The sequence below is a fragment of the Zootoca vivipara genome, chromosome 1 (genome assembly GCF_963506605.1).
Source record: "Zootoca vivipara chromosome 1, rZooViv1.1, whole genome shotgun sequence".
NCBI classification, from domain to species: Eukaryota; Metazoa; Chordata; class Lepidosauria; order Squamata; family Lacertidae; genus Zootoca; species Zootoca vivipara.
The window spans coordinates 102,605,502-102,677,590 of NC_083276.1; the positions used below are offsets into that span (position 1 = coordinate 102,605,502).

The window sequence follows — 72,089 nt, forward strand, 5'->3', positions numbered from 1 at the left end:
AGCTGTTTGGCAGTGGAATTTGCTACCAAGGAGTGTGGTGGAGTCTCCTTCTTTGGAGGTCTTTAAGCAGAGGCTCAACAGGCATATGTCAAGAATGCTTTGATGGTGTTTCCTGCTTGGCAGGGGGTTAGAATAAATCTATGATTTAAAACATATAGACACTCACAACAAGAACAGCACAGCACCAGCTCCCTCAATAAAAGCAGTCAGTTCCCCAAAGAAAGTATTCACCAGCCGTTGAAAGGTCAACAAGAAGCGAGCCAAGAAGGGAGTTCCAAAGTCTGGGAGCAGCCACCAAGAAGGCCCTCTCCCGTGTCCCTACCAAGCAAGTCCCTCTCTCTGTGGTCTCATGTTATGTACACTTAGTGGTCACAAAGGGGAAATGAATTGATGGAAACCACAGAGAAATGTCATTTTGTACACAGAGGGAGTACTTTGCACAAAACAACCTTGCCTCAAAACACATGTGGGAATTTGAGCCCATCGCTAATCACTTTCCTTCCAGGACCCTAACATGTACGTCACCTTGAGGCTTCTGAGACAAATGCCCAGCATCAAACTACTGCTACTACATAAAACGGGACAAAGCACCCAGGCCAAGTATGCTTCCCCAGTACCCCTAATGGTATAAGGTTTCTTAAGGGTTACCGCTACCCTCAACTGTCAAAATGGTGGGCGTTTGTTAGAGAATAGTAAATCTCAGAAATATAGTGAGGGTTGCTGAAAGGAACCCTCTGAAAAGAACTTGTTCATGCTCAAAATGTTTGAAAAAAAAGTTTTGAAATACAGTAATTCAAAGCCCATCTTGGTGAAACTCTCATACGACATATACCTGGGGCAACTGTGGTCAATGTACAAGATCTGTAAGGAAAACAATTTCATTTTCAATGTAGAGAAGAACTCAGTTTTCTTCATCTTTTGTTTTTGCCAAATGTGTGGTGAATAACCTGCATTGACGACTACCGTGTTTCCCCTTTTTTAATACGTAGTCAAAAAGTAAGGCATGGCAGGGTTTTTAATCGTTTGAGAAATGTAAGACATACCCCGAAAATAAGCCATACTTCCGCGACGTGCGGAGCAAGACCACCGAGTGCCCCAGCCAGCTAGCGGGACCCAGCATGGCGGCCGCAACAGGAGGAGGAAGCCTGCCGGGTTGGGTCGGTGCCCGGAAGCGTGCAGCAGTGCCACATGGAGCACCAAGGGCACAAGGCAGCAGGACCCAGCTCCTGCAATGCCGGCCATGGCAGGAGGAGGAAGCCTGCCAGGTCGGGTTGGTGCTCGGAAGTGGCGGCGGCTGCAGCGCTGACAAAGCGCGAAGCAGCGCTGCACTTTCTCTCTGTGTGTGTGTCCGTCTCTTTGTCTGTGTGCGCGTGCGCGTCTTTCTCTCTCCCCCCCGTGTGTGCGTCTGTCTCTCTCTGTATGTTTGTGATCGCGTCTCTCCCCCCCCCCCAACAGAGAAAAGGTGCCGCACAGGTTCCTCTTTGGCTCGTCATTCAGCTGCCCTGGCCTCCTCGCCGAGAGCTGACGCCGCTCCTCTCCCCCTCCTTCCCTTTCCCCCTCCCCTTCCTTCCATCGGTCCCCCTCGCGCTTCCCTCACGAGCGTCTCAGAGCGGGACGGGTTCCAGCCTCCCTCCTCATTCCCCGGCCAGCGTGAGAGCCCCCGGGGAGCAGCCTCTATTCCTCCACGCGCGCACACACCCGGCCGCCGCCGCCTTCGAAGCCATGGCGGCGAGCGCCAAGCCGAAGCAGGAGGAGAAGCACCTAAAGCTGCTGAGGGAGATGAGCAGCCTCCCAGTGCTCCCACCCAACCGCAAGTGCTTCGACTGCGACCAGCGCAGTACCACCTACACCAACATGACGGTGGGCAGCTTCGTGTATGCCTCCTGCTCCGGCATCCTACGAGGTTTAAATCCACCTCACAGAGTGAAGCCCCCCCCCCGTGTGCACGTCTGTCTCCTAGGTAGGTGGCCACCCAGCCTCTGCTTAGAAGCCTCCAAGGAAGGAGAGCCCTTGATTTAGGATGGGGAGGAGGGGAAACGGAGACAATAGAAGAGGCAGAAAATGCGCGCGGAAGAGAGCGCCAAGCATCCTGAGCCAGTGGGACCCAGTTGTACCGGCACTTTAAAAAAAAGACACCCCCTGAAAATAAGCCACCGTGTGTTTTTTTGAGGAAAAAAAGTTGTAAGACAGTGTCTTAAAAAAGGGGAAACACGGTATTTATACAAAAGTCTGCATGGCCCAGCTTTCTTCCCACCCCCTCGTGGCTCAGTAATTTGTGTGAAGATTTCTTGTAGGCCTAATAAACTCACTGATAAAAGTGCCTGTAGTATGAGATTGACTGCCTCTTCATTTGCATCTAAAATTAGCATAATCAGTTCTGCCTATATCCACCCAGTGCCAATCACAAAAGCGTTCAGGTGGAAACTATATTTTTTTTAAGAAAAACATTGCACTTGCTCATTATTACACTTATTTCTTTCTGTATCATTTAAGTTAAATAATGAAGGGGCTGCAGTCGTTCCGTAAGAAAGAGCGCTACAGGGGTGTCATTGTAAACCTAATTTTCATTCTCCCGAAATCTGCAAACAAAGGAATATCATTCTTGCGCTTTCTTGTATGGATGTATTTATACCGATAATGAGCACAATCCACCAGGAATTTCTGGTGGAAGTTTTAATTAAAACTATTTCCCCCCCCAAAAGGAGTCTGCTCAAGTAGGGGATCCTGATGGGATACGAAGCCATTATTTTTGCTTCCAAATGCTATGAAAAATAATAGAACTGTTACATGCTAAATGCAGCCCTCTCATACATAGCCTATTCATAAGGATTTCCCCCACCGCTGGTATAGTTCCCAGATCATTTCACTTTTGTTTTGGGTTAATTACAGTTAGTCAGTTAAAGTTAATTAAAAGATTGATGAAACCTAGAGAACAATTTACTGAAAACATCCATTGCTGAAATTCAAGAAAACTTCTTTGAAACTGGTGAGTGTGCATTGGGTTAGACCAGTGGTGGCCAAACATGGCCCACCAGCTGTTTTGGGACTACAACTCCCATCATCCCTAGCTAACAGGACCCGTGGTCAGGGATGATGGGAATTGTAGTCCCAAAACAGCTGGAGGGCCAGGTTTGGCCATCACTGGGTTAGACAAAGAGCTGTTCACAGTAAAGGGACTACTATGTTATGAACCAGGTAAGAATTCTCCCTTCAGGTTTGGTAGCTACTGGATGGAACTAGATGACCTTCACATATATGCCCAGCAGTGTCAGTTGGCTTTGGTGTAGTGCAACCCAGGGCCCAAAGTGGCCAAGAAAAGCAAGTGGAATGGTTAGGAAAGATCAAAATGAGACAAATAGAAAATAAGTGTGATGGTGTCAGGATGCTGTCAGCAGCTCCCAACTAGTTGCCCAGACAAGGGCAAGGAAAAGTTTCTTACCATCCTTTTTTATTTCAAGCTTTACAGAGATAGGATATAGAACCCAACCTCTTGGATAATGGCATTGTCCCAAGCAAATCTCCACCCCCCTTCTCTCCCACTTCCTCACTCGTCATCCTCATCATCTACTCTATGGGTGCTGCTCAGTGCCCTCTGTCTTTGAGCTCTTTGCTCTCCTACTTTTAAGGCTCGCCGGGCATAGCTGCCAAGTTATCCCTTATTTTAAGGGATTTTCCCTTATGCTGAATAGGCTTCCTCGCGAGAAAAGGGAAAACTTGGCAGCTATGTCGCCGGGTTCTGGGAGATGGAGGGTCTGGAATGCTTTCTAATGACACCGTGTCAACCAGCTGCCATTCTGGTTCTGCCTGCTCCTCCTCCTCTCCCATTATTTCCCAACTTTCCCCTTCATCGGCCTCTGAGCTGTGACATCCCGCAAACCACTGTTGTAAATCTATACCATCTTCCTGCTTGGCAGGGGGTTGGACTGGATGGCCCTTGTGGTCTCTTCCAACTCTATGATTCTATGATTCTATTCCACTTCCTCCTCCCTGGGAGGGTCAGGATGGGGAGGCGGTCTCCATCATTTCTCCTCTGCCCAGTCCCTGACAGATGTTTATAGGTCTGTCAAAACAACAACAACATGGGATGGCACCCTAAGCCACTTCAAGCCCACATTACTGAGGCAGGGAAAGATGCAGCCCAAATAAACATGGATCTTTCTTCCAATGGATTTGGTACCATCCTAGCAGAAAGCTGGTTCTGTGCGAAAGAACAACCCATATATAAATTTACCTGGGCGGTTCCTATTTTGGGGTATATGTCGACAAATTGCAAAATATAATGTGAACTGCCATTGCGGTCGTAACTGACTGAAGCTACTTTCAAATGGCAAATTTCCAAAGACCTTGGTTCAATGAATGACCCTTCACTGTTTGCAGAAAGTTTAGTCCTTTCATTCTGATAAGCAGCTTTATATAAAGATGATTTTTACACAGGCTTTCAGTTCCTTCAATTCATGTGTGGGTTTTTCCTGTTCTGCACATATATTGATAAAGGAGTGCAACCCTACCATTCTTCAAACTAATCTTGATGTGATCATGCGTTGCATCAAAATTATTAGTGCATTGTTTTACTGCTATGCGCAGCTTCCTGTGTACTGGTTAAACATCACAAACACAAGAAATCTAAATTCAGCTGTACACATCACTATTTCGGGGGTGGGGGGTTGGTGCACTGTTGTCAATGCACACAGCAGTGTTCAATGCAAACTGCAAGCGTGAACCCCCTCACCTGATCCAGATCCAGGATCACAGTGTGGGGAAATGGGTCAAATATTTCTTTTCTCCACACCAGGGCATAGCTGCCAAGTTATCCCTTTTTTAAAGGGATTTTCCCTTATGCTGAATAGGCTTCCTCGCGAGAAAAGGGAAAACTTGGCAGCTATGCACCAGGGTCCTGGGTCAGACCCCCACTACTGGGCAATATATAACAGAAAAAGCTTGCACTCAAGGGCAAACTATGTAATAAATGCCCCACATACTTTGATTGCAGTAGGAATCTACTCTCCCTCCTCAGGTCTCTTCCTGGCTATTCTAGACTAGGGATGGAGAACCTGTGTCCCAGAATATGTGGTTGAACTCCACCTCTATTCAGCTTTAACTGTTGGCCAAGCTGACTGGGGCTGATGGGTGTTGGCGTCCAACATCTGCAGGGCCACAGGGTTCTCCAATGTTCTAGATCAGGCATCCCCTGTTCTAGATCAGGCATCCCCAAACTTCGGCCCTCCAGATGTTTTGGACTACAATACCCATCTTCCCCGATCACTGGTCCTGTTAGCTAGGGATCATGGGAGTTGTAGGCCAAAACATCTGGAGGGTCGCAGTTTGGGGGTGCGTGTTCTAGAGTTACAGAGGAATGTTTCTGTGAAATCAGTGACGTTAACCTTTATATAAATATACACAAATGCAGCTTCAGAATAAAGATGTTCAGTTGCATAAGGTAATTTGAATTTGCAGGCTTTTTAAAAATAATAATAACGGATGAGTTTGTTAAAATGAGGATGTTATTGAAACACCATGCTGGATTAGCTCAAATAAACTAAATTATTCCAAAGAGAAATAGAATTAAATGGTCCAGCTGCAGCCTGCTGTTAATGCTTCAGTTCTACATTATGGATGATATGTCATTGCAGATACCAAGAGCAAATTAAATGTTTACGGCATTCTATCATCTGTAAAATCACATACGTCTGAAGGCTATTTCTAATTTTTGGAAGCAATTCATATATTTCTAATATAGTAGGAAATATGCCTCAGAGGAACGTAGAGGCTCAAAATAAGAAGTATTGATATTGATGAAATATACAGTCGTACCTTGGCTTTCAAACATAATTTGTTCCGGAAGTCCGTTCGACTTCAGAAACGTTTGGAAACCAAGGCGTGGCTTCCGATTGGCTGCAGGAGTGTCCTGCAGCCAATCGGAAGCTACGGAAGCCACACTGGACTTTCAGCTTCCAAGGCAAAGTTCGCAAACCGGAACACCAGTTCTGGGTTTGCGGCATTCAAGTTCCAAGTTGTTTGTGATCTAAGCTGTTCGAAAACCTAAGGTACAGCTGTACTTTATATGTATAAAAAACCCAGGGCTATATCTCATGAGATATCTCACCCTTACATGGTGATTTACACCCAATATGTATTTTAATAATTCCCAATATATTCTCCAAGATTTGTAGAGCACCCCAGTTCATGATTTAATTAAAAAAGTGGATGAGAAAATGGTTTTTGAGGGTATAACACATGTAGAGCATAATGCCATGAAAATAAAGATAGGATCAGTGGAGAATCTGCAGCTGGAAGTGAGTCCATGGGCATTTTCTCATTTATTTTTTAGGGTTATTCTGGGAGAATCCAGTGTTTTATAATACATATCCTGCTACATCCTTAGCTGCATTTGAACATGTGAATAGTATCCCAAGAGTCATTCTTACAAGGCAAGCCATCTTTCAGACACCTAAACCATTTTTACTCAGGCAACCAAATAACTGATGCTTCTCCCCTCCCCACCCCACCCCCTAGACTCCCAAGAATCTTCAGGTCTCCAGGGTGTCTTTTACTTTTGGAGAAATTTGCTGAGCTGCTCTTGTCGTCATTAGAACCCCTCTGCGCATAGTTTTGTGTTGCTTTGTATACAGCCACAAGAGACCTCCTGGGGTTTTCTGCAGGGTAGGGACCCTATCTATCCCCATCTTTTCTCCTACCCCACTGCAGCCCACAAGCTGAGTGACTGTCGACAGAGATGCCAAACCAGATGTCCTTGACAATAACATTGTAATAATCCTGTTAAAATACAAACATTTTGCTACACTTTAAGGGGATTCCAAAATCCACCGAGCAATTCAGATAAGAAGAATTTGGGAAGCATCCTTGGTTATTTTTTTATTGTTATTATTTTATTTATTAACGGTGTCTTTTCACCGCCCTTCCTCTAAATTGAGCTCAGGGTAGCGTACAACAGATATTAAAACAACAATACAGTCGTACCTCATGTTGCGTCCGCTTCAGGTTGCGCTTTTTCGTCTTGCATCCCGCGGCAACCCAGAAGTACCGGAACGGGTTACTTCCCGGTTTCGCCGTTCGCACATGCGCAGAAGTGCTAAATTGCGCCATGCGCAGACACGGCACTTCTGGATGCAAATGCTTCAAGTTATGGACGTGCCTCTGGGATGGATTACATCCGCAACTCAAGGTTCTACTCTTTGCAATATATTCGGCACAAAACCAGATTCCATGGACTTTTATCAGATGGCATTCAGTATGAATCCACACCACAAGAAGTACTCAGGAAAGCCCATACAATGCAGCCCTTTATATGTCACTTCTCTAGTTAATTTTGTGAAGTATCTAAGTTCAGTCTCATGTCTCCTTGTTCCATGCTCACTGGGACCCTTTCAGAAGAGCTTTCTGATTGAAATCAAGGCCTTGAACAAGGATGTTGCATAATAAAAATGAATCTTGTATCATCCTAAGCTTCCTCTCAGGAAACACTTGCGCATAAATGTATTTATGTTGTAAAGCCTTCAGACTGAAGTGTACTGTGGTTGTCATAGCAATCCAGCTCTTCAGATGGAAGAAGGAAAAAGAAGATGACATTTCCTTACTCCGGCGTCTGTCCCATAGCATCAGTTTCAAAGATGAAAGAGGAGAAAGTGTGAACAGTTGTAGTTTACACACAAGCTCATGGATGGCTAATTAAGTATGTCGTTGGCTTCAGAGATCTCGCACACTTTTACACCCGGGAGTCCCTAAAAGGAAGGGAAAGTCTGGATTCATCCGCAGAAGACTGAACTCTTCATAACTTCATAAGTTTCGACTGTTGCAACACGTATTCAATTAATGACTTACCCTTTTACAGTGGTACCTCTACTTACGAATAACTCTACTTACGAATGTTTCTACTTACGAACGGAGCTCCGTCCGCCATCTTGGATGTGTTTTAGATAGGATTTTTTCTACTTACAAATTTTTAGATAGGGTTGCTTCGACTTACAATTTTTTCTCCCAATGCATTCCTATGGGATTCAACTTACAATTTTTTTCGACTTACGAATGTGCGGTCGGAACGCATTAAATTAGTAAGTAGAGGTACCACTGTATAAGGAAAGCCTTTGACATAGAAGGTAAGCTAGGAAAAAGATGAGCCAAGATGGAGGATGGATGCCACTGAAATCCCATTTAAAGTAAACATCAGGAAGAACTTTCTGACAGTAACAGCTGTTCAGCAGTGGAACGGACTCCTTCAGAAGGCGATGGGCTCTCATTTATTGGAAGTTTTAAAACAGAGATGGCCACCTGTCAGAGATTCTTTAGCTGTCATTCCTGCATTGCAGGGGTTTGGATCAGATGAGCCATAAGCTGCCTTCCAGTTCAAGTATTCTATGTTCTAATGCAATTTCCCCATATGAAAATGCATTTTAATGTTATTTTCACCAATATATGCATTGCGAAATTCAGAGAAGTGAGAACGTGAAAGAATGACTGTGCTTCGGTACATATAGTGTTTTGGAAAATTTGGTAGAATCACCTTTAAATGGGAACTGTATCAAATTTCTGCCCCATCCCAGGTAAGTTCGTTTAGGATTGCAACCTGAATCAAGGAATGTAGGTGTGATCTCTTGTCATACACGGCTCTCTAGTCTTACTATGTTCTGAACAAAACTCAGAAGTGTCTCAAATGTTGAACGTGGAGAGTAGAAGGCCATCACAGATGTCTACTTAGGGCAACTCTTATCTGTTCTTTTAAACCATATACTAATGTTAAAAGGATTGGATATATTCCTGTCCTTGTGCAACACTCCATCTCAGGCATATACTGACGCAATGTCTTATGAATTTGTGGGCTTGTTGACAGAATGCACCGCCCTGTGAATCATGTTCACAGAGAAATTCAAATCATCCCTTAGATGAAAATCCAAGTTTACACCTTCCTCGTAGTTATTTACATAAGATTTATGGTCCCCATGGTTACCCAAAGACGATGCACAATCTTCACTATGTAATATGGAGATAAAAACCACACTTGAATTCTATGAAACCTAGCTGTTCTCTGCTACTCTGGCTTGTTATTTGATTTACCATTAAAAATTGGATTGCAAACAATATACTTTTAAAATATGGAGAGGCAACACACACACACACACACACACACAATATTTTTTTCTTACTGAGAGACATTAGACTTTTGCCAAGTCATTAAAATAATTACTAAAAGACATACACATACAAAGATAAGCATTTCAAGTAACCTATAATTATAATCACCACAAAACACTAAAAATAATTTGGAAAGTGTTGCAAATAATATCAAATCACAGTTTCGAGTAAACTAAGACTTAAGAGAAAACCAAACCAGTTGGTCATCTTTTAAAAACATAATTTGTATTTATTTTCTTCATATTTCAAACGAGGAAAGGTTGCTCGCAAGCTAAATAGAGAAAAGGAATTAAAAGTATGTCTAGCCTTGCTTGTGCATGATATGTTCTTCCTTTGTAAGGCAAGTCCTGATCAATTTATGCCCCTGAGCTCTGGGAGAGAGGGGACTGTGGGCATAGTCTCTCATACCAATATTTGAGTTTTGCAACTTAGATAGAACAACAATCTGCACATTTTTAATATTACATTTATATCCCACCTTTCCTCCAAGGAGCTCAAGGTGGCAGAAATGGTTATCTCCATTTCATCCTTCCAGCAACCCTGTTAGGTAGGTAGGTAGGGAGACAGGTAACCTAGTGGGCTTTATGGCTAAGTAGGGATTTGAACCCCGGCTTCCCAGGTTCTAGTCTGACACTCTAAATATTACACAGTACTTGTTTATTATGTGCAGAAGCAGCAAGGGGTCAGAAAATCTATGGCATGAATATTAAACTTGGCATGTGTTAAAATAAAGTTTCCCTATGCTTTCTCTCAATTTACCAGAGCACTTCAGCTTAAAGAGATATTTTCCCCATGCTGCCAGATAGTGCTTTGAGTCCTTAGCATTTGCCTGGTACAATATTCAAAAGGGCCCTTTATCATTGTGAGATTGGACTTGCCTAGAAAACGACACCCTAACACTATGTCAAGATGGGCTTTTATACAGTTATGATTAATTACAAGGTCACACCAGGAATTTCATCAGACAAGTCTGACAAAGGGACAAAGTTGTGTGACAAGGTCTATGATAGGAAACGAGAATGAATGTGGGAGGAAGGAACATTCTTTCCCACTTCACTGGGTGGTATAACATGTTACTTCACCCTCTGGGGTTTTCGCCATACCCTTTATGGATAATTTTGCAAAAAGGGGTTTTTTCTGCTTTGCTGACACATTTGGATTCTGGTTTGTAAATTCTAAGTTTTATATCAGATGCCAAACTGACAGGCTTGCAAAATGTTGACAGGTTTTAATTGTGTTGCTTCAAAAATATATTTTCCATCTTTGCTATTGTCAAATGAGCAGCTATCCTTTAAAGCAAGTCCCGGGTGGATAGTGTCGTTAGATAGTTTAGTCACTAGGTGGCACAGAAATTAACTTGGTGGAGTCAGGAGTTTTCTACTGTAGTTCTGTTCTTTATTTGAGGAAGAGAAAATAAAGTTCTTGTCTAGCTCCCTAACTGGTGTGTTCTTTCTTGAAGTCTTTGATAACAAATGTCATTTATTTCAAATACTTCCGGGTGTGCATAAGGACTTCAGATTGTTATATTTAGTATATATAGTCAGATGAAAATGAGAAGTACAGCTTTGTTCTGTAGCCAGGCTGATAACATCTCACACCGTCTCTTCTGTTTGTGCTCATCTAGTAGTCTCATATATACGTACACTGAACAGAATAAAGAAAGTTGATTCTTTATTCTTTATCATGGGGTTCTATATGGAAGGTCCTTGGAAGAGATGAGAAATGGCTCATCACCTCCACAGAAACTTCTCTTTCAGGAACAAATAACACTACAGATAGTGGTCCTAAGCTTCCTTCATTTGGCCATCTGATTTTTTTCCTCTTTTATTAACCATAGGGAGATGTAATGTGAAGGTACTGAGCCAATTAGATCCAGCTAGGAGCTTGGCATTTTAATCAGAATGACTTGGTGTGTGCTTTCTTTCTAGTTATGGCTGACCCAGGTAGTATCCAGAACAGCCAGAGGCAACATGATCCTGAGCATGTTGCCTCTTGCTCAAATGGAAACAACCCGATAGCAATATGTGGAAGAACTGCATAAAGGAGGAGCACCTTGTAGCCAATCCATATTATTCAAACGACTGGAACACCACTGCTTTTTATAAACATCACTGTGTCTATCAAAGCTACAGCCCCCCTTTTTTCTTATTCACTTCCTTTTACCCTTGCAGAGCCACCTTAGTCAAATTGAATCCTCTGCACCTCATTAAATCGCCAATAGAACTCTTAATGCGATCCCTGAATGCTCATTAACAACTCCCACTGAAGAACAATAGGGTGAAGTGGTCAGCTATCGAATCTTGCCTGGGGATATCTGCTCCATTGTCTTAACTGCTTAACTACTGATAGCCACTTTGCTTTATTTATTTGATGTGTTTTTGTTACAGCTGTGTTCCCACCCCCCACACCCAGCAAGCGGAGACCGAGCTGCTCTCGCTAAAGCAAAGCCCTTTCCACTTCAGTTTTTGGAGGGGAAAAGTGCTGGTTATGGTCTATAAAATACATTAATTTTTTGCTTCTAGGGGGGGCAGCTGCCCCCCTGCCCCCTGCCTACGCCCATGTTTCATAAGGTAGTCCACACTCTTTTCCATAATAGATTTATGAATATCTTTTTCTCGATGCAACAGGAAACATCTCTGAAAGAACTGTGAGAGGCTTGGAGACATTGAGAAAGAAGCTTCTTCCAGTTCCTTAGACTCTAGTGTCACATATTTTAGGACTGAAGGGATGTAAAACAAATGTTACTGTTTGCTTTGATCTACAATTTAGCCTCATCTCCTCCACCTTCAAGGCAATGGGGTTGCAACTTCAGCCGGGTCAGCGTTCCCAGCCCCCTTGGATCTCCAGACTCCAGGAAAGAGCCTTCAGTCTTTCCCCACCGCCATGTTTGGACGCTGCACATAATTTTAGTTGCCACCATTATTTATAAAGGGCGTTGGGTTTCATTTCATTTCATTTCCCCCACCCCCACCCCCCAGTTTGTTAGTTTGTTGCCTTTTTGAGTTTTCATTTATTGGGGCAGGGTCTCTTCCCCACCCCTCCTTCCCTGGTTAATATTTTAACTGCTAGAGAGCAGGTGCATTGGAGCATGATCTCTGCTGTAGTTGCCAAGAAGTGTTTGACAATATGTACTCTTGATCTCCATACTGATAAAATTGGGCATGTCTTGTATCGAACAGGTTTATCACATTCCAAAATGCAGTGCAATTGCGATGGCAGTTTGGGCTCAGGTTATTTCATTATCAATCAGTAACTTGTAAAGGGACAGGAAGCAAAGAGTTGGAATAAGTGAACAAGTTCTGGAAAAGGTGCAAAAAGGACAACCAAAATGAGCAACTCATCTGAGAGGAAAGGTTGCTCTTTTATTTAGGAAAAAAAGGTAAGGGGAAATAGAAGAAGTATAGAATAAATAATAGAAGTATATAAATTTATGCATGGTGTGTAAAGGTAAAGGTAAAGGGACCCCTGGCCATTAGGTCCAGTCGTGACTGACTCTGGGGTTGTGGCGCTCATCTAGCGTTATTGGCCAAGGGAGCCAGCGTACAGCTTCCAGGTCATGTGGCCAGCATAACAAAGCTCCTTCTGGCGAACCAGAGCAGCACATGGAAATGCTGTTTACCTTTCCGCTGTGGTGGTACCTATTTATCTACTTGCACTTTGACGTGCTTTCGAACTGCTAGGTTGGCAGGAGCAGGGACCAAGCAACGGGAGCTCACCCCATCACAGGGATTCGAACCACCAACCTTCTGATCAGCAAGCCCTAGGCTCTGTGGTTTAACCACAGCGCCACCCGCATCCCCCCCCAATAATACCAGAGCCTGAGGCCATTGGGATGACGCTGAACATTGGAAGATTCAGTTCAGACAGAATAAAGAACTTCTTTACACAGTGAGTAGTTAAACTATGAAATTCAGACCCACAAGATGTAGCAATGGCTGCCAGCTTTAATGGTTTTAAAAGAGTGTTAGACAAATTCATGGAAGCCGGGGTTGTCAAAGGCTGTGACTCATGGCAGCTATGCTGCGCTTCTACTTTCAGAGACAGTAGGTCTCTGTAGGGCAGTTGCTGGGAATCAAAATGTGGGGAGAGAGCTGCTGCACTCAGGTCCTGCTTGACGGCCTTCTGTAGGCATCTGGTTGGCCACTGGGAGAACAGGAACCTGGACTAGATGGGCTTTTGGTCTGATCCAGCAGGTTCCTTCTTATGTGCATAGTAACAAGCTTTCTTCTCTGGATAACGCATTGAATCTCATAAGTAACAGCCCACAAAACGTTTTGAACAGAGGGAAGATATAACAAATCATGACATAATTTGAAGAGTCCCCCACATTCCAATGAACACTGAACCCTTTGGCTGAAAGGTAATCGGCAAAGAGCATAATTCCCTGTGGCCGACACTGTATATTTCCGTCTTTGCGTGGTATTTCATACCGGTTGGTCTTCAATGACTGTCCAGCTATGTGCACTCTGGATAATTTAACTGTATTTGAATGCCCTTGGGTAATGACATAAACTAATAACCATGTAATCCCTTATATTTTTATCATTTTTAAAGAAAATCATAGTATCAGACTTTTGAAAAGCATCAGAAGAATAATTGGCATCCCTAAAATAAACATTGGGGGAAGGAACTGACAAGCTCATCAGGAGCTGTAAAGTGTTGATTTTTTTTAATACTGGTTGTCTTCAACCATGTATGGACAGATTCACACACACACACACACACACACACACACACACACACACACACACACACACACAGAGAGAGAGAGAGAGAGAGAGAGAGAGAGAGAGAGCACACCTCTTACTGGAAACTACTAAGGCAGGTGTCACCAGTATCCAAAGGTAACTTATTCCATTGCCCTCTTGCTTCTGATTAAAGAATCAATATGGGATCTAAGCCAAAAGTCAGCATACTGACATGTCTGGAAAATGAGGTGTTCCTTCAGCTACAAGCTGGGAGTAAGTCTGAAGACTTATGCACACTTGCCTTTCCTCTGCTCTTTCCAGACACAGTCAATGATTTGCAGCTCCGTATACAAGCGCCCCTGCTTCCTCCCCTCCCTTCCAGAGCTTTCCTAGTAATAATCTGAACTTTTACAGCTCAATCAGAGCAAATGTCAATTTGCGGAACACCTGAATTGTCTCCGATTCAGCTTTAAAGAGTGTTTTTTTTAGCAGGGAGAGCTGGGGTGGGGGCGCACACTTGGACATGGAGTGTTAAAGCACAGACCTCTACCTGGAAAAAGTTGGGCAAAAGGTAAGTGTGGATAAGCTCTCACTAAACTCAGTGAGGCTTGCTTCTGAGTAACGTCCATAGGATTGTGTTGCTAAGAGGCCTATAAAGCTATAGCCTAGATTCATGGTAGAAAGAGATGGTCCCTGTCAATGCTGTGCATTCTGCGCTAAACCAGCATAGTCTTCCATTCAATCCCGAGAACTGTGTGTGAGAGCTGTAGGCTTTAGGCTAGAGCAGTGTCCTTTTAGATGGCAGGTGCAGAAGTAGACCACTGAGAGGAATTAATACCTTCAGCCTGGTGGGTAAGGGAACTCCTGCTCTGAGGAATTTCTTTGCAGCTAAACTGGCATATAGTGGTTCCTGGAGCATCTCTAGATGACTGAGTAGTGTTATCAACTAACAAAAAAGTTCTGGCTTGCTTTTCTTTCACTATCCCTGGGTCTGCCAGCAAGAAAATGTTGAAGTATGCCCCTAGAAATAGCAAAATTGGCTGGGTTCAGCCCCCAGGCCCAACAACATTGGTTGAGCTCACTCCTGAACTGATCCACATACCCTCCAACATGTCTCCACTGAAAACAGGGACATCTGTCACCCACACTATCTTGGATCTACCTCCTGGCTTTAGAAATGTATCCACTCTGGGTTCCTAGAGAGCTCAATCCAGATACAGTGGTACCTCGGGTTAAGAACTTAATTCGTTCTGGAGGTCTGTTCTTAACCTGAAACTGTTCTTAACCTGAAGCACCACTTTAGCTAATGGGGCCTCCTGCTGCCGCCACTCCACCGCTGCGCAATTTCTGTTCTCATCCTGAAGCAAAGTTCTTAACCCGAGGTACTATTTCTGGGTTAGCGGAGTCTGTAACCTGAAGTGTCTGTAACCCGAGGTACCACTGTACTAGATTTTTTTTTGTAAAAATAAAAAATAAAAGTTCAGACGTTGGCAAACCTGTGCCTGACCTTCTGAGTAAAGCCCCAAGTCACAAGCCTCTTCTAACCACTGTGACTGTGCATCATTTTTCATAAAAGCCAGGAATGAGCTTATACATGCTGATGACATTCGGCAAAAGTATTTCAAGCCTAACAGTAACAATAATCATAAATAGTTTTGGTTTAGCTTTTTATATACATTTTCTTCAGAATGACGTACATCCATGACAAATGGCAGAGGACACAACAAAGAAGCAAACATTAATCATCACTTTGGGCTACATTACAATGTGTTTGTATCTCTGTGTGTGTGTGTGTGTGTGTGTGTGTGTGTGTCTGTTATGCTCATGTTTCAAATATGAGTCACAGTCTACTGGCCATTCAGCTGCCTGTTGTATTTGTTGGCAACACAAAAAAATATCCCTCACAATCAACATGTTGCACCATCATTTCTCCAAGAGGCTTCGGGGCAATTCAAGCTTTCAGATATCTAAGGCTGTAATCCTAACCCTACTGGAGGTTTTCTTGAGAACCATAGTTTTGAGGGAAACCTACTCAATGGACTGGGATAAGTTGTGTCAGCTGGTTTGCCTTAGCAGCAGGGTAACACCCCTCTTTCCATGCCCATTATTCACTTCCTTGAAAACACAAAGAAAGATTCAAAACAGCCAACTTCCTGTTTTGACCCAACAGTAGCTTGAAGTATACCACAGCGTTATTATTTTTATCTGTCCGTTGTTGGAGAAGGGGAGTTTGGAAGAAGCTATCAGAGCTAGAGAGTAAGGCATGCAACCCAATCTTAAGCCTGCTTCTCTGAAGTAAATTTCATTGGGTTTAATGGACCTTACTCTTTATTTAGTAAGTTTATTTAGCATTCCAGCCAATATACCCATGGCACTGCAGCAGGATCAATGGAAAAGAGATAACACTTGAGAATATTTGGTATTCTGATGTATCTAGTTCATTAGCTAGTGATTAATGGAGAGCCCCCCCCAATATTTTGAAATATTAATACATTTGCTTGGTGATTGCTTTCATTTTAAAGTAAACAAACTATATGCGGGTCTTCCGTTTGATCTTCGGTCCTTCCAGAGACCTTTTTTAATTTGCAAAATGTATAATTTGTGGACTTAAAAATATCCAAATCTGGGTAGGGAGTCCTCCATGGCAAAGACTAACACGTTTCATGTAGTTTTGAATCCAACTGGGAACTTTCATGTTTGGAAATTGGATTTTATCCTTTCTGTGGTTTAAGAGGAACTGGATTTGAAGTTTGTGCTATGGCTTTACTGTGCTGAATGCTTTTATTTCGATAAATGTCTTTAATTTTCACTTGCAAGGTGCTGGTTTTTACCATTAAAGACCTTCAAGGCCTAAGAGCAGGATACCTTTCTCCATATTTACCTAACCATGCACTCAGATCTTCAATGCGGGACATCTTATAGGAACTATTTCCTATAGTTTGTTAATGGGGATTTGTGCTGTTAGGAGACCCCCTTTTCACTCACAAAGCTACAGTTCTCAGCCTTCCCTGAGGGAAGAGGGGCTGCCTTTTAAACTACTTTGAGAATTGTAGCTGAACCTCTCTCAGCACCTTTAACAAACAACAGTTCCCAGAATTCTTTGGGGGAAGCCGTGCCTTTTTAAAGTGGCATAATACTACTTTAAATGTATGGTGAAGATGAGGCCTAGGAATGAGGTGGTAGTTCAATAATTGAAGGCTTATTTCCTCTGAAAGAGGCACTTCAGGTTCTACTGCAAAATGCCTTATTTACTTGCATTTCCTACTGCATCCTCCTCACATGGCTCTCCCCGGAAATTCTGGTGAAATGTCTTAATCCAATTGTACCAAGCCCTTTTGGTCTGATGACCTCTCCCATCATTTTATTCTTGGTTTCTACTGGGGTTTTTTCAGATTGGGTGGTATATTGTTCCTTGTTGGCTTAATATGCAAGTCTTTTATTGTTTTGTGCATTCTCACATTTGTTTTTTCGTTGGCTGATGTGAGACTAAATTCCCACTGAAATTGGTCTGACAATATGATATACAGTATGTTATGCTCACAATTACCCTGTCTTTATATGCTCCTGTTTAAGTACTCCATGGTTACAGTGTTTGGACAGGGTGTGCATAGCAGTGATAAAATCATCCGCAGTTTCTTGACTCAGCAAAGGTGGAGGTGAAGGAGGAGGAAAGAGAGCTGCTGCTACTACTCGTACTACTATTTTTAATCCAGGCTGTAAGAATGGCAAGTGAAAAACAAAGAAAATGAAACAACAGAAACAAGGTTTTAAAATCTGAAAACAGAAGAAAGTGAAATAAATGTACCCTATATCATTTTTTCCATGTCCTGCCCTCCCCCAATGGCTTCTACTCGAAAAGAGACAGGGGGAGAAACTGAAGAAGTAGGGGATGAAGGGAAGAGAAAGGGGAGATAATTTTAAGGAAACAATACATGAATAAAGCTACAGTGTTTTCATCCATAACTTGCCTGATAAGTTGCGTGTTTAGACCATACCTGCCAAGTCCTGGACAGAATAATCCAGGACTGGCAGCTGCGCGACACCGGAAGTTGCGTAGTTTCTACGCATGACTGGAAACGCGTGAAAGTGACTTCTGGCGCCGGTGCTGCCATTTTCTGGTGCCCATAGAAGGGCAAAGCAGCACCAGAAAAATGGCCGCCAGCAGAAGCGGATTTAAGGGAGAATAACGGGATAATAACCTATACGGGAGACCACCGGGAAACGGTGGGGAAAAAGGGGGTTTCCCGGTGAAAACGGGATACTTGGCAGCTATGGTTTAGACACAGAGACCTCCCCCATAAATAAACTCACACTTGACTCAATTTTTAGTTTTTGGCAGAATTTAGGCCACAACTTTAATGATTACAGAAAGTGAGTGAATGCATAGGCTCTGGTATGACTAGCTCCCTGCACCGTTGCAGGTAGCGCTGACCCAGGGCACCAGCATAGGTCAGCCAAGGGTGAACACCTAGATAGGCGAAAAGCCGGGAACAGACTATGTTCACCACTCAGATGTCCCCCTGGACTCAGGCACAGACAGAACCCCCTCTCAGGGGTTGGCCAAACCATTTGAGTCCCTGGATTCCTTTAACGGAATACCCTTCACATAGGGATGGTGAGAGCATTCTCCCATCCCTATTGCCTGACCAGTGCCTATCCACAACCTTAAAGTTCTGACGATTTGCTACGCGGCAGGCAAAACCCAAATGGCACCAGCCAATCAGCCAAGTGGGGGAAATTCCTGCCGTACCCCTGTCCCAATGACACACAACAGCATAGCAAGGTCAATCGCAAAATGCCCTAAAAGTAGGGAGAGGTGGGCGGGTGTTCCGAATGCACGAGCCAATAGAGGAAGCTCTGGGTCACATGCATGGGTATGTATAGGTCCCTCGATCCATTTGTACTGCGCCCCATTGGCCAGATTGAACCCAACATTGAGGGATCTACCAATCAGGTGTTGTGGCTGACCAATCTTACCCACCCAACACAGGTCAGTCTTCAGGTCTCACCGTAACACATGCCCTCTTTTAGGGAGGACACGATTTCTCTTTACTAGGAGTGAGACACAATTTCATTTCATTTCATTTCATTTATTTTTAAAAGCTCTAGTGCTAGAGACCCTGGAATAGTCAGAAAACACTAAAGGTACATTTACCATGTTATGGATCCTGGAACACAAATGGTTTAACTTTAAGAAATTTTATTTTCAAAATTCGAGTCCCTTGCCCAGCTGGGTTATGAGATTTGAGACATCAAAAATGGCTTCTGGGCTGATACAGAAACCAAAGGGATACCAAGTGAATGCTGTAATTGCTGCAGTGGAGGAAGCTGTGGCTGATATTGTCTGTGGCCTACGGGCCAAATAATCAGTTGATAGGGAGACAAAAATCTATGACATTTAATACCGGGTGCCAGAAGCTGAGGATGAAGACAACAATAATAGGTTGCTGTTTTATTGGTGTTGGGCTAGAGTATACATTACTACTTTCCCCCAATTCTCTTCCATTTCTTCACATTAAAAAAAATTGTTTTGCCCTACTTTAATCATCTGAGAGAAATGCCCTAAAGTTTCAGGTTATTAGAGCTGCCATTCTCAAAACTGTCATCTCGTCACCTACCCCCCCCTTTGAGATTTCAGGAGACTCCCTGAATTTAATTTGCATTTCTTAAATTATAGTGAAAGTGCTCACAGCACTTGGCTTCTTTAAATATAGTTTGGAAGTGACATTAAAATAAATGACACTCCTCCTCTCAGTCTTATTCCCAGGACCTTTATCCCACTCAGACACATCAACACTAGGGGGTCGACGTGTCTTCAGTCCCCTCATAATTGTTGGAAAAGGGTCGTGTAACATCATGCATTGCAGCTTCAGTGACTGGCTCCTCCAGAGAGCTCGGCCTCCTCTAGATGATGCAACAATGCATGCACATCGCTCAAGTGATGTCAATGAGCACAATACATGACGTGAGTGATGTCACACAGAGTGCCAGGCACCAGGCCCCCACAGTCTTGAGGGCAACCTGGTATCTCTGATCCCACTCTCAGGGAAAAGGCTCTAGAAAGAAATGCCCTGGCCTTCTCCCAGCCTTCTCCTTTCTGTCAAAGTAGTAAGATGTTTTTCTTCAAACTTTCTGGGAGCATTTGAAAGAATATTTCCCAAGTTTTATTGTTGCACCAATAGGAAGTGATTCATAAATGAAACAGAAAAATAATCACTTGGTTGGGTCACAGTTTGCCCCACCATAATTCAGCCCATTTATGGAGGTTTACAGTGGTTTGGCAAACTGTGATTTAATCCTATAAAGATATTATATCAAAACCATCACAAGAAAAAATTAGGAAAAGTGTAATCTATATCTCTTTCAGAAGGGGGGAATGGGTTGGCAATAACCTCATGAGAATCATCTCTAAATTGCTACACTCCACAGCTCAAATGTAAAACCATTGTGTGAAACCAGAAGGTAAATATAATATTACCTTACTTGATCCCCCAAAAAATGGGTTTAAATGCAATGCAGCCACAGGGGGAAAAATGGAAGCATTGTGCTTGAAATATTTCATCACAGTGGCAGACACTAAATGAGATCTCTTGTGAAAGCTGAGATTAAAAATAGACTGATGAAAGTAAATACGATTGCTCCTCATTAATGTCAACATTGGTGATTTAAGATGAAGGGAAGGGCAATGGCCTTTCACAACACACTCTAGCAACAACCTCCCAAACAGTATAAAACCATACTTGATTGCTTCTCTGTGCAGTGGTTATAACTTGTTCCAAAGTGTGAAGCCCTCTGAAATAATGAACCAATTAAATTTGAGTTTGTAATAGTTTCTGGGGGAAATTTATCCTCCAGTAAGACCACTTCATATGAGATTTGTTCTGATCCTTCAAGTACAAAATTCACATTATAAGTCCAATGTGAAATGCACCCATGTGAATTCTCAGATGAGATTACTTCTTCAAAGAGGGGGGAAATTCCAAGAAGAAGCATACTATGTAATACGTTTTCCACATATGCCTCCCCACTTCATTCAGTCAGCTTCTAAGGACCAGTTTTCCATTTGTCTACCACCAGAAGTGACTAGAAGAAACAGCCTTTTCACTAGTGGAACCAACACTGTTGAACATCACCCCTAAGGACCTCATCTTCATTTTCTTTTTTAATGCCCTGTCAAAACCTACAGATTCAAGCAAGCTTTTAGGGAGGCTGGGGGGAAGCTGATGGCTTCATTGAGTCTGAGATATTGGTAGATAGTTGGGGGGGTACATTGTTTAGGGAGGCTTTTAATGTTTAATCCATTATTGTATTTTACTTTTCTGTTGGAAGCCGCCCAAAGTGGCTGGGGAAACCCAGCCAGATGGGCGGGGTATAAATAATAAATTATTATTATTATTATTATTATTATTATTATTATTATTATTATTATTATTACATTGTACACAGAGTAAATGCTATTGGCAATAGTGAGATATGCGTCCTAATGTCTTAAAATGCTCAAGATTGCAGTTTTTTTGTGTGGGGTGGTAGTGATTATGCAATATGCCTGTTCTTTATATCACACATCACTTGAGATTGGAACTGTGATATTAGCCACAATGATTAATAAATGGGATATAATTGGAATAAGTCTAATGCAGTAGCCCGTTGCTTTTCTCGGTAAAGCACCTTCCAAGAATTCACAGTGCTTGAGGTTTTCTTGCCCTGCAGACTAAGAGGATGACTCTTCTGGAAAAATTACCCAACTATTCCTTAGAAGGGGAACAGTTTTTTATTTATTCCAAAGCCAGAATGGTGTCCTGCTGTGATCATTCTCATATATATATAACATTTAGAACATTAGGGAAACACATTTGGGAAATTCCCCGGCCTGTACATGGTGATTGATGGCTTTGGAATTTGAAAAATGTAACTCAAATGTCACTTATGAAATACACCTGGGCTGTGCTTAGTTACCTGTGGGAAAGCAGCAATATATTTCATACCACTCCACACGCCAAGATGGAATGATTTTGTCAGAGATGTGTTGTCAAAGGCACCGAACGCATTATTTTCTCCCAAGTGTGTGCCCTCATTCCTATTGAGTGAAACACGTTTGAATATTACAGAGGTGTGTGGAGAAAGAGCTTAGCAACAATACGCTGCTTACTCTGGCTTGTTTGTTTGTTTGTTTCTGTAAATGCACTGGCCGTGGGCATACAACATTAAATTAAGTTTTGGCAGCAGTAGATAGGCAACATGAGAGCAATTTCTTTCCCGGTTGTTGGTGAAAGTGCTTTTTCAGAACAAGCCTCTGAAAGGAAATAAAATTACAGCAAAAATAAAATAAAATTGTGGTGATAATGCCATTGTTTTTTGTTTTTGTTTTTTGAAGTATTTTTTATTAAAGATTGCTTGATTTAAAAAGGTAAATGTGATAATGCCATTGTTTCTGAGGGGAGCAGCTAACACTCTACTTAAAGAAGCTTTATGAGACAATATCACATTTTCACGCATTAGATTATCTTGCAAACTGGATCAGGTCTGTTATGGGGTGGCGAGGGTGAGAACAGAATTAGAGATTTCAAAAGAACTGCCTCCCTATTCTTCCTACACCTGCACTACTTTGTTACTATTTTATGTATCCCCTCCTGGATAGACAGATAGCCTAGTCCATGGGTAGGCAAACTAAGACCCGGGGGCCGCATCCGGCCCAATCGCCTTCTAAATCTGGGCCACAGATGGTCCAGGAATCAGCATGTTTTTACATGAGTAGAATGTGTAATTTTATTTAAAATACATCTCTGGCTTATTTGTGGGGCATAGGAATTCGTTCCCCCCCCAAAAAAATAGCTCGGCCCCCCACAAGGTCTGAGGGACAGTGGACCGGTCCCCTGCTGAAAACGTTTGCTGACCTCTGGCCTAGTCATAGATATCTATGCCCTGGAAACCTCCATGACTATATTAAACTACTGCAGTGCATTGAACCAGGGGGCTGCATTTGAAGACTGTTTGGAAACTTCAACTACTCTAGTTCAAAATGCAGCTGCAAAGACTTTGATTGGAACCAATGAGTAGAAACAGATCTGATCCATTCTTCAACGTCTTCACTGGATGCTGTTGCTTACCTTTAAAGCCAGATACAGTTTAGGCATGAGGTTACCTGCAGTAAACTGATGTGGGGGCTGCTGTGGTCTAAACCACTGAGGCTCTTGGGCTTGCCAATCAGAAGGCTGGCAGTTCGAATCCCCGCGACGGGGTGAACTCCCATTGCTCTCACCCAGCTCCTGCCAACCTAGCAGTTCGAAAGCACGCCAGAGCAATTAGATAGATAGGTACCACTGTGGCAGGAAGGTAAATGCCGTTTCCGTGCGCTCTGGTTTCCATCATGGTGTCCCATTGCACCGGAAGCGGTTTAGTCATCCTGGCCACATGACCTGGACAACTGTCTGTGGACAAACGCTGGCTGCCTTGGCCTGAAAGTGAGATTAGCGCTGCAACCCCATAGTCGCCCTTAACTGGACTTAACCATCCAGGGGTCCTTTACCTTTTACCTGCAGTAATGCTTCACCACATTCTTTTGTGGGGAAGATTTGCCTGCCAGCACCTACTTTGCTATTTCTTCAGCACCAGGCAAAGGACTTTAAAAATGCTCTTAGTTGCTAAAATACCCAGTTCTTTGCTGCAAGTTTTTAAGCAGTTGTTTGATACTTTTAAAATGTTTGCTGTTTTCTTGATATGATATTGGTCAGGTTTTTGTTGTGTAAGCTGTTATGAGAACATAAATTAATTCACTTTAAAAAAAATCTCTTAAGTGGAGTACGTAAACAACAACAACAACAACAAGAAGAAGAACAACAACATGCACTCGTATGTCACAAATAAAGCCGAGCAGTATATCAAAAAATAAAAATGAACGAAGGTTGGGCAGACATATGAGTTTTTAAGAGTGGAATTCATATAGATTTTTAAGAGGCATTTAAAGGTCATTACTGTTCCCAGTATTTTTTTTATTGCTGTCTTCAATATTTATACTAAAGTCTAACTCAGACATTTAAAAAACAAGCACAAGATATATAGCAAACAACAGTAACTTCAAAAAAATCCTTCCAGTAGCACCTTAGAGACCAACTAAGTTTGTCATAGGTATGAGCTTTCGTGTGCATGCACACTTCTTCAGATACACTGAAACAGAAGTCATTAACAGTCGTCAACAGTCGCCAACAGTTTTACCACTCCTATCAGCCAATCACCCATTCCCACCACCCTTCTGAGTAATACCCCTCCCCACCCTCTGACAATACATAAGGGTCTGGTGACTTCTGTTTCAGTGTATCTGAAGAAGTGTGCATGCACACAAAAGCTCATACCTATGACAAACTTAGTTGGTCTCTAAGGTGCTACTGGAAGGAATTTTTTTATTTTTTGTTTCGAGTACGTCAGACCAACACGGCTACCTACCTGTAACAGTAGCTTCAGCTAATGCATTTTTCTGCACAATCATCCTGTGATATAGGCCAGGCCAAGCTAGGCCAATCTTGTTTCTTTTAGTTTATACATAGAAGAGGAAACTTTCTACTTTTCTCAATATTACTAAACTTCCAATGCTGAGATAACCACAATGGCACCAGTAAGTCACAACTTTTAAAGGTAAAAAAGGTTCCTTGCTGTCTGGACCTGACATTCCTACCAGGAGAGCCGACTTGGACCCCAAGTTATGGGTGTCCTGTGCGTGTGATGTCCTGATGCCACATGCCTCCCCCAGCCTTGGAACCTCACTTCTTCTCAGAGATGCTGTCCAAGGCCTAGCGAGACCACAGAAGTTGCATCGGGGGCCCTGCAGTGTGGGTGATGAACCTCCTATTCTTACTGGGTGCTGGGTGCTGAATCCCTGATTCTTCCTGACTTCCTACACAATTTCCTCTCCAGATCTGCAGAGATTATCTCAGTGGAACTCTAATCCCTTTCAGGCATTCAGTGTTATAGAGTGAACATGTAAGCAGGGCTCTAGGGGTGAGTATGCTAGCTCCTCACCCCATCCCTTTCTCATCTTCCTTCACAAGTTTGATGGTGATCTTCTGAAAAGAGGAGACTTCTGTACTCCTGGAGGCCCACCTTGTATTTTAGAACTCTGGAAAATCAGGATTCTAAAATGTGTGGGAAACTTTGAGGAGTACAAAAGGCTTTCCGCTTCACAAGGTTGCCCTCCAGAATGGCGATTGTGGAAATTGTGCACTTGTCCCCAACCCCTCCTCTCATATGTTAACTATAATGTAGGTTCTACATTTAAATATGGCCCTGGTGACAATAATTTTTTCTCCAGCATCTTTTGAAACTGATAAACTCAAAGCCTAAAGGCTGGCATCATGCAGGTGTGCTAGGGTTCATTTCTAACCATAAAATAGTTGCGATCCAGAGGGTTTATACATAATTCACCCCAAACAAGGCCACCTTGAGTACTGGAATTGCAGTACAGTGGAACCTCGGTTTATGAACACCTCGGTATACAAATTTTCAGTATATGAACGCCGCAGACCCATCTGGAAAGGATTAATTCACTTTCCATTACTTTCAATGGGAAAGTTCGCTTCAGTTTATGAACACTTCAGTTTATGAACAGACTTCTGGAACCAATTACACCCATGCTTCAGGTTAAGTGCGCTTCAGGTTGAGTACTCCACAGACCCGTCTGGAACGGATTAATCCACTTTCCATTACTTTCAATGGGAAAGTTCGCTTCAGTTTATGAACGCTTCAGTTTATGAACAGACTTCCGGAACCAATTGTGTTCATAAACCGAGGTACCACTGTAGTCACATATACCTAGGTGAATCAGTTCCTCATACTAGTCCTTTAATACTATCTCAATCACATGTTAACCCCATACCTCTATGTGGAGGAAGCTACTACTGTAAAGAAAGGGCTAACTCATGTATTTAGTGTTTCAGCATAACAGGTCACCATTTAGTTAAGAACCGACAGATTAAAAGTCTCAGGCTTGCAAGACATCAATAGAGAGACAAACACTTGATTTCTACATTAATTCATAATTAATATAAATGGTATGTCATATTTACTTGTCTGACGTCCTCACTTTATTGCGCAGTACTACTTCCGAGGATTTTTGGGGGGAGGGGGAACAAAATGATAAGTCGAAGAAATGAAGATGAAATGTGTCATTTATGCGCCATGATGTGCTTAATGTGGAGGTAGGCAATGCAAGGGGCCCTTTCCTAACAGCGATAAAAATAATTCATATTGAAAGTCTCCCAGTACCTGAAGGATGTAATTATCTTGTGGTAGCCACACCTCCTGTCATACCCTACTGCTTAATTATACAGTTTCACCAGAATTGTTATTCTGCTCTGAGTAATGCGGAGTGGAAGAGAGAGCTGAGGAGAAGGTCTGTAACAGAATAACGGAGCTGACAAAACAACGGAAAACAGGCGTAGGTTCTGGCACAAAATTATCTCCCGATAAAGTTTGGATAAAAAAAAGAAAGCCAGTGATATTAGATGAAAATTCTGAAAACCCCGAGGAAAATCCCCCCACAGACCCATGGCAGAGCTGAGATAGAGTGGGTCAGTGTGAGCAACAAGGAAGCCATTGATCAATCCTCAAATCCCCTTAACAAAAAAGTGATTATCAAGCCTTGAGCTGCAGCCTTGCTTCGCACAAAGAGTAAGATATCATGTTGAGCTGGCCTCAGCGGCGATACATACTGCTGACAGCTCAGGCTGTGTTTGGCCACTCATTCCAGTATTCTGCTTAAAAGGGCCACAAATAAAATGTGAGAAGATGAAGCACAAAAGCCCTATGTTGAAATAGAAATTAGGGCTTGGCACAATCCGGCTCTCACGTCCCAGTGTCTCATTACCCAAGCATGGCGGAAAGGTTGGTTGCTGTTGCACTGTTGTCTGGCGCCAAACATGAAGGGGAATTCTCCCATAGCATCCTGTCTGCTACCTCGTATTTGCTTCATTATCTGTGCAGTGGGGGGAAAGGTTCTGCAGCTTCTCTAAGGGTGTTCGGAGCCGAATTAGCTCCAGAGGCGTGTTGGATGCTTAGATAGTTGGATGCTTAGATATTATGGTGTGGGTTTCGGAGACTTAGTGGCATGTGCACACTGAATGATAATACACATTCAGAGCTGGACTCAGGTGCTTTTTTGGGGTGTTGTACACATGATGCCCTCCATATGTCACCAATATCCCACACTGTTTATCAATCTGAGGTCCATTCTGCTGGAACGACGAACATCCATTCTGTGCTGAGAATGCACTTCTTATGGTCTTGCTGCCTACACAGAAAATGTTTTCTCAGGTCATCTCACATTGGGACAGACCTACTGATGTTGCAGGTCTGTGCCACCCCAATTCATCATGTGCAACTTGTCTATGAATGAAATAAAAAAATAGGAAGCAGTGCAGTAGCTTAGCCTCCTTTGTATACCAATACATATCCTTGGTATATGAGTATATGAACACACTAATGTTCAACACCTCTCATTTGAAAGATTTCAGAAAATGCTTTTTTTAAAAAAAGGTATGTGGAAGCAGTAATTTAGGGGAGAGGAATAGATAAAACTGTTGCACGCTAATTTGAAAATGTGCCCATCTGTCTGTACAGACAACACAGATGTTAGCTGTTGCTTTGGATGACATTATCACATAAACTTGTGTACAACTGCAAACCGCTATGTATGCTAAAGCACGCTGTGGAAAAATGACCCTGGATGTTTCAAAGGCAAAGTGTCCCGAGAACAGGCTCGATGGAAGCTAGAGGACAACTAAAACCTACAAGTGAGTGCAGGAAAATTCCATTCTGTATGTACCTCCTGCCACAACTACTTTGCCATCCCTACCAGGACATCAAGTCCTCAAATATTTTACAATCTCTGCTAAGCCTTTGTTTGGAATGCCATGCCATTATGCTTTCATTATTGCTCCTTGAAGAAAATTCTGTAACAAAGCATGTTAACCCCCAAAGTGGCAGTCGAGCTGATAAATTAAAATTGGCAGGCTCTATAAATGTGAGAAGCATACAGCTGATCAACACAAACAAAATAATTTCAGCCAAGTTTTATGTTTCCTTTGGTGAGCATGTTTTCAGTTTCTATTATGCGCTTGGACCCTGGAGGTAACATTCAAACCTTTGGCCCTACAAAGACTGGAATTCTACACAGGGAAGTAGCAAGTCCCATTAAAATCCATGGTGGCCGTCCACTACTCAGAGAAGACCCAGGAAAACTGATGAACATGATTATTTCAATAGGTCTATCCTGAGTAAAATATAATTGAATACCACGCCATATCCTTTGACTAACAACTCATAAATCATTTTAGCTGATTAACCCTTTTCCCTTTAATTTATTGATTTATTTCATTTTAATTACCTATGATCAAAACTTCAGTATAAGTGATTATTTGAAATACTGAAGAAAGTGAGAGATTACATAAATTAATTAACAAAAGCTGCTTGCTGTGAGACATAGAGTTCAGCTTTAATATTTTCTTTCTGTTTTCCTTTACAGGGAAACATATAAGCAAAACAGACTTTAAAAATAAGCATGCCTTTAACTCACTACTTTACTCATTAAAATTTGCACTCACTGGTTAAAGTGATAGACACCGTTAGAGCTTGTAGTTCTAGTTATTAAAGTCTATGCTTTGGCATTTTAATTATACTGAATATGGTTGGCTTATGCTAGACCGTGTAATTATTTGTCATTATTATACATGCCTACCCAAAAGTAAATCCCAATGAGTTTAATGGGATTTACTCCCAGATAGGTCTATACAGGGTTGCAGCCTCAGTGACTTAAGCTGGGACTGTGGGCTTAGTTTTTTCCCCTAGCTGAAACTTTGCTAGGCATTAGTATACTGTACTAATTTTTGCAAATGTTGTGTCTACCCATATCAGGGGCGGACCTTCGTTTTTCATATTTCAGTGAAGGCAAAAATTCAGTGCCTCCTCCCACCTCTTGTTGTTGTTGTTGTTTAGTCGTTTAGTCATGTCCGACTCTTCGTGACCCCATGGACCATAGCACGCCAGGCACTCCCGCAGTTTGGTCAGACTCATGTTGGTAGCTTCGAGAACACTGTCCAACCATCTCATCCTCTGTTGTCCCCTTCTCCTAGTGCCCTCAATCTTTCCCAACATCAGGGTCTTTTCCAAGGATTGTTCTCTTCTCATGAGGTGGCCAAAGTATTGGAGCCTCAGCTTCACGATCTGTCCTTCCAGTGAGCACTCAAGGCTGATATCCTTAAGAATGGATAGGTTTGACCTTCTTGCAGCCCTCCCACCTCTTACCCTCCATTAAACTCTATTCACTGTGCCATCACTGCAACACCCTGCAGCACCTCCTAAACTCTGCATCCAGCACAGTAGAACTAGTCGCACTGCCCTAAATCCACCTCTAACTAAATCCTGCCACTGCTGCAATGTACACCAGAAACATCTTTAACAACAACAACAACAACAATTTATTTATACCCCCCCCCATCTGGCTGGCTTTCCCCAGCCACTCTGGGCGGCTTCCAACGGAATATTAAAATACAACAATTCATCAAATATTAAAAAAGCTTCCCTAAACAGGGCTGCCTTCAGATGTCTTCTAAATGTCAGACAGTTGTTTATTTCTTTGACATCTGATGGGAGGGTGTTCCACAGGGCGGGAGCCACTACCGAGAAGGCCCTCTGCCTGGTTCCCTGTAACTTGGCTTCTCGCAGTGAGGGAATCGCCAGAAGGCCCTCGGCGCTGGACCTCAGTGTCCGGGCAGAATGATGGGGGTGGAGACGCTCCTTCAGGTACTATACTGGGCTGAGGCCATTTAGGCATTTAAAGGTCAGCACCAACACTTTGAATTGTGCTCGGAAATGTACTGGGAGCCAATGTAGGTCTTTCAGGGCTTAGTTGATCTTAGATGGTCTCAGCGACCAATCCCAGTCACCAGTCTAGCTGCCACATTCTGGATTAGTTGTAGTTTCCGGGTCACCTTCAAATGTAGCCCCACATAGAGCATGTTGCAGTACAGTAGTCCAAATGGGAGATAACCAGAGCATGCACTACTCTGGTGAGACAGTCTGCAGGCTGGTAGGGTCTCAGCCTGCGTACCAGATGGAGCTGGTAGACAGCTGCCCTGGACACAGAATTGGCCTGCGCCTCCATGGACAACTGTGAGCCCAAAATGACTCCCAGGCTGTGCACCTGGTCGGTCCTTCAGGGGCACAGTTACCCCATTCAGGACCAGGGAGTCCTCCACACCCGCCTGCCGAACGATTTCCTGCATGTATTGAGTTGCTTCCTGAGCTGATTCTATTGTATTGATTTTTTTACTAAGTTAAAACATTCCCAGTGTGAATCACCAGTGTCTGCATTCCAAATGGAGCCAACTCCAAGAGAATATTGATATGACAAATGTATATCAGTTTTCTACCACTTTAACTGTCATGGCTTCTCCCAAAGTATCCTGGGATCTGTAGTGTCATAAGGATGCAAAGCTCTGCCAGAGATCTAGAGTTCTGAGAGTTCTCTAGGGAACAGAAATTCCTGTTACACTAGTTGACGTCTGGGCCACAGATAACCCTTAGTTGGAACGATTCATACAGGGCTTAGAGTTTCTGTGTCTTCTATAGATTTCATGCCTTCTGTCTGCTAAGGCCATCAAATAAATAACACTTTGTGGTGATGACAGAAAGACTTGGAACTGGTATTTAACTGAATTCCTCCCAGGAAATGTAAGAAATGTTTTCCACAGCTTCTCACTTCAACTGGGTTGATGATATTACGTTGTGGATTTATTTAACAAAAAGTATTTTTGAAATACCGGTACTCTAAATCTGACTAATCCACCTCTCTCCACCAGGGACCCCCTTCCCTTAAGCTCTGTACTGTTTGCATTCATGAAGGGTCTTCATGCATGATATTGCTGCTTCCTGAAGTGCTTTCTCATATCAGACAGTGCTCCACCTTGGATCCAGGAGGCGAAAAATATAAAACAAAAGGTTAACTGGGGGCTTAGCCTTGTTAATCTTGCGCTAAAATGGAAAGCTGATGCTCAGAATTAAATTAAGAAAAAAAGAGCCATTAGCATACCAACTCTCTCCCCATTCATAAGAACACAGTTATATCAAAGGGTTAATATTATCACCAGGTCACCAATGTGCATGTCAAGGTGATGATTGATGGAGAATGGGGAAGCACCAACAAGGTAGAGTCCTCATTTGATCTTTTCACTCTTCCTTCTGTTCTTGCATTGAGAGAATAGTTACAGGTAGGTAGCCGTGTTGGTCTGAGTCGAAGCAAAATAAGAAAATTCCTTCAGTAGCACCTTAAAGACCAACTAAGTTTATATTTTGGTATGAGCTTTCGTGTGCATGCACACTTCTTCAGATACACACTTCTGAAGAAGTGTGCATGCACACGAAAGCTCATACCAAAATATAAACTTAGTTGGTCTTTAAGGTGCTACTGAAGGAATTTTCTTATTGAGAGAATAATTCATCACAATTAGGACTCTCCATTTTGCACAAGAGACTGTTCTGGGTCACCTGCCCTACACCTGGTATCATATATGGTGTTAGGTGTGGGACAGGTAAAAACTGCTGGACTGGATTTGCTAGTGTTGACAACCAGCGGCTTGTGAAGTGCTATGCCTTTGCCCGCATGATTTGACTAACTTATGTCCCATGACTTTAGTTAGTGAAATTACCTGGAGTGAGCCGACTGATTCTTCAATATAGGTCGGTAAGTGACAAGCTTGGCCAGAAAACCCAGTGCATGTGGACCGTGGTGGTCAGGTGAGCAGCTGTAGTTGCTTCCATACATTTCCTCATTGCCTCTTTCTCTTAGAGCTGCTGTGCAGTCATTAGTAAAGGCTGCAAGGACAGAGGTAACCTTAGTCCATAGGATCTTTTGCAATGTGATGGGAGAGACACCATGATTTTGACACTAAATTGTAAGCATACAGACAAGGACTGTGTTGTTGTTTTTAAAGCTTTAGATGGTATTTTGTCAATGTTATTGCGTGTTGAGTTCCCCTGACCACCCCCTCAAAAAACTCACACCACAGACAGAATTTTGTTTTGGGTTTTTGGCATGAACTTGGCCACAACTTTATTAAAATACAAAATATGTGAGTGGTTGCGTAGGCATTGGTTCCACCAACTGTCCCCTATGGACAGAGCTGACATCTAAGTCAGTCAGAGGAAAACCCTCTGGGGAGAGACAGGCGGTCAGGTGTGTCTGACCCTCCCCTCTTCCCTCAGGCTCCCGGGGGCTCTTGCAAGGCCCTGGCCCCCGACCGGGGGAAACGGACAAAAGCATGTCAAGCCCCTGGATTCCTTACCAATTGGAGGGGTAGCCACAGTCAACAATACCCCTCCGTTACCAACAAACTAACCAATGCCTAACCGCCAACCTTACAATTTGTGACAATTTGCTATGCAGCAGGCAAAAACCAGATGGCACCAGCCAGTCAGGCAAATGGAAAAATTCCTACTGGGCCCCCGCATCAATGCGGACGACCCCATGACAGGCACAGCAAGGTCAACACAGGAGCCTAAAAATAGGGAGGGAGGGAGGGAGGGAGATCCAAAGTACGCAGACAAAGAGGGGGATCTGAACACGTGCTTGCCTATTTATACCTCAGAGCTGTCAATCAAATAATGGCAACATGTATTTTACCCCAGCAACAACCTGTGGTCCAATCACCACAGCGGTAACCCAAACAATCCCGCCCCATCAGCAAAGGGGGTAGTTTGTTGGCCCCCACCGCAACACGTGCTCTCCAGGAAGGAGAACCCGCACTGTAGTTATTTTAACATCAAGCAGATATTTTTGTTTGTTTGTTTGTTTGCCATACCACCCTTCATCTGAGGATCACAGGAGGGATTACTGTACAATTTTTTTAAACACACACACACACACACACACACACACACACACACACAAAAATGCATAACATAGTAACAAACAAAAACAACCCCCCTATTTTCAGATAGAAAAGAAAGAAAAACAAAATCGAAAGTTAAAACAGCAAATAAAATACACCTGCAAAATACAAACTCAAAATTACATAGAAGAGAAACCAAACCAGAAGTGACATGCCTTTTTTAAAAAATAATAATGCAATCCTTTCCAAATACAACACGGAGTGTGAAAGTTGAGGAATAATTTGACTCAAGATATTTCTTGTTAATTGCCGGTTATGCTTATGCTGTAGAAATAAACATACAAATGCACAGCCCCCACCCTCGTAACTTAATGCAACTGTGTTTTACGAAAATGTTGTCTCTCAGGAGAGCCCAGAATAAATGCTTTTTCTGGTGTTTTGGCATTTTCAGTCTAAATCCTAGCCCTATCCTAAAAGGGCAAGTCACAGAGTGAAATTAAAAATAAAACAGCTCACATGTTTGTTTGCAACTGTTTAAGAAGTATGTAAAAATATATGAACCAGGCCAAAGGCCTTTCTAAATAGCATCTTGTTTTCCACAGTGGCCAAGCAGGTGCCTCCTGGAAGCCCACAAACTTGACATGAGAACAGCAGCCCTGGCCTGGTGATGTCCCCCCAGTGGCAGAGTACAGATTCGAAACTTAACAACTTCCCAGGGTAGCCAACATGCACCGCATGGAGGCTTGTTCCACGCCAGAGAGGTACTAGAATGAGTTCCTTTCTTGAGAGCTGAGACCATGTGTAATTATTCAGATTCTTTACTGTGGGAAGCATGCCAGAATTATGATAGCTATTCTCCTCTCTGCCGATAAACAGATGGTCCAATTCTTCTTATTGTACCTCCTGTGAAATCAAAGCTCTGCTTCCAGGAAGGTAACACAGTGAGATTTGAAAATTTAAGTCTGGGTTGTTCCCCCCCTCCTCCAGCTCTTGCTGAGCATCACGAGGCTTCTCTGCAAAACTCCCTCCAGGGGTATGGGAGGAGGTTTGCCAAGGTCGGAAATGTCCTGAGCCAGTCGGACATAATATATGTGTGTCATGATAAGTAGACCGGAGGTGGGCCAGAGCATAAATCGAAAAATATTTTCAGGGCAGCAAATTAATTAAGAGCAGGCATCAAGTAAAAAAGGAATGTGCTTTTCCCTCCAGTGTGGTGTAGTGGTTAAGAGCGGTAGACTCGTAATCTGGGGAACCAGGTTCGCGTCTCCGCTCCTCCATATGCAGCTGCTGGGTGACCTTGGGATAGTCACACTTCTCTGAAGTCTCTCAGCCCCACTCACCTCACAGGGTGTCTGTTGGGGAGGAAGGGAAAGGAGAATGTTATCCGCTTTGAGACTCCTTCGGGTAGTGATAAAGCGGGATATCAAATCCTCCCCCAACAAGAAGGTTTGTTCCAGGCAGCCATGCTTCCATTAAAGCACATTGCGTTATTATTTGTGTGTTTTATTTGTTTTATTTTTAAATAGTTTTTATTTGGTTTTACAAATTAATGTTCACATTCAAAATCACAAATAATAGCAAATACATGAGATTTTTCCGAATCTCTAGACTTCCCTCCTCCGCTCCGTGGGCTCTTTACTTAAACTTTTCAGTTGCGCACTATAAGCCACTCCAATTTTCCAGTTCTCCATTGCATCCAAAGTCTTTGTTACATTACAAGAGTTATTTAAGACTTGCTAAAGACTTTTGTTGCTCTGCCCATTTTTGCCTCTGGCCCTGCTCAGTGCAAGCGTGTGGTCCCCGGAAGGTTGCTCAAAAAGGAATGGAGACCTCAGGCTGAAAAGGGTTCCCCCTTTCCTGGTTTAAGATCTGAATCAGTTAATACTGACTCTGCGGATGCAGTGACATTGGAATAATAATCATGTTCAGTAGGGATGGGACTATGGGTCATCCTGGCCCCCCAATTTACAAACCCCTGATCTTAAATCTCTACACTGGTTTTCGTGTGTGTGTGTGTGTGTGTGTGTGTGTGTGTGTGTGTGTGTTATTAGTTATTAATTTTGAAACTGAATGTGTTGCTTTTGTAGGCAGCAGTAGCTTTCACAACAGCTTCCGCAGCCCCAAAGAGAGCAGGTGCTTTATTGCACAGCTCTGACAATGGCACTTGAGTTGTCCTGCCTTATCACATTTCCATTTATCTTGCCGGCTAGAAAAAAGATTGCCTACTGTCGAAATGATTGTTTGTGATGGGGGCACATAAGGGTTAGATTGAAACAAATAACACTATTCTCTCCCCCCTTACCTCAGGCAGGGTTACCTGGAGGTAAAGGGCCTTAGTATAGATTTCTGAGTCACACTGTATTTTCTCTGAAAGCTATTGCCTATAGAATACTTTTCACTCCTCTATATGCAAGGAAATGTTTGCAGAAGCCTTGCTTATAGGAACAAAGCATCATCTTAAACAGGTTTATGACTCTGAGCAGAACAATATGAACCTCTCATCTTCGCCTGTTTTTCCCATAGGCAAGTAGAAAGGAAAGCTCTGTATGATTAATGAACCTTCTAGAGTGATTTTTAATGTGTCCTCCTTGTGTTTTTGTACATTCTAGTTTAACACCAGATACAGTACATTCTCCCACCCTTATCCCAAGAAGAGGAAACCACCAACAAAAGCTGAGATAACAGAGGGAAATGGTTTGTTTGTTTGTTTAATAAACTTTATTGAAAATAATCAGAAAACATAAAAACATAAAATTTGCAGATCATAAATTTACAAACCTTCAGATAATACATAAAATTGTACTCTATTACACGACTCCATCTATTTTCCATCTATTTTCTCATACCACTGCATTATCCTTTGCAATCTAATCGTTTCTCAGACTTAGTCAAATTAAAGGACGAGATGGCTGGACAGTGTTCTTGAAGCTACAAACATGAATTTGACCAAACTGCGGGAGGCAGTGGAAGACAGGAGTGCCTGGCATGCTCTGGTCCTTGGGGTCACGAAGAGTCGGACATGACTAAACAACTAAACAACAACAACGATAAATAAACATACTATAGAAAATAAAATAAATCAAATCAAATTGTCCTCTCCTCCCAAACACCTTCCATTTATCTTCCTCCCGGATTAACTGAATTAACTAGTTACTGCTTCCATTAACTTAATATACTTCCTTGATTATTCCTCTTATGAACATAATTTTGTGAACAGTACAGATTATAAGAAACAGATCCAGTTTTTTAGTGTGGGACAGTGCCTCTTCATATAATCTCCAAATTTCTCCCAACTTTGATGAAATTTCTGTTTACTACCACCTCTGATTGAATTTGTTAATTTCGCCAGATCTAAATAGCTGAATAACTTCTCCTGGGAAATGGTCAGTTTAGAAGACTAGAAATAACCTTGGTAATGGAAAAGAAATAAGATGTTGGTGGGAGACCTTTTTGGGGAAGGGTGGCAGCTCAGTGATGGAGCATCTTAGAGTTGGAAGGGACCCCAAGGGTCATCTAGTCCAACCCCCTGCAATGCAGGAATCTCAGCTAAAGCGTCCATGACAGATGGCCATCCAACCTCTGCTTAAATACCTCCAAGGATGGAAAGTCCACCACCTCTCGTGGGAGTTTTTCTGAAGGTTTAGTTGGAATCTCCTTTCTTGTAACTTGAAGCCATTGCCTCGAGTCCTACCCTCAACATCAACAAAGCATCACATCCAACTATGCATGGCTGTCTTTGCATTGGCAAGCTGAGCACGAATCAAGGCGCTTAATTCGCTTAATTCAAGGTGATAACAATTGGCATGCTGACAATGTCATTCACACACATACACACATGCAAACTGCCTCATTTCCCAGGAACCCGCCAGAACTTGCACAATTTGGCAGGCTGTGCTGCAACCTAGGATTTTCTTAATAATACCCTTACTTGGGGACAGACAACCATACCAGTCAAATAGCATTCTTCTCTTGGACACACTGTATCACAGGCAAATAGATCAAAGTGCTTAATGATGGGTGTGTGAGTTCCGCTTAGCCACAACCCTGCTTTTTCCCATGCAGAGCAGAATGAAGGGGGTGGGGGGGGGGAATCACCACCAGACACTAACTAATGATTAAAACCAAATGAAGCCCTGCAGTGACTCTGATTTAATTTTTACTGTAAGCTGTGCCTTTCCTGGTCATCAAAACTCCATTCTGAGAAAAACAGTTCCCATCATTCAATCAATTAATGCAGAACAGGCCATTTCATGTTTCTAATGTGATGGAAAGTAAACGCATGTGGTTTGATGCCAAATTGAATGTCGGAATGAACTGTAATTCATGTATAGTTTTGTACATTTTTCTAAAATTGCACCCTTCAGTACCATCTGGGTCTTTCGAATCACAATAATTCCAGAGCTAGGAATGTTTCATTAAGGCAGCAAAGAAAATGGGGAAAGGGGGGAGGGGGGGAGACTTGGGTAGCATTAAAATGACCCGAGGTTGAAGGCAATTTTTACCTGAAATGTACCTGGTCCTTCTTCCTGTAACACTAGATGCCGTTTCCTTAGCTATATATTCATAGTGTCCATAAAGCAATTTTATGTAGATTCTCTTTGCAAAACCTAAAAAGATATCCCTCAATGGTTGGGCAAGATGGTGGCTTATCTAAATCCTCCTTCTGAATTTTGGGTAGAAGGGAGGGATTTCTCATCTCAGTCAGGCCACCAGTGCTACAATTTGGAATACTGTTGCCTCATGTGTTGAACCACCAGAACTGCCACTTGGACAATCTACTTGGGCAGTTGAGTTTTGTCAACCTCTGAACTTACTAGGCAGGAAGGACCATAAAGGGCTTCCAGTTTGGTTTGGGACTTTTAATTGTCTCTCTAGATCCAATATGTTCCTCGGCTCTTTGACTCCCTGACAGAACTCTTGGTTCTTGGCTTTCCTCTGAATGTTGTCCATGGCTCAGGCCTCACAAAGTGATAGATTATACACATAACAGCCACCCCTCTATGCTAGCTCTCATTGTTGTCCATATGTCGTTTATTCATATCTAAAGCAACTCCCTCTCAGGAGAAATAACAGCTTTACATTTCCTCCCTCTTTAAGTCTCTGATAGCTTGCCGTAGGATGGTGCCTCATAAAATATTTCATAAGAACAAAAAGGGATGGGAATGAATATCTCCATAAGTACAGAATGCATCTATTGAATGCTAAACACTATGGATTCCAGACAAAAACTAATTTGGAGTCTGTAAGCTTGGTTAAGCTTATAAGGGCCTCCTATGTGGGGGCTTCTCTATTCTCTTCAGCAAAGGCAGTAGTCTTTATTGTGTGCATTTCACGGAACCTGGGTGAGTGCAGAAGCCCTTTTATGGAATATGCTTTGCATACCTCAGATATCTGTTGCTCACAACAAACCACTGAAGCATCCATCTGCATGCCCAGAATTTCCCCTTTCGTTGAAGAGGAAATGAAGCGTGTGTGTTTAGCATAGCAGACCTTACAAGTTTGCAAAGGATCACATGATCAGAATATAAACACAATCTAGCAAAGCACTCTTCTTTCTGACAGCAAATAGCCAGTTGTGTCCTAAAGCTCACAGGTAAGAGGAGGAGGTATAAAGATACTGCTGTGCACACCCTGTTTTCCCGAAAATAAGACATACCCATAAAATAAGCTGTAGCAGGATTTCTAAGCATTTGCGCAATATAAGCCCTACCCCGAAAATAAGACATAGTGATAGGCGCAGTTCTGGAGGGCGCCAAGGAAGAGGCGAGGCTGGACACGTAATTAAAAAATAAGACATCCCCTGAAAATAAGCCATAGTGTGTCTTCTTGAGAAAAAATAAATATAAGACAGTGTCTTATTTTTGGGGAAACATGGTAGGACTAATGACCTTTGAATAAGGAGGTGCAATTTAGCTCTCATAGCCAGTGGCCAGCTCTCTGCATTTTGGCCTTAATTCTATTTTAAAAGCTAGAGGCCCTCACAACTTGTGCTATAGAGTCCACCAAGCTGCAATCCTATACACTTACCTGGGAATAGGAATGGGGGAGAAATTTACTTGACATTTAGAGGGAAACTGACCTAATTGCACTTTCTGATAGTCATGCATCAATATTTACACTTCTCTGAATTGGGAGATACAGTTCTCCAGCTAAGCAATGAGTACAAAATGCATAGCCTAAGGTGAAGTGTGCATAAAATCCATATTTTAAATTGCCTTGAGGTTGATGTTTTTTCTACAGTATACCTGAAGGAGCGTCTCCACCCCCATCATTCTGCCCGGACACTGAGGTCCAGCGCTGAGGGCCTTCTGGCGGTTCCCTCACTGTGAGAAGCAAAGCTACAGGGAACCAGGCAGAGGGCCTTCTCAGTAGTGGCACCCGCCCTGTGGAATGCCCTCCCATCAGAGGTCAAAGAGATAAACAACTGCCTGACATTTAGAAAACATCTGAAGGCAGCCCTGTTTAGGGAAGTTTTTAATTTGTGACCTTTTATTGTATTTTAATCTTTGCTGGAAGCCGCCCAGAGTGGCTGGGGAGACCCAGCCAGATGGGTGGGGTACAAATAATAAATTATTATTATTATTATTATTATTATTATTATTATTATTATTATTATTATTATTACAGTCAAGTGGTATATAAATTTTATGGGGGGGAATAGTGAAAATAGCATACAAATATGCATAACATTGGGCTACGTATATTGCATTGCAAAAAAAATGTGAATTTTAGGCAAAATGGCATACAAACATTTGTATGTGAGGAGAAATTTACATTCAAATGGTAACGATTTTAAGGAGGAAAACCAAACTGATGTGGATATGTGGAAAACTGAACTTAAGATTGAAAAAAATGAGAAACTGAGAGAAACCAAAATTGACAGATTTGCTGATCCCTATAAGAGTTTAAGAATAGTCACTGGATTCAGCCAGTGGCCTGCTTAGTCCAACATGTTGTGCTCACAGTGGCCAATCAGGTGACCACAGGAAGCCGACAAGCAAGACCTGAGCACAACAGCACTCTCCCTCCTGCAGTTTTCCAGCAACTGATATTCAGAAGCATACTGCCTCCAACCATGGAAGCAACTCATTGGGTCTTGGTTCTGAGTAGACTTCAACAGGACTGCAGTAATAAGCAAGGGCAGTGGTGTGTTGACCATCAAGCCCAGAACAATACAAAAGCATTGATTATTAGAAACATGTTGTGAATGTATAGATCACAGACACTGAAACACAACTGCAGGATGGTCACAAAGCATGTTAATTTTTTAAAGTACTATATACATTAAAAAAATAGCAATTGTTATTCTGTGTTGTAGCCAGCTAAGTCAAACTCAGAGTAGAGCCACTGGAATTGATATACTTAAGTTAGCTTCATCCATCGATTTCTGTGGGTCTGTATGACCCACTTGGATTCAAACAAATAATAATAGCAACTATATTCCTTGTCCAGTGAAAGTTAGTCATGCTTAAGTGTCTTGAAATCCATAGGACAAGCTAGTTGCAACTCATTTGCTACCCATCCATTTCAGTGGGTTGTGACTGACATCTTTGAACCAAGGCCACTAACAATAGAAATTTTAAAAGTGGCTGCAAAAATCCACTGCCTGACCTCAGTAGTACGTTTTCAGTTTGTTCTATCCATCAGTGCTGAAAAGAGAAAGTGCAATAGGAAAACAACTTTGAAACCCGTCCCCATTAATGATTATCCTAAAGAGTAATTACAACTCCCACAGGCACCATTAAATTTCATGTTAACAGAGTGCAGAATGCAGACTAAAGAGCAGCGGAACTGCCCAGTTTTGTTCTCACTAATCCCACCTCTCATAAGATGTCAAGGAATGAACCAAAATAGCATTAAAGGTCTGGATTAGTGCAAGCAGACAGAAAACGCCTTCCTGCCTACGCCTGCTTGGAAAATGATATGGTAAACTCAGTAATTTTGAAACCAATTTATGTTTCAAAATTAATGCATCTCCAGGCTGGTTCATGCACCAACTGCTTTAGGAGCATGTGAGACCACTGCTGGCTCGTGATGGGGTGCTGTTCACATGACAACTCCATTTTCTGATCTGGTGCCTCCACGTTGGGGTGGCAGCTGTGCACACGGCCATGTTGCAATAGGTATGAACACAACAGCTCAAGAAAAGCTGCAGATCATGGAGATGACAAGTGCACCCCATGTGAATGTACCACATCATACAAACAAGGTGTCCTAATCCTGTATGCTCTCAGAGGCAATAACATGGCTGGCGGCGGCGGGGGGAGGACGGGGACGGGGACGACTGTGAATGTATGAACATCAATCATTCTCAATATATGTGATCTTCCTTATCATGACTCTGAGAAGGAATAAACTAGTTTAGCCAGGCTATTTCCAACTAAAAATATCAACTGAGTATCCATTTGATTTCAATACTACATTGCCAGCCACTTGAGCTAAGTACAATATGAACTAGAAAACAAAATGTACTGTGGTTAAAAAAACCAAACCTCTAAATTCCACATTAGGTTTTATAGATATTATGGTCAGTACAGGGCACAATAACTTTGTCTATTGCCCAGTACAGGACAAGCGGTATAAGGACAGGGGTAGCCAACATGTGCCCTCCAGATGTTGCCACACTACAGCTCCCATAATCGCTGACCGCTAGCCATGCTTGCTGGGGTTGATTGGCATCGGAGTTCAGCAAATCTGGAGATCACCCCGTTGGCTTTCCTTGGTACAAGGCATATTTGTAATGTCAAGGTGTGAAACTGAATGTTCAGGATGAATAGGAAAGGGGAATCAGTTTATAGAGAGCATTGCTAGATTTGTATGCAGAAGATCTCATCTTCCATCCATGGTCTCTTCAGGTAACTCCGGTCTTAAACTTGAGAGAGCCACTGCTAGTCAGTGTAGCATACCAGGAATGGAGAACCAGCTGCTATCACTGCCAAGTCCTCTATTTCCCCTGATATTAATTTCTTTGCACAGTCTGAAGGAAAAATGTTATTGCCTTGGAAAGCACACGAATCCTGCAGGTCAGCCAGCTCTTCCACAGTTTTTGCTCTTGCTGGTTCTTTTTTATGCAGCAAGAATATATTTTAAATTAAAAATATTTAGAATCAACGTATCCATTCTTATTCAACACAAAGACCCCTGTGCTTTTCCTTCACTTGCAGAAAGCAAGTCACTAATTCATTTTAAAGGCTTCCTCCCCCTTTCATTTGGGACATTCATTTCAGTGGGTAACATGGCTGGGGTACATATAAGATACTCTATTAAGAAAATCATCCTCCCCCCCCCAAAAAAAACCCCACCACCCCAACTAAGCAATCAATAATCTTTAGCTGTAAGAAAGTGCAAGATAAGACGAAGGAAAATTACAGCAGGAGTTGACAGCTTATGAAGGGAATTCTTCCTCAGTGGCTAATCCTCTCCACATGCTCTAATGAAGGAAGCATTATCTCAAACAGCCATGTGTGTCTCATTGATTCCAATTGGGCTTTCCTCCCTTCTTGTAAATGCCTTACACTTTGAGGGGAAGAATATTTTTAAAGCCCACCAGTGAGTGTTTTCTTAGTTGTCCTTCAGAGTAGGTTAAGAATTTGCTGTCAGAGCTTGGTGCTACAACATCTGGAAACTTCCTGTATGTGGTCATCTGACAGCTGCAGAACACAGGCATTCTTATTTTATTTTATTTTATTAAATTTGTGAATCACTCACAGAACATCCACTGCCACACCTGGAGATGTAAAGGAGAAGTAGAGTTGTGTGTCATTGGTATTTTGCTGGCAACATACTCCAAAACACATGTTTGATATGCATCCTGTTTGATTTGAAAACATCATCACAGACCACCCAGAGCCAGCCCAAGACATTTTGCTACCTGAGGCGAAGCACCAAATGGCACCTCCCTCGAATCAAGTGACATAGTATCCAATCAAAGTCTGTGAAAGGGCAGGAAAGGAGGAAGAATATCACCAAAGCCAGGAGTCACTTGTTAAGCGTGAACTATACACGATGCAACAACACAGAGGGCCCCCAAGTCCACAAAACACAAGGGCAGGCTATAAAAAAAAACATAAGATATGTGGGATATTATTAACAGGAATAGTAATGCTGCATGCAGTAACAGCAATACAAAAACACATGTGAAATAAATCATAACGATGATACATAAAAATACATGTGTGAGATACTGAGGCCAAAAAACCTCACTCCTTGAACTGAAAATACTATAGTGGAGCTATTGAGATCATCTCTGGATTATATGTGTCCTCATTACAGTGGTACCTTGGTTTATGAACTTAATCTGTTCCGGAAGTCCGTTCTTAAACCAAAACCGTTCTTAAACTGAGGCACGCTTTCCCTAATGAGGCCTCCCGCCGCCGGTGCCCTTCCACCATTCGGATTCCATTCTTAGACCGAGGTAAAGTTCTCAAACAAAAGACACTATTTCCGGTTTTGCAGAGTTTGCAAACCAAATTGTTCTTAAACTGGACTATTCTTAAACCGAGGTACCACTGTACTTCATCAAAACCAACTTAGATATGAGGGGTTTCTTATGTATGGCAGCTGAAAACTAGCCCTCTAACCAGGAGTGTGCCCACATGATTCTCACAGTGGAACCTTTCTATTTAAGTATCACAATGCCACGTGATGCAGTCACGAGGGCTGTAGGTTATAACATATGTCACAAAGGTTTGCCCTCCGGTTCAGGAGGTAGCCCTGTAGTACCTCATTTGACAATGTAACTTTATTTCAAACCTTCTAGGAGCGTGGGCAGTTGGAGACAACAGTGGTGTTTACTTGCAGGCTGTTTAGATGTCTTCCCGCTAAACATTTATTCATTCCACACTTTTCAATGCATTTCCCTGGCACTCCCTTGATTGCAGAAGGTCCTTTTCTTTCTTTCTTTTTTGAAAAAAGAGGATTTGGTATGCACAAGCAACACAACACTTTAATCCGCTTAAATGGTGTGAACCTAAATTTCCCAGCATGTTATTAAAAGCCCCTCACAAAATACTGACCGTCTGGAGGAACCCTCAAGCAAACCAGCAGCCTGTAGTCTTTAGCGAAGTCATTTTAAGTATCACATTCATATGGTTTGTGTGTCCTCTTCTCACACTTACTTTGATTGAAAATGCAGAGGAGTAATACTCAGGCTCTTGGCTTTAAAGGCCATTTATTTATTTCAGCACCAGTTTCCTGAGCAATACAAGTTCTGGTTGCAAGTGGGAAGCTGTGGGTATGAATTTCCCCATGTATAATATCTCCTTGTAATTAGAAAACTAGCACTAGTAATTAGAAGACTTTACCCTGGCTCTCTTCCTGAAATGCTGTGTTTCTATGTGCATGGAAACACTGAACATTCATGAACATCACACATAACCCCACCACCGCCTACAGTCGAGGAGGGGAGGGGGGGCTGGCACTATTTGATTCTGCCAATTTTTCAGAGTTTGAGCTGCATAGATTTGGAAACATACGCCGTTGGCACACAGGACCTCAGATCCCTTTCTCTCTCCTGGATTTGCCTGCCTTTAACACAGCCAGCAGCACGTAGAGCCAAAAAGCTGCCTTTCTTGTGTCTCTTTTTACATGCAGGGAGGTTCAGTAAGGGTTTTTATGGCCCTAACTTTGCAATGCTTGCTCACACAAAGTTTGGGAGCCTCTGGCATAGACAATACACATGCTTATGTATTTCACAAAGCGGCAAATATGTGCTAAGCAAATGAGAAACAGCTGCAGCCTGTTGGGGGCTGGTGGGAACTGGCACTCAGGGAGGATTGTATGTCTGGGCTTTCTGCTCATTCTGTCCATCGTGAACATGCCTCTGCTGTTGAAACTTGATTTTAATTTTTTTAATTTTTATATCTAGGACACACAGCTCTCATATCCTGAGCGTCACTCAAAAAGGCATTTCCTTGATTATAATTCTTCAACTATCGTAATCAATGAAATGGTGTTCCCAGCTGATGGCACCAGAATAGGAAAACTAGGATAGCTTAATTCTTAAACTGACCTGATTTTAAGCTTTCTGAAATTAGATTATTTTCCGGATGTCTCCATCTGCTGACATTTCTGCCTGTCACAGACATGAGTCTGACTGTTATCCTGACAATGCTAAGGATCTTATGATGGTGTGTCAGCCACCAAATAGCTGAACTGGATTCAAAGTGAGATGAAGCAATCCTGTGCTCTTTTTTTTTCTTAAAAAAATATTTAGGGGTACTCTCATTTTCCTACTCATATTGAAATACTGCCCCTCAATGAGGCCAAACTTAGATTCACAAAATGTTTAGGGGTATGCGTCTCCCAAGGAAAAAAAAGCAATGAAGCTACCATTTTCTTCATGTCCCACAACAAATTCCCTCTGTATTTGGGGTTCAGAATCAATATATCAGCTTGATAAAAGTCCAGCCGTTCAATACAGACTGAAAACACACCACAGCAAGAAATGAACTATGAACTTCCTAGAGTTCCTTTCTCACTTCCGAGTTCAGTGAGTACACCCGGAAATTGTATTTTCATATTTTATTCAAGGGAATCCAACTTCCCTTGCTGAATATTCCAGGCATTTAGAATCTAGGAAATAGCAAACACCCACCCACAAGAGAGTAGACACATACATGCTCCCCCCCCCCCCTATTATTTATGAGCTGTAGAGTTGAAAGATAGTGCCCCGCATGGTGGAGGTTGTTTGAACAAAACTTCCTGCTGATAAGTTGCTTTTGAAGATATATAGTGTTTGGTTTGCAAAAAGTACTCAATAATTCCAAATCTTCATGCACTTACAAAAGACTTATGCATCCATTAAGCTCAATCTACTTGCATTGTGTGAGGACCAGTGCACACAAACAGAAGGGATCACACACAAGCATACATGGAAACAGCAGGGCCAGGCCATTAAACAGAATACAAGGTGTGTGTCCTGCCTATATCCACCCAGCCAAGCTTCTCTGCCTGATGCAAGTTATACATGACCTGGAGCATAACTCACTTGTATTGAGACAAAATGGATGGATGGGGAAATGGAAGATTACGTGCATACAGGGGTGTGTGGGTTTTAAAAAATCTCCAAAGACTGCATCAAAGTAAAAGAGTGGTCACCTGGGATGGGAGAGACCACCGATATCCCTTCTCCTATGTTTAGGGTTGCCAGATTGCAAAAAGTAAAATTCCTGACACCCGCAAAGTTGTTGAGCGTTTTTTTGGAAGGCCCTAAGATTGTGGAGCTTTTTAAGGGAAATCACCAAATTGATGGGAAAAACCCACCAACATTGTTAAGCTTTTCTTGGGAAACCTAACCCCAAAAATAGTGATTTTAAGCTTTTTGAGCTGTTTCCGCCATACATCCAGGTTTTCCCAAGCATTTTGTTGATTCAGCAACATTTTCCCCTGACACCATTTTTACACCCCAAAACCAGGACATGTCAGGAATGTTCCTGATGTATGGCAAGCCTACAGTTCTTTTCTTACTCAAATTAGCACTTTTTCTCCTAGGTTTGGGGAGAGGATGTTTAGAATAACATAGCCCATTCCAGGAAGTCTGGGGTTTACCAAACGAGGAAGGGGTGAGTCTTTCACTTTCATTGAAGGTACTTTACTCAAGCTTCTGCCACTGTTTAGAACCACAATTTTCCTCTCAGTTCTCCATCTCTGCTTTACTCAAACTTCTGTTGTTTTAAGCCACCACTTTCCCCCTTTGCACCCCTCCCTTCTTACTCCCATGCCATGGCCATTGCTGTTAGTTTTGCTTCCTTATCCCACCTTAAAGGTAAAGGTAAAGGGACCCCTGACCGTTAGGTCCAGTTGCGGATGACTCTGGAGTTGTGGCGCTCATCTCGCTTTATTGGCCGAGGGAGCCGGCGTACAGCTTCCATGTCATGTGGCTAGCATGACTAAGCCGCTTCTGGCAAACCAGAGCAGCACACAGAAACACCATTTACCTTCCCGCCGGAGAGGTACCTATTTATCTACTTGCACTTTGACGTGCTTTCGAACTGCTAGGTTGGCAGGAGCTGGGACAGAACAACAGGGGCTCACCCCATCATGGAGATTCAAACCACTGACCTTCTGATTGGCAGGCCCTAGGCTTAGACCACAGTGCCACCCACGTCCCTTAAGGTAAAGATACCCCTGACTATTAGGTCCACTTGCGGACGACTCAGGGGTTGCAATGCTCATCTCGCTCTACAGGCTGAGGAGCCAGCTTTTGTCCGCAGACAGCTTCCGGGTCATGTGGCCAGCATGACTAAGCCGCTTCTGGAGAACCAGAGCAGCGCTCGGAAATGCCGCTTACCTTCCCGCCGGAGCAGTACCTATTTACCTACTTGCACTTTGATGTGCTTTTGAACTGCTAGGTTGGCAGGAGCAGGGACCGAACAATGGGAGCTCACCCTGTCACAGGGATTTGAACCGCTGACCTTTCGATCAGCAAGCCCAAGCGGCACAGTGGTTTAACCCACAGAACCACCCGCTTCCCCACCTTGGCTTCATACAAATCCAGGATGGTGATGGTAGCATCCACAACACTTGCTCAAAAATCCAGATATGCCCATAGACCTGAAAATTAGTGAGCCCCTGATCTGGGTGGAGTGTCAGTCATCCCCCTATAAAACTAACCTCGAGCTTTGTTATAACCTGGCATTGCTCCTTTTGTGGCTCCGTAATAAAGCTGATTCATTTTCTGGAATGTAAAAGAGTCGCATTCACTATTCAGCCCCCTTTAATCTTCTTGAGAAACTGTATGCCACAATTTACCTCTTCAATGTGTAGGCAGTATTATTTCATTTCACGATCGTTATCTGCACATACTGGCTTCAAAGCTCTATACTTGTGAATGTAACACATTTCACCAAGCTATGTGAAACTGATTCCATCCTTCACTGAAGTGGATCCATCACTACGGTGGCTGCACCGCCCAGCAATCTCAGGTGGCTTATAAATGAAAACTTATCTAGAAATGGTGTATTTGCTTTCTGTCGAAGCCTATAAATTCCCAGACAGCATGGCCAATGGTCTAGGATGATGGGAACGGGAGTTTATCAAAATCTGGAGGTTAATATGTTAGGCACCACTGTTTTGGATTATTACATTATGCCAATTCTGTACAGAGAGAAACAAATAAATTCATGATTTTTTAAAAAGTCATATTTCTGCTCATACATAACAAAATCATGTTGGTTGAACACAATTGGTTCCGGAAGTCTGTTCATAAACTGAAGCGTTCATAAACTGAAGCGAGCTTTCCCATTGAAAGTAATGGAAAGTGAATTAATCTGTTCCAGATGGGTCCGCGGTGTTCATAAACCGAAAATTCATAAACCGAGGTGTTCATAAACCGAGGTTCCACTGTATTTATCAAAAGGCAAGCATTTTCAACCATTGGAAGACTCCTACTCTTTATTTCGTATAGGAGAAGCAGCTCAAACCGAATTTGTGATGTCTGAAACTGGCCTAAATAGAAATATTCACATTATGCTGCCTCTTTGCCTGCCTCTGATAATCAGAAGCAAATGATTGAGCATTAGTCTCATTATTTTGTGCCCTAAACCAGGCATAGGAAAAAGTTCTTTTCAGTTACAGGAAAGTTCTTTTCATCTAGGATCTAGACAGTCTGGTATAAGTGTAGAATTTCCAAAACCACATAGCTGAATTGCCTACTTATTAGTCATTTGAGCACACAACTGCCTTCAAACGGGGGATTGCACAAGATATTTATTTCAATTCCTGGGAAACGATCGTCCCTCCCATGTGCTAGTTTACTACGCAGAGGGAGGTCAGGGTAGGAGAGAGAGACTTGGCATGGGGAACATTTGCAACCATGACAGTACAATGCAGAACTCTCTCAGCCCTGGCTATCGCCACATTCTGTGCACTGCGCAGATTGCATCTCCACTTCTCAGTGTGGCTGTGGTATCTTTGCTCCATACTCGGGAGGTGTTTGAATTCCATTGAACTATAGAGTTTCTAATAAGAAGAAAGGCCTCCTCTGATGAAATTTTGCCTCCTGTAATGCAGGGTGCAACTCTGCTGTTCTTTCAGCATGGGAGGAAGGAAGCCAGGGATTATGAAAAGAGGACTGGGCAGAGTGTAAACCAAGCTCATCACTGTGAATAGTGAACTATGTTAAAACAGGATCCACAGTTGCAGTCAACATCCATGGATGATGAAGTTGGAGAGGCCATTCCTCCCAATGTTCTCTAGAGGAAGACCTAACTTCTCCAGCAGTTCCAGGCAAGCTTGCAAAAGACCATTCTCAAAGCTTTATCAGAAAATTATTTTCTGTCCAGGAAAAAACCAAGACTGGTGTAACCTTCAGCATCCAAACCGTGCAAATGCACACTCCCACTGTCTCTACTTACTGCGGCAGCCCCTGTTTTCTGACATCTTTGTGACTTTTCTATGTTTTTAGCAGTTTTTGATTTTAACTGTAAGCTACCTTGAGTCCCATCAAGATGGGGTATGAATACTATAATAAAAATAAACTGTTTCTGTTCAATCACTGCCCCAGTTTTGCCTCTTAGGGAGAGGCCACCTTGAGCATTTCCTTCATGGCTGCATAACTGTACTACCTTCCACTCCTGACCACTGCCTTAGTATCAAGATAATTGAATGTTTCTCAACAGTTCTGAGTTGCAGCTTGTTCTATAATAAGCACAACCAGCGCCATTGTGAGAATTAAACATACTTAAGCTTTGAGAGACGCAAACTGTTGGAATCAGTTTACTAACACCTTTGCATCGGAGAACATGTGCAAGGCGGGGGAGAAAACTCAGCAGCGATGGTTGGAGAATAGAGATACCAGTAGATGCACACACAGATTCTGGAAATGTTGGATACTGGATGGGCATCATCTGGTCTATCTGACTCTTGTATATATTCCCAGATCTGTACAGGCCCACTTCTGCATTAATCCGCCATGTTAAAAAAAAAAAAATCTACATGAAAGCCCACATTTCTGAGCGCAATTCAAAGTATTGGTGCTGACTTTTAAAGCTCTAAATGGCTTTGGCCCTGTATACCTGAAGGAGCATCTCCACCCCCATCATTCAGCCCAGACACTGAGATCCAGCTCCAATGGCATTCTGGCAGTTCCCTCATTGCAAGAAGTGACAGAATCAGACAGAGGGCCTTCTTGGTAGTCCCGCCCGCCCTGTGGAATGCCCTCCCATCAGAAATAGACAACTACCTGACTTTTAGAAGACATCTGAAGGCAGCCCTGTATAGGGAAGTTTTTAATGTTTGATGTCATATTGTGTTTTAATTTGTTGGAAGCTGCCCAGAGTGGCTGGGGTAACCCAGACAGATGGGCAGCATATAAACAAACAAACAAACAAATAATGAAATACATATTTTTAAAATGTATTTGGTCGTATTTTAACCCCCCTTTTTGAGCTAATAACTGGGTAACTGGGTTGGATCATTTGGGAAGTGCAAACTCTGGTTGATACCCAAATTGCTTTCCACACCTTCATCTGCACCTCCTGGATGAGGTCTGCATGTATTGAATTTGCAATCGTCCCTAGCTGGAGGTTTGTGTACATGAGAACCTGAAACTTCCCTGTAGCCTATAAACAAGTTACTAGCAGCACCGTCCTAGGCGTGCCTACTTTGAAGTAAGTCCAGTTGAGTCCAATAGGCAGTACTCCCATATAAGTTTCCATACCTTCACAACCCTGGACATAATCCAGAGTAAACATTTCTTTTCTTGAGGGTAATTTTAAGCATGTCTTTGCCTTGGAATTCAAGAAACAGCACCCTCACTCCTTGCTTAAGGCTGTATCCCTGTTACCTGAAAGGAAATGACTTGTGATCAGAAAACAGAATAACATATCATTATCAAAAAGCAAGTGTTCTCAGCCATCAGAAAACTTCAGTCCTTTATTTTATGCAGGAGAAACGATTTGAGCCAAATTTGTGGTGGCTGGAATTGACCCAAATAGAAATATTCAAGTGAAACAAAGAAAAGGTTTCAACAGTAGTATTATATGCATTTCAGCACTACTAGGGCCAGATGAGACATCCACAGGATTGCTCTGTTAGTGAGTCTGCCTCGTTATCTTGGTTTATAGAGAATAAGTGAGCTTCAGAATCACACACACACCCTACCAATTATAGAGTGTACTCCCAGTTCTGTTTGCTTCTGTTGAACTTTTCTTTTCTTTTCTGAAGGAAGAGGGCAGAATGTTGACACCAAGGCTGTGCACTGAGTCTCTTGCGCTTGCTGTGCTAGAAAAGGCCCAGAGAAAGTGTAGTTCCATATTTTGAAATGGGATTGACTTGAGCCAGCACAGTCGTTTTCTCCCATCAGCTGATCTGGTGACAAATGGAAACAGTGCATGCTACTCCCATAGCTTGCCCCAGCTGCTAATACTCGGGACTCTGCACATGGTTCCATTTTCTCAATTGGGACTGCCTGAACAATCCCAATGAGATCATTCATATGGTTAGCTTTGAAAGTAACGAATCCTTTGTGAGCATGGTGAGGGGATTGAATCCAGGTTCTTAGGCCACACATAGACACACCATATTTTTAACTGACCATGGTGGCTATATTTGCATGGGGGTAAGAACCAATAGAGATACAGTACTCTGCTGTGGTGCATGTATCTCGGGATTTGTGTATCAGAGATACCCACTAGCAGCGGCGCCGCTAGCCTTCTGGCTGCCCGGGGCGGCAAACCAGAAGGCACCCCTCCGGGGGCGGGACGTCCGCCACACGCATGCATCGCGCATCACGATGCACACATCGCACTACAGAGCGGGTTGCCGGGGTAGACGCCCCTCACCACTCTGCCTGAGTAGGAAGAAGCACAAAGCGTGCTATGGATCGGCTTGCACGCGTGCTTTGTGCTTCTTCCTACTCAGGCGGAACGGCAAGCTGTTTCCTATACTATTCGGTACCATTGGTCCATGCTTACTCCTGACAGGTCTCTCCAGTGTCTGGTTATGATGCCATACTGTTTGGTGGTGTTTTCATCTGTCAAGATATCTAGGTCTTGTTTTAAGGCCAACTTTGGTAGCATTCAACCAATTTTTAGAGTAGACTCATTGGAAGAAAGTCAAGGCAGGACAAGGAGATTACTCTATTGGAGCAAGCATTTATGTGCTGGAAATGGCCAAACTATACACATGTCCATTTTCTAGCTACCTGTTCCATATGCTTGAGGTTTGGATCTAAGGTTTAGATCTATGAGAGTCCTGCCTATCCCCTGTGTTAAAATGGGCTCCCCCATCTTGTCTTTACTGTTCTTATTAAGCAAACATTTGTGTCACAGTCCATTTAAAAAGTCCACATTGCATTAAGCCTATAAAGACAGCTTCCTGTTTCTTCAGGCTTGTTTCAAGTGCAGTTCCACCCTCCTGGTGTGTAAGCAGCCTTGAATTAAAAATGAGCAGGTGATGAAACACAGAATCCACATCCTTGAAGTACTTGCAACCCCTGAATTTCAAAACCGCTCCTTCTCCCCAGTGAGCTCTCTTGACTTAACACTGAGTGTAAAAGAGCATAAAAATGAGTGCCAATTTATGCACATAAATCTGAGAGTACCTCCTTTTCTCTTGCACATTGGTACAGAGGCTGAAGAGCAAGGCAGTTTGAGCCGTAGGGCTAAACTCCTCCAAGGCAAATTGGCATCCTCAGCTACTGTAATTTCCTAATTGGACTTCAGCGGGGCTGAACTATACCAACAATCATCCGAGGAGAAGCAGAAGAGGAGTCTGGATGCACAGTGATGTCTGCATCGAGCTCCTTCAGTCATTGTTCAGCTCAGTGCCATAATAAGGTGCTGCTGATATACCATTGCCTGCAGCTATTCTAAGAGTTGTCTGCGTTATTCTTAAAGTGTAAGAAAGAAACAACACTGTACAAAGCTGTCCATTTTTTAAAAAAGGGCTGGGGATTTATTCTGTTCCTACCCGGTATTCTGCCTCTGAATACCAGTTGTGGGGAATCACAATTGGGAGAGTGTTATGTTGCTTGTTCAAGTCCTGCTTAGGGGTTCCCATAGGCATGAGAACACAACGCTAGACTAGATGGGCTTTTGGTCTGATGGCACTTGATTTCACTTATCTTCTCAGTGAAATTGAATCTTATCCCCTTTACATCTCGTAAGTCTTTTAGTAGATGAATCACAGAACTGCAGGGCTGGGAGGGACCTCAAGGAGCATCTAGTCCAACACCCTGCAAAGGAGAAATGGCTAAGTGAATCCTGGGTTGGACTGACCTTGGAAGAAGGTTAATTTACACAAAGGATGGGGGACCTGTGTATCCCTAGATGTTGTTAGCCTCTCAACTTCCATCAGCCCCAGCCAAAATGGCCAGGGATCAGGGGTTATGTGAGATGGAATCCATCAAAGTCTGGAGGCCACAGGTTTCCCACCCCTAGTTTAGAATCAAACCTTTTCTTGAATAGCTCCACCCTTCATTTACATGTTCCCACCAGGGCCATCTCAAGCAGGTCGCGGCACCCTGGCACCCAGGCTTTGCTGTGCAGCGCCCGCCTGCCGGCCCGGCGCCCTCCACCACCGAGACTACCCCTAGAGCCGGGCCTGGTTCCCACCCTGAGTTCAATGTTATTGTTCATATTGGAGGGTGATTCTACAGTAATGGAATGGAGCACAGACAATTAATATGAGTATGAGGGCAATATAATTTGACAATCAAATCAATCACTCCTTTTATGTCTCAAGTCACCTTCTCTCTCTCTCTCTCTCTCTCTCTCTCTCTCTCTCTCTCTCTCTCTCTCTCTCAGATGCATGCTCTGCAGAAAATAAAAATGACAGAAGCACAAGACTCCAGCATTCTTTCTTTCTTTTTTAAAGTACAGTCATTCCTTGGTTTTCGAACAGCTTAGTTCTCAAATGTTTTGGCTCTGAACGCCGCAACCCCAGAAGTGAGTGTTCTGGTTTGTGAAGTATTTTGGGAAGCCAAACGTCGAATGGGTCTTCTGCAGCTTCCAATTGGCTGCAGGAGCTTCCTGTAGTCAATCAGAAGCCGTGCTTTGGTATCCAAACGTTTTGGAAATCAAATGGACTTCCAGAACTGATTCCGTTCAACCTCCGAGGTACGACTGTAATGGCAAGAGACCTGAAGTATTCAGGAGGACTGAAAATTCTGTATCCAGAGTAGTTGTTTTTGTTTTGATACAAGGGTCTAAACACACCAGCAAAGAGAGCAATGCAGGGACCACAGCTACAGAATCCCTGGAAGATGGCCATCCGACCTCTGAAGCAAAAACAAAAGGCAGCTTGGAGCTACTGGGCCATGCCTGGAAAGATTGCTAGAAAGGTAAGTGTGGATTAGCCCATCGTGTTGTTCATAGCCGTTGTAATTCTGCAGTCCCATCTTTGGCTATCTGAGTATTGTTGTGCATGTGCCAATGAACACACTGTATCAGGATAGGGTTGGTGTTTTTTAAAAAATTCCATTTGCTTGTTTGTTTCTTATATGCAATCTAATCAGATATAAAGTTGCATGACAGGGCAGGGGGGCAGTATGAGGCTGGTGGTGTTGGTCCTTAAATGTTGTCAACACAAGAGTGGGAGAATGGAATGCCTGGGCAGCAAGAGGTGCCTCTTCAAAGGAAGTTACTAGATAGGAACACCTCCAGCAGAGATCAGTTGAAAATGATCAAAGAAGCTGTGGGGCTTTATCTCTGTCTTCCTCCCTCTGTTTCTCTCACGAGCCATTCTGCAAACACGTAATTGCAGGAAAGCAAATAAATGCGGTAGAAAAATATACAGTTATATCTGCATGATACATTCTTCAGACGCTTACAGAGGTCCAGAACAGAAGTCTCAGTGCTAATAAATTACATTAGATTTTTTTTAAAAAAAATGTATAAGGAAAAGGTAGGAATTGGGGGAGGGAAAAGAGAGATGCTGCCCTGACAGGGACCTGTTTTTGTTTTTTTTTTTTGCTGTGGAACCCCACCCCATAGCAACTACCCCACGTAGATTACAATTGTTTACCAGGAGGGATTAGCAAAGGGCCAACAAACCAATGTTTAAGGGGGGGGGAAGGATTATATATCACAAAATATGAAAGGGCTAACAAGTATGCAGATTCAGTTCAACAGGCATGAGTACTGTAGATAAAGCACAGTTTAGATCAACAGGTCATGCAGCAGGAGAGAAACAAGGGAGCTGTTGCCAAATAAGGACTGGCAAAAGACACTGGGGATCTGGCAAGCTGTGTGGGAGACCGAGTTGCAACAGGGCAAAGTTGACATTAAAATGACCCAAGGACTGGGCAGCACAAGGGTCAGGATGGAGTCAGAACAAAGTCAGAGAAAATACAAAAAGAGAGATCAAAGCAGATATATTTACCTGTTTGGAAGAGATGCAGGAGTCCACACCACAGACCAATCATTGCTAGAGAGATTTTTCCTTGCAAATTATGCTTGGGAGTTTCATGCTGCTTTTGCAAATGCAAGCTATGGGTTTTCACGCTCACCTGCAGGCAGTGATGGGGAACCAAAGGTAGAGAAGTGTTATGTATTAAGCTTCGATCCTAGAACAATAGCCAAGTAGGATCCTAGAATGCAACAACTGATTGGCTTGCAGGAGACGACCAATCAGGCTCCAGGAAGAAGTCAATCAGCCAATCAGACAGGACTCATTGTGTAAATAATGTATATAAAAGCCTGAGGTTTGGGGGGGGGGAATTCATTCACTGTTTTACAAGCTGCTATAAAGAGCATGAAGTCACTACAGGACTCTGAGTATATTTCAAGAAGCCTTTTCAGGATTCCCTGGAGCCCGAGTTGGTGCCTTCTCCCAAAGCAAGGCTACTTGAGTTCCCTTCTGTGAACCGTCCTAATTTCTGAAAGCAGGAGAGAGAGGCTGTGCACTCCCGTAGGTTTCCAGCTAGACAAAAAAAAAAACAACAACAAAGTAAAGGTGGAAGGAGAGTAGGGAGGGGGGTTACAGGTGGATGGGACATAGGAATGGGAGCCAGGCTAACTAGGGTTTGAATAGTCTTCTCCTAGGAGAAATCCTCCAAAAACAACAGTGTCGGTGAGGAGAGGACCCTTTGAAGTTCTGCTTTCCTCCCAAAGAGAGAAGAATCCAAGAGGACAGTGAACAAGAGTAATGTACCTGCCACAGGCTATCTGGGAAGCTGATGGGGGGAAAAGCCTCCTGAGTATTAGTGCTATCAAGGGTAAAAAGACCTCCACTTAAGGACAGCTAGCACACACCAATTCTCGCTTCCTCTGCCATGCTTGCCTATGCCCTTGCTCTGTGCACTCATGTCCAGTGAGTTTTCCCCTGCCCTAAGTGGATCACAGTTTTAGGTGTATTTAAGAATGAAAAGTGTGAATATGACAAATGGATGCTTGAAAAGTCGTGTGTCACACAGGTACTCTGCATAGAAAGATGGGACTGGCTGCAGCTCAGTATCATGTCGACAATGCACTTGATGGATCCGTTGCTATGCAATGTGTGACTTGGTCTTTAGTAATCCTACAAGATGGGCACATCGGATGGAGCTTTAAATTCTTCGGATGGCAAGTACATTTCAGGAGTGGGGTAGGAATGCTGCCAATATAATATCTGTGAAATTGGGGTCTCAAACCAAACTGCAGATAGGCACAGCTGCATACAGATAAGTGTCTCAAGTCAGAATGGGAGAGAAATTTGGTTTGGCTTGTATTTTAATGCAAAACAACTTAATCTGCCCTTCTCAAAACAAGGCATGAACCAAAACGAATCTGTCATTTGAAATTTGCAATTCTCCCAAGTTTGTGGTTCCAACCAAATAATGTATACAAATGCATATGTTGCAGAGAAGTGGACATAAGTTGCATATATTAGGGAAAACATAACATACAGAATGCATGCAATTGGGAAAAACTGCCTGCAGAAATATGTGGATTAGGCAAAACTGCAGAGAAGGGTATATACGTTCAGCACTAAATGCTGACAAATTCTCATGGTAACTTTTTTTTTAAGGCAGATTGATGTGGAAATGTGACATATTGAACATAAGGCTGGAAAAATAAGAAGCTGAGAAGAACCAAATCTTGCCCATCCCTAGTAGGGAAGAAGTTTGTGAATACTGTAATATTATCATTGGAATCTGTTGCACAATAGTGTCGATTTTGGGTGTGCTACAATGATTCAACTCTGTATTCATTTATCCTGCTGCCTGGTACAGGGTGGTCCTTTGTAAGAGGGTTCTCTGCAGAGAAACAACTGACAAAGGAGGTGTGATCCTGGAATCTCCTGAGTGTCTAATTAGCTGCACCCCTGAACTTATTCAGATCCACAGTGAGGCTGAGGTGGTCCTGAGGTTGATCCAGGGTGAGTCAATCTGATCCCTGGATCGGGGATATGGGCGGACAGTGGGGACTCCCACAGCCCTAGGTAATATATAAGTGATATGCGCACCAATTTGGATCAACTTCATGGTATCTGCTTTTGGAGATAAATGTCCCAAGCATGCAAGGCCCAATGGAAATATCTGCCAAAATAACTGGATGAGGAAAAAAGAAGTTTCTAATCATTATTCACCCAACAAGTTAATTAAAGATTTAGGGACACCTGAAAACACATGTCAACCAAGCAGGCATCTCACAGACCACTCCACCCCATGTGAAGCTGTGGCTACCAAATAAAATATTTGAATTTTTATCGCACATGGATATCATTTCATTTTTGACATTTTTGACATACCTCTCATTGTCCCTTGTGTTCTGGAAGTTTCCCAGGGCTGCCTAAGTAAATATGATCTTCATTTTTTATTTCTTTGCTTACATTGCTTGAATGGTAGGAAAGAAAATCTAGCTTGAAGGTTTTGGTCTCCCATGTATCAAGTGGCTAATCCAATGAAGCTGTTACTTTATCAGCAAGAAGGGAACTGTTCACTGCACAAAGTGAGGAATGAAGCAAATGGATTTCATGGGCATAACGCAGAGCTAGTCGGAAAATTGCCTCTGTTGCTTGGCTCGGCTGCATGGATTAAACAAAGGCATTTGCATCGTATTACCAACGTTAGCTATGAAATGCTATAGGAACTGATCAGCAGTGTTGTCACTTCTTTAAGGCCACTAAACTAAATTATCGGATGCCCAGCCTGTGCAGTAATTATAAACATTGAGGCTGGGACAATATGCAGTCCAGTGGCAAATTACTGGCACTACAAGGTCTAGTGAACAATCCACCAAGGCTCAATCTAAAGAACTTCCATTTCTTTTGATGGGGATTGTATGACCACTATCAAATTGGGGCAGGGGAATAAGTGAAATGAGGCCTTCTGGCTAATTTCAGTGTTTGGTAGTCCATTTGTACACACACACCAAAACTGGGCATCTTCAAGCAATCACACTGAACACAGATACTTCTAAGGAGTTTTTTCAATATTTGATCCATTGCTTGAGAAAGGGGAAGTTCCATTTAGGCTGTTAAGCTAAGACAGCTCTCCTTCATAGATCTAATTGTGGAGGCTGAACCTCCTGCCCTATGAATGATCAGGAGGTGAGGACCTTCCACTTCCCCCGTCCCAGTTTTGCTCTCCTCAGGGGCTTTCCCCTGGCCCTAAATGAACCAATGGCTCCGCTGTGTTGTTGTTTTTTATGAGGCAGGAAAAAGAAGTCAGAACATCACTCAACACCTAAGGAAGCTGTCAAACAGGAGAGGAAAAATGCCCTGAAGACTGAAATATTGGACACAAGGGTAGAGCTGCATGCAGCACTATCTGGAGCGCCACATCTTTCTCACTCCTTTTTAAATGTCTGGACATAATGGTCTTCTAGGGGCCCCTCTTTTAGATGGTAACGTACTTAATGTCACTGACATCAATATGTGAAGGGCATCCCTTGAAGTACAACCTTGACAGCATCACTGGTCTCACCTGGACATGAAAACTAAGGTTATACCCTAATTAAATCATACACTTCATGGGGAACGCAAGAAGCAAGCTATAGGAGCTGTTGGCAATGGCTATCTCAAACCTTGCACAGAAGGATCGCCGACCAAAAAATCTGGACTTTCTTGTTTGTCTGACCTATTATTGTTTGATGTACTTACAGGTAAGGACACCGGGGCAAGGACCTGTACTAGAGGAGATTAGAGATAGCTTTTTCATTAGATTACAGGTCATTCAGTTATTATAAAAATAGGAAACAGGATGAATAGGGAGGGAAAAGTGACATCAAATGACATTAAGGAGCTAAATGCGGCTTTCATTGTTGCTCTGGCTATTAGGCAAACTGAATCAAACCTATTATGCTTTATAACAAAGCAATATGAACTTAAGACAAAATCTAATTTATTTACAAGGCCAAGTTCTGCTAGGTATAAAGCCGTTTTGTTTTTGACTCAGCCAAGCTTCATATTAAGAGCAGGAGTCCATTCATAAGGAAGAGGTCAAGCTGAGATAGTACACATGGATACACCATAGCTAAGCTAGAGTATGGACTGCTGGTCAGGCGGCAAAGTCTTTGTGAATACCCGGCCATATAGAACTGTGCCAGGCAAATACAATATCACATGTCTGAAATGCACCCATGTATTTTTCTTGGCCATGTTTCATGGATACTCACAGCTAGAATGCAAACTCCATGTGGCTCTCCTGGGGAGGGACACTTCATGGAGGAGCAGGTATGTCGTACATTCATTTCCAGACCACCCCCCTGCTTACCTCACTAATGTTACTGGGATGCCCAGCTGCTGAGCTGAGGAACTCAATTCCCTCCTCTCTGCCTGAGCCTTGCTGTGGGGATCCTTTCTCAGAGTGAGCCATTTTGGATAAGGTGGCATGCAGATTGCCTGTACCACCATTGCGTTTTGCCACGTTTTTGCCATGGTGGCTAGAAAGGCTGCTTAAAGGTAAAGGGACCCCTGACCATTAGGTCCAGTCATGACCGACTCTGGGGTTGCGCGCTCATCTCGCGTTATTGGCCTAGGGAGCCGGCGTACAGCTTCCAGGTCATGTGGCCAGCATGACTAAGCCGCTTCTGGAAAACCAGAGCAGCACATGGAAACGCCGTTTACCTTCCCGCTGTAGTGGTTCCTATTTATCTACTTGCACTTTGACGTGCTTTCGAACTGCTAGGTGGGCAGGAGCTGGGACCGAGCAACGGGAACTCACCCCATCACAGGTATTTGAACCGCCGACCTTCTGATCAGCAAGCCCTAGGCTCTGTGGTATGGTAGGAGGTCCCTATTTTTTATTGCAGAAATGTTGGAGTGTATGCATGCAGTAATTTAATTTGACCCAGAGCACACCAGTAATCAGTTCTGCAATGTATTAAATAATGATTTGGAATAGGGAAGCCTTCAAGGCTTACCTCAGTCAGAGTGACTTATTTCTGCGCCCCCCCCCCCCGAGATTTATCTTCCCTACCCTGCATTTTAAAAAAATCAGTAAATATCAGAAAATTTCGCAGCCTCACGGTCCTTCTCCCACCAGCCCAGCATGCTATTCCTTAGAACAGATTTTGTTACTATAGTCCTGCACACAATTCAAGCTTTTAACCAGGTTTACAGAGGAGGAGGAGGAGGAGGAGGAGGAGGAGGAGGAGGAGGAGGAGGAGGAGGAGGAGGAGGAGGAGGAGGAGGAGGAGGAGGAAAATTGGGTTTTACTTTTCACCTACCCTGCCACTGATGCTACCATGTCTGAAGAACTGCTCGGGGGGGGGGGGAGTGAAGGAAAGTGTGTGTTCTGATCACTGATTTGAAGGGTTATCTTTACTACCGATACAGTTCATTTTCAATCTGTTAATTTTAATTTGCCAAGGGAGCTCCCAAGATGCTTATCTCTCCTACATCTCCGACGTCTTAGGATGTTGCTTTCATTCTGGCTCTTCATTACAACATCCCACAGTTATAATGAGCCCAGTTCAGCTAAGGATTCATATTTAATTATAGTTGTAATAACAGAGTTATAATTCAGGAATTGATTGTTCCCTTTCCATTTTTACCAGGTCTACTGGGATGACTATTTCATATCATTGGATTAATTTTACCTTCAAATAATAATGCAGTTTGTAGATAAAGAGAGCTCTGGGTGCCATGGTTTCTCCCTTGCTGTTTACAATGCTGAGATGTAAACATGTATCTGTTTTAATGATGTGGTTATTTTTAATGTTTTGTTAGCTGCTTTGAGCATCTCCTTTGCAAGGGAAAAGCAGGATCCAAATCTTATCATAAATAAACTGCTGGGCCAAAATACTTGTATACTAAACACAGACACTCAGGTGTCTTTATGGTCTTCTGTTGTTGTAGCATTAAGTTTTTTTTTTATGTTCCAGTTGTGGGAACACTTTTCACTGATGGATTTAGAATAAATCTTAATTGTGACCAAAAAAAGGGGGGGCGCTCTACCTGCTTCACCTGTCAGCTCAGTCACATGAATATTCTTTTGTGCTTTAAAGGGATTCATTATTGTGCTCATGCCACTGGAAATCTGCTTTTGAAAGCCTTCTACCATTATTGTCTCAGCTGGGTTTTAAGGGGACTGCTGCACCCCTGGGTCATTAACAAATCACAAATACCTTTCAGTTGAGGAGAATGCAAGCTCAGGGGTTGAGTGCCCCCTAGCTGCTACATCCATATACTCCTTTGCTTACAAGAGAGAGAACAGGGAGAGAGAGAACATATACCCTCACCCTTGCTTTTTCTTTTCTGAAATGGGAACCTTTGCTAAATGACTTACATTGCCCTCCTGGCTATAGAAGAGCTTTAAAGCTGGCTTGCCAGCCTCTGCTTCCACTGCTTCAGAGGACCGAAAAAATATCTCATACCACCATCATCCATTTGAGAGCCAGTTCCTTGAAGTTGATGCCATGGGCTTCTGGCCTCACATCTGACATCAGATCCCCCATAATTGAAGCTTTCCTTGAATTCAAGCAATGCTACTGGCATTCACAAGGTCGGTTTACTGTGGGTTGTAGCTAGCACAAGCTATTTACCTCCTTCGGCCTTCACATTTTGATAGGACATGTTAAATTTACTCATAGAATAAGTCATTTCATGCAAAGCTGGGCTGTTCACCCCAATCACGTTTCCCTAACAAGTGAACATACATGATATGGTAAATAAGGTAAAGGTAAAGGACCCCTGGATGGTTAAGTCCAGTCAAAGGCGACTATGGGGTTGTGGCGCTCATCTCGCTTTCAGGCCGAGAGAGCCGGTGTTTGTCCACAGACAGCTTTCCGGCCCGGGTCATGTGGCCAGCATGACTAAACCACTTCTGGCGCAACAGGACACTGTGACATAAACCAGAACGCACGAAAATACCGCTTACCTTCCTGCCACAGCAGTACCTATTTATCTACTTGCACTGGCGTGCTTCCAAACTGCTAGGTTGGCAGGAGCTGAGTGAGAGCAATGGGAGCTCACGCCGTTCTGGGGATTCGAACCTCCGACCTTCCAATCAGCAGGCCCAAGAGGCTCAGTGGTTTAGACCACAGCGCCACCCACGCCCCATGATACATATCCCTGAGGAAACAGTCCCTTCAGTCCCTTTGTTGGGATTCAAATCCCATATGTGGAACATTGGCCCCTCCACTGTCTCCTCACCTCATGTCCATCACATCCCCTGCTGTCCTCCACGAGTTGGAAGGAAGGTCCGAAGCTGGGAGTCTGTTGCATGCATGTCTGCTTCCTTCCAATTTGGAAACCTCATCATATCGGGTTGTAAATTGTGTAGTGAGCCTGTAAAGAGATAGCAGGCTGCCCATTTCAGACCACCCCACCCCGCAACATGTAGAGCAGCAGCGATGAACCTCTGCCCCATGGCCTGAATTTGGCCTGCCAGACCTCTGAATTTGCCCTGTGAGGCAATTTCAGGCAAGCCACATCCAGCCATCAGTTACCTGGTACCATATGCCTGTGGAGAGTGGGGGCAAGCCTTATCGGCACTCAACAGAGAAGTAGGAAAGCAAAGGCAGATATAGTATTTTAGGTAAAATGGCACGGCCATATTAATGGTCCACCCAGCCTAGTATCCCTCTTTGTCTCTTGCCAGATCTGGATGTTATCAGAAAGTGTATGGCACCACTGGAAATGTAAGGAATCCTCCATTCCTCGCCAACCATTCCCAACCTCCATCACTTTAAGGCAGTTGTGAATAATACATTCTAGTGAAAGGACAGAAACTGTGAGAACTGTGCTCCTGGGGTCCATGTAGTACAGAATAATTAATGCGCTTCCCTCACAAGAGGAGCCCTGCTAGATCAAACCAAAGGACTGTGTCCTCCACCATCAAGCTTCTCATAATGGCCAACAAGTTCTCTGTGGAAGGACCCAAAACAGGACTCCCACATGTTGTTTTCCAACAACTGGTCTTCTGAGGCCTGCTGCCTTTGGTGCTGGAACCCAGCCATCATTACTAATAGCCAATTTTCTTCTGTGGTGATTTGCACTTAAAAGAGGATTGGTTTGGGCTTCCCCATCTGCTGCAGGGAATCAATGTTATTCTCCGCAGAACGGAACTGAAATCCCAAGTTCATAGTAAGAAAAACCAATGGGTGTTAGGTAATCACTGAAACACTGGGTATTCTCTGCACTGCAGAGAAAACGATGTTGACGTAGAAAGAGAATGTCTTTTCTGCAACAGGTATTTCTGGCTAAAACCATGGCAGGGCATTGACCCTGATGACAATCTTGATGATGCCATATGAAAAGCATGTTGCTAAGCTATTTTATTGCCGTTCTCAAGATCCTACGAGGCTTGAGATATTAAGTAATGTCCCGAAATAAGGCTCAAAGGCTGAAGTGTCAGGCTTGCTGCCAGCATATAAGAATTAAAGCAGGTGTGTATCTTTTGTCCTCCCACACCTATTGTGCTGGCTTAAAAATAGCAGTTACCTCTCTGTTGGTGTGTTGTATCAAAATAACAAACACTCTGGGTGACAGAATTTTCAGTCCTCCTGAATATTTCAAGTGTCTTGACATTTATTTACTTTAAAAAAGAAAGATGGAATGCTGAAGTATTGTGATTTTACCTTCTTTATCTCCTGCAAAGCATGCATCCATGAAAGAGAGAGAGAGAGAAGGTGACTTAAGACATAAAGGGAGTGATTGATTTGATTGTCAAATTATACTGGCTTCATACTCATACTAATTATCTGTGTTCCATTCCATTATTACTGTAGCCCCACCCTCCAATGTGAACAAGAAATTGAACTCAGGGTGGGGATGTGTAAATGAATGGTGGGACGATTCAGGTAGGGTTGCCAGACTCAATAGAGGACAGGACTTCTATGCCTTTAATTGCCCTGCTCTCTTTCGAGTCTGGATACCTTAAAGAGAAACCAGCAGACCCTTTGCTTGGAAATTAAACAATTGAGTCTGGCAACCCTAGATTCAGGAAGAGGCTTGATTCTAAACCAGGGCTGGGAAACCTGTGTCCTCCAGATGTTGATGGACTCAAAATCCCATAATCCCTGATCCTTGGCCATTCTGGCTGGGGATGGCAGAAGTAGGGAGGCTAGCAGCATTTAAAGAGACACAGATTCCCCATCCATTATGCAAATTAATATTCTTCCAAGATCACTCCAATCCAAAAATCCTTTAGCTATTCCTGCATTGCAGGGGGTTGGACTAGATGACCCTTGGGGGTACCTTCCAAATCTACAATTCTATTATTCTATGTGAAAGTATCCTGAAATGTCAAGATTCAAATGAAACCCAAAGCAGCAACAATGTCATACTTTACAAGGCCCCCTGAAGGCTTCCAGGATAGTGTTACCAGATTTTTTTCCCAATGAATCTGGGGACACTTTTCAACTTCAGTAGGAATGATAGGATTTTGTATGGGGACTGATTTGTAAATCTGGGGACTGTTCCCAGGAAACGGGGACATCTGGTAACCTTATTCCAGGATTTATTTGTGATAAATTTATTTCAACTGCAAACGAATGAAGAATAGTGTTAACAATTTATTCACAATGCATATTAATTATTTACAGTTTTAATGATCTGATTATTTCCTTCCCACACACACACACACACACACACACACACACACACAGGAAATGGTTACCAAATAGTGAGAATGATCTAAGTCATTCTCATGTATCCGAACAGGCACATGATTTCATAGTCCTCTGCAGATTTTTAGCAGTGCCTCAACAACCTTTTAATTTCCCACTCTCATGATCTTGCAAAATCCTTCATGTACAATAATTTGATCAATTAAAAAACAAGAACATCAAGTGAGCAGGCAGGCTTATATAGCACTCAGCCACACAAAAAGATGAAGTGTTTTTCCATTATTTTCTCAGCCAATATTAAGGTGTTTTCTAACATAACTGAGAGGAATCCGCTGATAACTAGAGGCAGAATCTGATTATTACTTTGACTTCTAAATAATACCCTATTTGACTTCAAAGGGCGTGAGTTTCCTCCCCCAGAATCAGCGTGGTGCTGTAATCTCTATGACGCAACCCTCCTGACAGTAAACATTAGAAAGGCAGAGTACAGTGTTTTAGAACAGTGTTTTCTGGGAAATGCGTTTGCTCAACCTTGTCAACAGGACTCGCACGTGCGCACACGCATATACACTCACAGGTGAGGCAGGTAAATCTGGACCGACTGCTCTGTTTGCAATTGTGAATTGCCTCACACAGTCTTAGAACCCTAACTTGGCAGGCTCACCAGTTGGAAACTGAATGGCATGAGTTTTTGTCAGCCTGAAGCCATGAACACATTATAATGGCAACAACAGAATTTTTTTTGAGAAGCAAATACGGGGGGGGGGGGGAATAGAATGTTAAACAAAGCCAGGTGTTCATTTCTGAATTCTCCAAAGCATACCCTGAAGAGGACCACCCGAATAGATTGCGTACCTGAAACACGGCTAGAAGCCTGACAATAAAGAGACTGTTTTGCATTCAACTTACCCAGGTCACATTCACACCATACATTTAAAACAGTTATGGCAGCCCTGTTTAGGGAAACTTTTAACGTTTGATAGATTTCGGTATTTTAATGTTTCGTTGGAAGCCGCCCAGAGTGGCTGAGGGAACCCAGCCAGATGGGCGGGGTATAAATAATAAATTATTATTATTATTATGGCACCAATTTAAAAAGTCACAGTTTAGGTAGCGCATGGGAATTATAGTTCGTTAAGGACTTGCTGCAGTGGTGTAGCATGGGAGGCCACAGAGGCCTTTGCCCCAGGTGCAAAAAATTCAGGGGTGCAAAATTTTAATACCTGGTGCTGCCTCAATACAGCTGTGTGCTTTCATCTCTGGGCTCCGTTGAAAACAGCTTCTCCATGCGAACCAGGAAGTGACCTCTACAGTCAACAGAATGACTCTTCTTTTCTTATTTCTGTGGCTGCAATCTCCTGGGTGACATGGAGACCATTAGGCAGTTGAATGCACATGCTTACTCTGACCGTTTCTTTTCCTCGTCCTCCCCACATAGCCCTGGGCACTGGCAACTCACGCTATGCCTCTAACTTGTTGGGAGAGCCCTATTCCCCTCCCAGAGCTGCAATTCCCAGAGTGGTCTAACAATCAATCCCTCTTCCCAGGGAACTCTTGGAATTGCAGCTCTGGGAGGGCAATAGGACTCTCCCAGCAACTCTCAGTACTCTTGACAAACTACAATTCCCAGAATTCATTGAGGGGAAAGCCACAAATCTTGAAAGTGGCATCATAGTTCTTTAAATGCATAGTGTGAATGTGGCCCTAGTCTTTTGCAGCCCAGTGAGCATAGCTGAATGTGGGTTTTTTATATGTTACTATATTTTCTATTGTTATTGTTTACTATGTCATGAGCCCTGGGCACAGCTGGCTTTGATAGCCAGAGAGCAGACCAGAGGGAAGAAGTTTCCCCTCTGGTCTGCTCTCCAAACCATGCCCTCTAGCTGGCTAGGGTTGCCAGACTCAAGAGAGGGCAGGACTTCTGTGCCTTTAATTGCCCTGCTCTCTTTTGAGTCTGGAAACCTTAAAGAGAAACCAGCAGACCCTTTGCTTGGAAATTAAACAAAGAGTCTGGTGGTTTCTCTTTAAGGTTTCCAGACTCAAAAGAGAGCAGGGCAATTAAAGGCACAGAAGTACTGTCCTCTATTGAGTCTGGCAACCCTATAGCTGGCTTATGTTGACTGCAACCACAGACAAGCCCCAGTAGTCAGTGCAGCGTTTGTTTGAAATGCATCCCTGTTTATTAGTTCTAAGCATCTCTGAACACTTATTATTATTATTATTAGTAGTAGTAGTAGAAGAAGAAGAAGAAGAAAAGTGGCATACAAATAAAATGAATGAATGAACCAGCCTGTGGAATTGAGGTTCTAATAGCCTGGATCACCCTTGCCCAAAGTAGAGTAGCTTGGGTAATGACCACATGTTAGATCCCTTCCTATAACGTGTACTACACAGAACTTACCATGCTGTGGGAAAACCAGCCATGTGAAAAGACAGGGCTGACTGATGTGGGTGCTGTGGTTTTGTTTTGTTCTGAATGCATACCTGAAACTGAATAGCTTTTCATCGCTAGGATTTTCTGCAAGTGAAGACAAAAGGTTTGTGTTGGCGTGGAACTAGATATGTATGGAAAAACTTATTCATTGGTTAAAAGAAACAGAAGCCACTGGTTCTCTTCTCTATTGATCTGATAAATCAAAAGTACATAGTATGCTGGAGATTCCGCCCACCCCCCTGCCTTCAGGATCAGCACCAAAATACATAATCACAGGAAGTACACACACCTTGCATTGAAGGATTTTTTAAAAGAGGCTATTTGACTCTAAACACTTTCTCATACACAAGTGCCTAAATATAACTTCAACCATTTAGAGGAGGATGGAGAGGGAATTAATTTAGACTATAGAATGCCTGGGAAAATTTTGATTGGGATCTAATCTTTACAGGCACTGAATGACAAAAAGTTGGCATATCTGAAAGAGATTTCCAACCCGGCTACAGATGTCAAGTTTGTGCCCAGAGCCTGGTCTTCTTTTTCAAAGGTTTTGATATTCTCCCAGCAGACCCTTAAAAATATCCCATTGTGTTTCAGGCCTGGTTGGCAACCTAATAGATTTGATCTCAATTTGTTCTAACAACTGATATCCATGTTTAGCCTATAGGGTGCTGCACAGTGCAAGGTTTTCTGATGTGAATTTTGTAATAGCTCCCTCTCGGCACCTTTACTACTGAGAGAGAGGGGGGGCGTGGGGAGTGGAGTGGCTAGGGTGTCAGGCTCTTAGTGCAAGCCTTGCCATGTCTACACAGGAATAAGTCCTATTGAATTCAATGCAATTTACTCCCAGTAAGTGGGGCTAGGATTGAAGGCACACTTTCGCCCATGAAGTTCATCGAGTGACTCTGAGCTAGTCATGTTTTTTTTCTCAAGCAAATATATCTCACAAGGTTGTTTGAGGGTGATATGGGCAACGGAAAGCACAATATAGAGTGGAATTAAGGGACCACAGAGTATTGTGCTCGCTCTTGCGCTCGCTTTCTGTCATTTATGACTGATATGGAAGCAATATTTCAGAATGTGTCTGCATTAACAATAATGATTGGAAACAGATTTTTTTCCCCAGAAACTGCAGAGGGAATTCATTTCCCTTTTCTATCCTCTCCCTTTCTCCTTTCAAAATGAGGTTTATTGGGAGGTATGTTTTAAATAAACCATCTTATCCATAATAGGAACATGATATTGAAGGATCAGATAACAACAGCGAGGAATTCCAAGCAAAGTAAGCTGAGAATGTGAAGCAGTTTCTGGGCAAGGCCCTGTTAAGATCAGCCAGAGTGGTGTAAAGCACTGTTTTGCAAAGCAATGTCTGGTTAGCACACCACGCCAAGTGGTGCTTTTTGTATCTAGCCCAGGCATTTTAACGGCATTCACACCACAGAAATACTTTGGCCTGTGCTTACAGGTGGAAAGAAAAGAAAAGAAAAAAGAAAAGAAATGAATGCATTAATAGCATCCACCAGTTTATAAAAGCCCCATTCACACATATGATGGTCAAACATTTAGAACCAATGTGCTGTGAAGCAATGAGATCATGCCCCTGAACCCCCCCCCCAAAAAAAAGCTGGGTGGGGTGTCACAGAGGTTAGGTAAGAGGAACAAAATAATCTTGCTGTTCCAGGGAATAATGTCTTATATTAAAAGCAATGTTAGCTTGATTCTGCACACACAGGGGCGATCCCTTAGCCACCCAATCCTTTCAGTAGCATCTCCCTGGACTTCCTAAAAAAGCTCACCCTGAAGGTTGTGAGGGGTTTTTAGGAGGCACAAGGAGTGGAAGGGAGGCAAGAAATGAAGGAATCCACGGCCCCTTTGTGTGCAGGTGGATGCGGAGACCCTTACTTCCAGCGTACTTTCCCCCATGTCTAAATAGGTTCTCAAGACTTAATGACTGGGGCTCACAAAATGGTGGCACAAAATGGTGGGAAAGCCATTTTGGAGGCAGTTTGGCATAATCAGCTGGCAGTTTCTGACATCGTTTCCTACTGATATCGAATACATCTTTGGAAATGGCTACATTCTTTGCCAAAATGTTTTCCTTGTAGCAACGTGACCTATATTTCAGTTTTTCTTAGGATGAAAACAGACATTTGCTCTGACAGGATTGTGACAACATCCTTATTTTAGTAAGAATTTGCCAATCCAGAAGTTCTAAGTGGAGAAGGGTTTTTCTTTATATTTTCCCCTTCCTATCCCCACATACCTCTCAAAAATATTTTTTTGCCCATATCCTATAATTTCTTCTCCCGTTTTCCTTTCACACTCAGCTTGTACCTTATCCCTCCTCCCTGACACCCCTCATCCCTGGTTCTTTTACATTCACTTCTTTCTCCTATACAGTAACAGCTTTCCTCTCTTATCTCATTTCTTTCAGTAGTAGTTGTAGTAATAATTATTATTACAGCAACCACCATCAACACCCTTTATCTCAGTTTTTAATTTCCTTCAACACCTCCTCTGGCCCACTTCCCTCAGAGGTGGGGGACCTTCCTCCCCTCCGGAACTTCTCTCTGAGTCATCTTGTTTTCTTCATACTAGGTTTGTTTCTTGGAGAACTATGCAATCACTTTTCTCTCTCTCTTTTGGTAGGTTAAAAAAAAAAAGCAAAACGGGAAAAAGCAAACGCTGCGTTGCTGGCTATTCTCTGATGTATTGCAGTCAGCATTGCTCTGTTCAGCTTGGATCCTGCAGCAAAATTAAATGCCACAGAAAAGTTAAGGGGCCTGCTATATTTGACATGATGTAATCCCAGCTGGCAAGATGTAATGAGTAAGCTGTTAGAAAGAGTGCTTCCGCTGCTCAACTCTTGGACTAGGTAAAATAATTACAGCAGAACATGCAATCCAGCCCTTGTTTGTAATCAAATTTTGCCAACCCCCCCCTTTCCCCCTCAGCACCCGAGGGTGTTTTGTGTTGTTATGGTTGCCATAGACAAGAGATTGCCTTAATTTGATTCAGTGACAGTTTTTGTGGAATTCAAAGATTGCTTTGGCTTTCTTGTGCCCACGGGATGCCAGGACATTTGAGGGAAGCCCTTTAGATATTATTATTATTATTATTATTATTATTATTATTATTATTATTATTCCCCACCCATCTGGCTGGGTTTCCCCAGCCATGTAACTGCCCACCCGGAGGTACATGTTAATAGGGGCAAAACTGGAGAATTAAAACGGAACATTTTCTGACATTTTGACGAATATCATATGCCCTCGAGTTGATGGCATGAATGGCTCCTCGTTCTTGAAAATCTCAGTGAAGAAGGATCTCATGACAGGGACCCCTTCCCTTACCATGGGGGTGGCCCTACCACCCCATCCACAAGTTTGTGGCTTCAATTCTCTCACTAGCCTGTAAGTTATTGCTTTGCCAGTCTTGAAAAGATCACAGGAAAACAGCTCTCCTAACCTAGAAGTTTGTTCTGGAGAACTAGGCCCGCAAAGCACAAGCTGTTAGTGTTCAATGACCTGAAAACACAAATTCACAGATGATAAGGTCCTCTGTGGCTACTAGATAATGACTGTGTTCTAGGCTGAGTATTTCCCTGAAAACCAGTTCTGGGAGTAACAGTTGGGGAGGGTGCTATTGTGCTCAGGTGAGCTTCCTGTAGGCTTGTGAGCTTCCTATAGGCATTTGGTTGGCCTCTGTGATAAGAGGATGCTAGAATAGATGGGCCCATTGACCTGATCCAGCCAGGCTCTTATGTCTACATAAGTTCATACTAGCATAACAAGAATGACAGTGGTGCCCTGGGATCGTTTGCAATTGTGTTTTCCCTGTTAAGCATTTGCTGTCTTATTTCTAACCCAAAATAAATATTGCACAGTGACAATAATTCATCAGAATTTAACTCCCAGCTTCTGCAGAGCTAGCTCTAGCAATTTTCAGAGATGAGATTGACTTTCATAAGCAACTGCTTGGACATTGGACACAATTGCTTTGTAACATGGGCATGAAAGAAGGCAGGCAGAGCTGACTGAAGCAGAAAAAGGAAGGATGAGTGATTGAAAATATTAAAGACTATGTGAAGTACATAGTCACTCTCTACAGTAGCTGGGAAAAGAAAATCAATACTTCTTTCTCTCCCACACCCTGCCGCCCCCAAATACCCTGAGATATTATATTCAGTGAGCTCCAAAGTTCAAATAAACATTTTCCACAGATTTTTGAAGAGGTGTGTTGTCAGACTAGAACAGTAATATTAAAGCAAGCCGACAAGATAAAGGAAGCAAATTTAAGAAAGTGACAATGTGGTTTGGGAAGATGGATATGCTAATAAAATATAATGCTGTTTTGTCACAATCCAGTTGCTTTAAACTGGGGTATCTACAGAAAAGTTATTATTCTAAAATACAAAGCACTGATAAATAATGGAGAACACTTGTCTCCTAGCCAACTTTGGGGGGCTTCAGTGAGTTGGCTGGGTAGGTATTGCTGGAGACATCTACAACATGCTTTTCATATTTCATTACTGACTAGCTTGGGCTGTAGCCATAGAAGACAATCATCAGGGAATCACTAGGTAGGAGAGTGATGTAACACTGTGAATAGAGCACTTGCTTTCCATGCTAAAGACCCCAGGTTCAATCACTGGGAAGTGATGGGCAAGAGTGATGGTCTGAAACCCTTCAGAGCTGCTTCTAGTCAGTGCAAATAATATTGAACTAGATAGACCAAGTTTCTGCTTCAGAAGAAGACAACTTCAGTTTATGCATGCCAACCCATGGTAGCTCCCTACCAGTTTGAACATGAGTCTCCAATACAGGTGGTTTTGACCCAGGTTGAATTCTAGATGTGTGAAGGTGGAACTTGGTATATGAGCATCAAAACATGGGTGGCTGCCCAAAATGGGTAATTTTATTTGCATTTATCCTTAGCATTCTCCTCTTTATCATAAGCTCATTTGTTTAAGCTGTTCAACCCTGCAAAACTCCCATTTGCTTTGTTG

The 72,089-nt window shown here is 42.9% G+C and overlaps 1 long non-coding RNA gene across 1 annotated transcript; it reads left to right on the top strand.

The window, feature by feature from the left end:
• The first annotated feature begins 14,221 nt into the window (after positions 1-14,221).
• On the top strand, positions 14,222-35,403 carry LOC118092835 (uncharacterized). Its single transcript, XR_004693573.2, has 3 exons — positions 14,222-14,406; positions 33,313-33,471; positions 35,320-35,403. It is a non-coding gene; the product is annotated as an uncharacterized LOC118092835 (long non-coding RNA).
• Positions 35,404-72,089: the final 36,686 nt, after the last annotated feature.